This window comes from Hippocampus bargibanti, linkage group LG19 (assembly GCF_051943395.1).
Source record: "Hippocampus bargibanti isolate YZ-2025 linkage group LG19, ASM5194339v1, whole genome shotgun sequence".
Classification (NCBI taxonomy): Eukaryota; Metazoa; Chordata; class Actinopteri; order Syngnathiformes; family Syngnathidae; genus Hippocampus; species Hippocampus bargibanti.
The window spans coordinates 13,408,338-13,480,047 of NC_142752.1; the positions used below are offsets into that span (position 1 = coordinate 13,408,338).

Consider the following 71,710-nt stretch of genomic DNA (forward strand, 5'->3'; position numbering starts at 1 on the left):
CATTTATATATCCCTAATGTCCAGACCTAGTGGTGCCGGACACAGCTATGATAGGTCCCTACTCTCAGGTTGGGGGGGGCGCGGGACCCCCCCCTGTGGCCCCACTGATTGTTCCTACATTCCTGACTAACGATTGGCCTATTACCCCCACTCCCCCCGGTATCACCTCATCAGCATAACGACCCTCATCAGCATTGCGAAAGTTGCCTAACCTGTTTTGCCTGAGCAGGCTATTGTATGAACGATCCAAATTGAACCTCACACCACCAGACCGGTTTAATGAAGGATTTTGTTGTTTTATAAGAATCGCCTCTTTTACCCCCCTTTCAAACCATCTATGTTCTTTCGCTAAGATTTTAACCTCATTGTCGTCAAATGAGTGGTTAGTAGCTTTTAGGTGCAAATGTACTGCCGATTGAGGCCCACTAGTATTATCCCTGCGATGTTGATAAAGTCTTTTTTTGAGAATTTGTTGAGTCTCCCCAATGTACTGCTCTTTACAATTTTCATTCTTACAATGTATGGAATAAACTACATTACTTTGTTTTTCATTTGGTAGCCTATCTTTTGGATGCACTAATTTTTGCCTTAACGTGTTTATCGGTTTGAAATAAGTAGGAATTTTATGTTGCCAAAGGACTCTTTGTAATTTTTCAGAAACTCCTGCAATGTACGGTACTGATACTCCTCTCCTTTTAGAATCTTGAGAATTATTGGTTTCGTTCGCTATTCTTTCTTTCTGACATTTGTTGAATGACCACTGAGGGTACCCACAGTTAGTGAGTGCTCTCCTGATATGTTTTGACTCCTTTTCTCTACCTTCAGTGCTAGTTGGTATTAGTTTAGCCCTATGCTGGAGGGTTCTGATAACTCCTAGTTTATGTTGTAAAGGGTGGTTAGAGTCAAAAAGTAAGTATTGGTCAGTGTGCGTAGCCTTCCTAAAGACTTCTGTTTTTAGCGCTCTGTCCTCTTTTATAATTACTTTACAATCCAAGAAGGCTAGTTGGTTCTCTTGAATGTCCTCACGAGTAAATTTAATGTTGAAGTCTACAGAGTTGAGATGATCTGTGAAGGATTGAATTTCTTGTTTCTTAATTATGACAAAAGTATCGTCCACATATCTAAACCAGTGTCTAGGTTTTGTCCCTGGGAAGGATGTGAGGGCCTGTTTCTCCATCTCTTCCATGTAAAGATTAGCCACTATGGGTGAAACTGGTGAGCCCATAGCACAACCATGGATTTGTTTATAAAATTTTTCCCGAAATTGAAAATACGTAGTATTAAGGCAGATTTCTAATAATTGGCAGATGTGATCCGGTTTCAGTTTGGTTCTTTCATGCAGAGAAACATCCGCCAGCAGCCTCGTCCTCACCACTGAGACTGCTGCTGGGGTTGGGACAGATGTAAAGAGAGAAGTCACATCGTATGATGCCAAAGTTTCCTCAGGTTCCAATATGAGGTCTTTGATCCTCTCTACAAACCCTGTGGTGTTCTCTACGTGGTATTCTGTGTTACCAACCAACGGAGCTAAAATAGTTTTTAAATATTTGGCTACATTGTATGTAGAGGAGTCAATGCTACAAACAATGGGTCGGAGGGGGAACCCTTCTTTATGTATTTTTGGCAGGCCATAGATACATGGCGTGGCCTCTCCCGGGTATAATCTAAAATACATCTGTTTATCTATATGTTTTCCTTTCTCTAGCTTTTGGAGACAGTCAATCATTTCTTTCTTGTATCTATTGGAAGGGTCCCTTTTTAGTTGCTCATACGTGTTAGAATCACTGATTAACCTATTTATTTTGTCTTCATAATCCAATGTGTTGAGCAGCACTGTGCATCTGCCCTTGTCTGCTGGCAAAATAGTAATATTTTTGTCTTTTTGTAGAGTAGTTAACGCCTTTCTCTCTTCTAATGTTATGTTGGACGGAGGAAGTTTGGCACTACTGAGAAGAGCTGATATTTTAATGCGTAGATCATCTGCCTCTGCATACGAAAGTTTGTTATTTTTAATAGCCGATTCAGTAGCTGTGATATAATCTATTGTAGGTATAGTTTTAGGAGTCACTGAGAAATTTAAACCTTTGGTAAGTACTGCCTTTTCTGTCTCTGAGAGATCTCTGTCTGACAAATTTTTGATCCAATTCTCCCTTGCAAACTGTTCATACCTAATTTTACGCGTGTTTACCAGTAGCTGAGATTGTTTCAGTAAAAGTAATTTTTGAAATTTACCCTTTTGTCTCTCTTTGGTTTTGCTGTGGTGCCTCATATAACCGGATTTAGTAAATTCACACACTTCCTGATAGATTTTGTGGGTAAGATTAGTTTGTAATCGCTGATAATAAGTTTCTATTTCTGACTGTTTGTTTTTTATCTCTATGTTAAGTCTCCTAATTCGCAAATTTAGAATTTAGAATTTTCCTAGTATAATTTTGTTGCATTTTGTCGGCTAAGTATCCGGGTTCCAGGGGTGCTTGCTTCAAGCATTTAGGAATTAACCGGCTCTGTCTACATCTAAGATTGAATCTGAGGTGGTTCTTTAAATCAGCTAATTTAAAGGTGGCCTTTTCTAAGTTACGTACCAGCAGAAGGATGTCTCTCCCAAAGTTGGCAACCTGAGAGTAGGGACCTATCATAGCTGTGTCCGGCACCACTAGGTCTGGACATTAGGGATATATAAATGGGGCCGATACGACCAGTCAGACTTTAGTTCGCTGACGAAGTCTCTTGGATAGGAGGCGAAACGTCCGAAACCTTCACTTTTGTACAGATGACGGCTGAAGAAACCTTCTCATCGATATTATTGTTATGATTATTATTCTTATCATTATTGTTATTATCAACACGGATCAACACAAAGTTTTCAGACCAAACAAAGTACCCAAAATGCATTGTGTGTCGCTTTCTGGGTCAGGGGCGTTCCAGACGTGACGTCACGGTAGGCATCGTCATCAACTCGAAAACAAGATTTCCTGAATATTCAGCGCGAGTCTTAAAATGTAAAATATAGCTATATGTGGTGTAATCTTTGTAAAATGCGCTCAGTAGAAGTCATTTGAAGTGATTTTACAAATTATGGACACAACTTGTCCGAGGGCGTCGGTTGTCCTTTAAAATCTACAGAGGAGAAATATTGACAATGACAGCAAGCTGAGGGCCACGAACTGATGTCGCTCAGCTGTTCATAATTCTATCAAAGTGAAAACAATTTCATGTGTTCTGCCATTTGATGTGAAGAAGACATCTTTATTGATATTTCGGGAAACAAACCGTAGCAACAGATGCATATCGTAAATCTAACGATGCTTTTATACAATTACATTTGATGTGTAAAGAGACTAAAAATAAATAAATCAAGTATTCACAACGCTGACTTCAACGTTTTCATATGAAACAAGATGAGTTTTTGTATGCCATAACTATTCATTCATTTTGATCCAACAAAACCCCATTGTGTCTTTAGATACAAGGTTTACATTGACAAAAAAAAGTGTTGATTTTCATCATAGCAGTGTCTGAAACTCATGACAAAAAGTTAGGACACCACTGCAGACAACTCTGAAAAGTTGCCTGCCCATTTTTCACAACATGAAACACAATAAGACGATAATCACAATTTTTTTTTTAATTAAGGAAGTACCTACCACAAATGATCCCTTGCTTAATTCATGGTAAATATCCCATGCTGAAGATTTTGCTCCAGTTGTCGATTGTCGCCATGGTGCACAACGCAATGTTGCGCTGTCTGCTAAAAGCCACATGGACTGCTTTTTCTAAGAGCCTTTCAAAACTCTCAACTATGCAAATTGACAAACGTATGTTCGTTTGGCAATTTGCATACTCGGCACGGCAACCAATCAGAAGCCTGTTTCATGCTTCAGACTATACTGTGACTGTAAAGTGTACTTGAAAGTTTTGAAAGGCGCTTAGAAAGAGGAGTCCACATGGCTTGTAGCGGTTTGCTTCTAGCTTTTGCTTTATGAAATAAAAAAACGTTTGATTGGAAAAAAAAATATTTTTTTTTTCTTGAAGAAGTTGTCGGCCACCCAGGCCGAGACGTTTTGAAAGTTGTAAGCCCGACGTAAAAGTTGTACGCCCCGGGCCTCCCGGAAGACGTTATTTCAAACACTGATAATAACCTCCAAAAACTGGCCATTTTTACAAAAAATACAATACATTTTTTACATTCTCTTCAGTTATGTTTACACGTATCTTTGACTCAAAGGAAGGCGAGAAATTTTTGTAGCATTTCTTAAACAGGTTTGTAAATAAAAACCACTCCATTTTTGTGCACACACACACACACCACATTTTTGTGGAATGAGCACTCATATCCGATGCGAACAATATAGTCAAAGTCAGCTTTATTGTCAAATATGCTTATATGCATGACATACAGCATACTACTACACTATAAACTATCAACGCTTACAATAGCTGTCAACAGGGTAAGGCCTTTCAGGAGTACAACAGTAATTTTGATGACCGATACATAACATCTACAACATGTACATACAGCCCTGCAAAAAAAGGTGAGACCACCAGGCTTTCTTCAACTTGTTCATTTTAACATGTGGCACCCCTTAAAACTGTAAAAAATAAGAAACTGCCGTAAAACACAAGACAAAACGCGGAAATTAAATCAAAATATGGTAATTATCAAAGACACCATGTCTTTAATTCAGCTCTTCCGAGGTTTTTTTTCCTCATTACCATGATGGTGCAACAAAATGTACAGTAGTGTCGATAGTACAGCTTATTACGATACTATTTCTATGAACGCAAGGAGAAAATGTACATGCCGCAGGATCGGATGTATCGATAGTCCGGTTATATCGATATTTTTTCAGACTCCCGAGAATATCGATATAACGAGACTTTACTGTACTTTTAGCTGTACAAGGTTGTTTCAATGAACAGAAAACTGAATAAAAACAATGGTGGTCTCAAATTTTATTCCGTAGCTGTATATCATATATATTCAGTGACTCCTGTGTATGAAAATCTTCTCAAAATGTCCTGGCAGGAAAACAATTAATGTGCAAACAACTTTGAGTGTGATCAAGGATGCATATTCCCATGCTTTTTGAAGAGCTTCATGAGCTGGGAAAATCTCTGAGAAATCTGAGGGAAAGAGAAACACATTGCACATGTACAGTTTAGTATCTTTTCACTCCTCCCACAAGACCCTATCAATTGCTGCCGTGGACTGCAAATTTCCCCATAAATATGTACACATACATATACATATATATACATATACACACATACATATATATACACACACACATATATATATATACACACACATATATATATACATATATATATATACATATACACATATATGTATATATATACGTGTATATATATATATATATATATATATATATATATATATATATATATATATATATATATATATATATATATATATATATATATATATACATATACACATATATATATATATATATACATATATAGATATGTACATATATACAGTAAAGTCTCGTTATATCGATATTCAAGGGAGTCCGAAAAAATATCGATATAACCGGGACTATCGATATATCCGACCCTGTTTGCATGTAATTTTCTCCGTGCGTGCATAGAAATAGTATCGATATAACCGGGGACTATCGATATATCCGATATCGATATAACGAGACTTTAATATATATATATATATATATATATATATATATATTATATTATATATTTTTTTTCTATATATAATTTCTCCACTGCGAGACTAATAAAGGCAAATCCAATCTCCTCCTCGCTCCTTCTCTATCTATCTATCTATCTATCTACCTATCTATCTATCTATCTATCTATATAAATCTCCTTATATTGATATTCTCGGGAGTCGGAAAAATGTCGATGTAACCGTACTGCATTGATACATCCGTCCTGCGCCGAACTGCATTAAAAGGTGGGGCAAATCGTAAATGGTGGATCTTTAATATGGCATATAATTTTATCATTGGGTTCATGGATTGCGTATCTAGCATGCTTTTTGTACAGTAGTGAAGTGAAAAATAGAATTATGCAAAAAATAAACACTTTTTTAATGACTATTTTCTTTCAAAAATGAAACCAATGCAAAATCCTCACATTGTTCTACACACACGAAACCACGAACGCCAGCATGTACAAAAATATGAAAAAAAGTGATTGTTGCAAGCGATAAAGATATCTGAATTCTCTTCTCTCTATATATCTCTATTTCTCTCTCTATATCTCTATCTCTCTCTATCTCTCTCCCTATCTCTATCTCTCTCTATCTATCTATGATGATTCTCTCTCTCTCTCTATATATATATATATATATATATATCTAGCTCTCTCTCTATGTCTCTCTCTGTCTCTCTATCTATCTTTCGCTCTCTCTTGCTCCTTCTCTATCTATCTATCTATCTATCTATCTATGATTCTCTCTCTCTCTCTATATATATATATATATATATATATCTCATCTCATCTCCGTACCGCTTATTCCTCATTAGGGTCGCTGGAGCCTATCTCAGCTGTCTTCGGGCACGAGGCGGGGGACACCCTGAATTGGTTGCCAGCCAATCGCAGGGCACACAAAGACGTACAACAGTCACTCTCACACTCACACCTAGGGACAATTTGGAGTAGTCAATCTGCCTGCCATGCATGTTTTTGGAGTGTGGGAGGAAACCGGAGTACCCGGAGAAAACCCACACGGGTCCGGGGAGAACATGCAAACTCCACACAGGGAGGCCGGACCGGGACGCGAACCGCCGACCTCTGCACTGTGAAGCCGGTGTGCTAACCACTTGACTACCGGGCCGCCTCTATATATATACAGTAAAGTCTCGTTATATCGATATCGGATATAGCGATAGTCCCGGTTATATTGATACTATTTCTATGCACGCACGGAGAAAATTACATGCAAACAGGGTCGGATATATCGATAGTCCCGGTTATATCGATATTTTTTCGGACTCCCTTGAATATCGATATAACGAGACTTTACTGTGTATATATATATATATATATATATATATATATATATATATATATATATATATATATATATATATATATATATATTTATACTTGTGGCAGAGAAAATGAGCACAATGACATCATCCAGTGTGGGTCCTTGGGCAAGACCCTTCACGCTAATGCCTACCTCATACAATGATGAGAGACAATAAATGGAATGACATGCCGGCTCAGACGTCGCCCGGCCAAACAAGGTCTGCGTCAGGTGCTGGGGAACCAGAGCACCCTGATGAAAAATGGGCTACTGGAACAAAGCGGAGATGGACGAGATGCGATAACATGGCTCTGTTGGAATGCTACTCAAGCAACCCTAGTCAGAGGGGTTACATGCGGAGAATGGGGGCTGAATGGTTACTTCGAAACCCACAGTCACGGTTGACCACGAAACAACTAGTAGCTCAGTGTTCCAATATCCACAAACGACAATTGCTATCACAACTTGAGATTGATGAGGTACAACACAAATTCCGAGGTGAAGGGCCCCAGGCTGCCACATCACAGGAGGAGGTTCAACCAGAGATTGGGAGGCAAGCCCCAATGAATAATGAGATTGGGAAGCCAGCCCCAATAAATGAAATGCTGAGCGAGGCAGCAAATGACCTGAGAGACAAGATCATGGCAAGAATGAAAACTGGGCAACGAAGGCACCGATTACAACGACTATGTGAAGTACCACCTGAAAGTCTCATGGAAACTGTGAATGCAGCACTGAGAACGATCCCGACCGGAACGATCACGGAAACCAATGAGCTGATATACACCTCAGCATCAGTGATCCTAGACATGCTTGGCTACAAGAGCAACCATGAGAGCCACGAGATTCATTACCCACCATGGAAAAGACGGTTGGAGGCCAAGATCAAGGCGGCTCGGAAAGATGTGAGTCAATTGACGGAGACCCAGAGAGGTGTGAATAAAAGGCCAATACCCAAGAGGTACATGCAGATAACCATACCTGAAGCACTCGAAACTGCCAAACAAAGGCTCCAGGCCTTGGCCAGTCGCCTAAAGAGGTACACGAAAGAGAATGAGGCCAGAAGAATAAACAGGCTGTTCGCAACACAACCTGCGAAAGTGTACGCTCAGTGGCAGGGTTCTAACAGCAGAGCAGACCCTCCAAGGCTGGAAACTGAAAGATACTGGAAAGGCATATGGGAGAAGGAGGTCGCACATAACAGCAGTGCACAATGGCTGGTGACTCTGAAAGAGGAGCACAGCAACCTCCCTGAACAGAACCCAGTTACCATCACAGCGGCAGATATACAGGGAAGAGTCTCAGGTATGAAAAACTGGACGGCACCAGGCCCGGATATGGTCCACACCTACTGGCTAAAGAAACTCACAGCTCTCCACGAGCGCCTAGCAGCACAAATGAACCAGCTGCTGATGGATGGGACTCACCCAGGATGGCTAACCGAAGGGCGAACAATCCTGATCATGAAGGATTCCTCAAAGGGTGCAGTTCCTTCCAACTATCGGCCAATAACCTGTCTCTCCACAACATGGAAGCTCATGTCAGGCATCATTGCGGCTAAGATAAGTGGACACATGGATCAATACATGAGCAAAGCACAGAAAGGCATTAGTAGAGATACTAGAGGTGCCAAACATCAGCTGCTGGTTGACAGAACAGTCGCTCAAGACTGCAGGTCCCGACATACCAACCTGTGCACAGCCTGGATTGATTACAAGAAAGCATATGACTCGATGCCACACACATGGATCAATGAATGCTTGGAGTTGTATAAGGTCAACAGGACCCTGAGAGCCTTCGTTGCAAACTCGATGAGGATGTGGAAAACCACACTTGAAGCCAATGGCAAGCCACTAACGCAAGTGTCCATCAAATGTGGCATATACCAAGGTGATGCACTCTCCCCACTGCTGTTCTGCATAGGACTGAACCCCCTCAGCCAGATAATCACCAAGACAGGCTATGGATACCGCCTCAAAAATGGAGCTACGATCAGTCACCTCCTCTACATGGATGACATCAAGATGTATGCTAAGAGCGAAAGGGACATAGACTCCCTGATTCACACAACCAGGATCTACAGCAGTGATATCGGAATGTCATTCGGGCTGGAGAAATGTAGTCGGATGGTGACTAAGAGGGGCAAGGTAGTTCACACTGAAGGGGTCTCACTCCCTGAAGGAACAATAGCAGACATTGAAAACAGCTACAAGTACCTCGGTATACCACAGGCCAATGGCAACCTCGAATTAGCAACAAGGAAAGCGGCTACGATCAAATACCTCCAGCGGGTGAGGCAAGTCCTCAGAAGCCAGCTTAATGGCAAGAACAAGACCTGGGCAATAAACAGCTATGCCCTGCCAGTGATCAGATACCCTGCAGGAATAATAAGGTGGCCAAAGGAAGAGATTCAGACCACGGATGTTAAGACCCGAAAACTCCTCACCATGCACGGAGGGTTCCATCCCAAGTCCAGCACCCTGAGACTGTACACAAGCCGTAAGGAAGGAGGCCGGGGACTAGTGAGTGTGAGAGCCACTGTCCAGGATGAAACATCCAAGCTCCATGAATACATCAAAGAGAAGGCTCCAACGGATGATGTACTCAGAGAATGTCTCAGTCAATGGGGAACAGAGGATGAGGTGCTGGAAGAGGGACAATCATGGGAGGAAAAGCCCCTACACGGGATGTACCACCGAACCATAGCAGAAGTGGCTGATCTCAAGAAGTCCTATCAGTGGCTAGAGAGGGCTGGCCTAAAGGACAGCACAGAGGCACTCATCCTGGCTGCCCAAGAGCAGGCCCTGAACACCAGAGCCATAGAGGCAGGGATATACCACACCAGACAAGACCCAAGGTGTAGGTTGTGCAAAGAGGCACCTGAGACAATCCAACACGTAACTGCAGGGTGTAAGATGCTGGCAGGGAAAGCCTACATGGAGCGCCATAACCAGGTGGCTGGCATAGTCTACCGAAACATCTGTGCGGAGTATGGACTGGAAACCCCAAGGTCAAAATGGGAAACACCTCCCAAGGTGGCGGAGAATGACCGAGCAAAAATCCTGTGGGACTTCCAGATACAGACTGACAAGATGGTAATGGCCAACCAACCAGATATCGTGGTCATAGATAAAGGGGAAAGGAAAGCCGTTGTCGTGGATGTAGCGGTCCCGAGTGATGGGAACATCAGAAAGAAGGAACATGAGAAAATCGAGAAATACCAAGGGCTCAGAGAGGAGCTGGAGAGAGCCTGGAAGGTAAAGGTGACAGTCGTGCCTGTGGTGGTCGGAGCACTTGGGGCAGTGACCCCCAAACTCGACGAGTGGTTGCAACAGATCCCGGGAACAACATCGGATATCTCGGTCCAGAAAAGCGCAGTGCTGGGAACAGCACGGATACTGCGCAGAACCCTCAAGCTTCCTGGCCTCTGGTAGAGGACCCGAGCTGAAATGGGGACAGACACCACCCATGGTGGGTGAGACGAGGATTTTTTAATTAATATATATATATATATCTTTCTCTCTCTCTCTTTATCTCTCTTTATCTCTCTCTATTTCTCTATATCTCTCTCTATCTAGCTATCTATCTTTCTCTCTCTCTCTCTCTCTCTCTGTCTATCTATCTAGTCTCTCTCTATCTCTAAATCTATCTATATCTATCTCTACCTCTACCCTCTCTATCTCTCTCTACCTCTAAATCTCTATCTCTATCTCTAAATCTATCTCCCTATCTCTCTCTCTATCTCTACCTACCTCTCGATCTCTCTATCGCTCTACCTCTATCTCTACCTCTACCCTCTCTATCTCTATCTATCTGTCTATCCAGTCTATCTAACTTTCTATCTGTCTATCCAGTCTGTCTATCTAGTCTCTCTCTCTCTATATATCTCTAAATCTATCCTCTACCCTCTCTATCTCTATACCTACCTCTCGATCTCTCTATCGCTCTACCTCTATCTCTACCTCTATCTATCTCTATCTGTCTTTCTCTCTCTATCTATTTTTACATCTCTCTCTATAGCTCTCTCACTACTGACGATGGCACACTACAGACGATGTGTGTCATCTACGATGTCCCAAATTCACAACCTCCCATCCCTGAGGCACAGCTCCCACACCACTCTCAACATCAAGGCTAATCTCATGTGAGGACCATCCATTGGCACAAATGGACAGAATAACATCACGTCCAGTGTTTCATGATTCTTAGTATCTGGATGCTATCCAGTGACTGCTGTGAAAGGACAGCTGACAACATAGGAAAGTCTGTGTGACAGCTTGGAGAGACAGCTGACAGGAGGGAATAGACCCCACTGGGGCTGTCATGGGCTAGCTACCCATGGTGGCAGTCACCAACGCTGGTTCAGTTTGTTGGAGGCATCCGCTAAATGCTACAGAAAGAATACAAAGAAAGATACCCCTAGAGCCTGCGAGAGCGGGGGCGCAAGATGGCTCAATGACTGACAACACGGTTACCGACCCAGGAACGAACCTGACTACGAGCAAGAACATGGCACATGAGACAACGGCAGCAGGATACTCACTCAAGGTGTGCGTCTGTGGCTGGGCAAAAGTAACATCAGCTATCGGGTTTACGATCCACCAAGGGAAGAGACAGTGCTTGGGAAAGCAGAGACAAGGGCCTCGCATTGACCAATATTTCTTACGAAGTCAGACGTCAAATAAGTCGAGTGAAGCACAGCGACGGGACGACAACCAAAGTTCGCAGAGCGTCTACACCCCTGTCAGGGACAATGGCAATGCACTCACAGAACGAAAGGTGGAAGAGCCCACGCAACCACAGAAACCTCCCAAGGAGGACAAGATCAAAGGGCACAGACCAAGTGTGAAGTGGCCAAAAGCTATCGAGAAAAGAGAGTGGGAAACCGTCAACAACGATCTGACCAAAATCTTGGAGCAACAAGTGGGCACAGCAGAGAAAAATCTGGAAAATATTGGTGACATCATCTATCACTACGGGGAGGAGCGCTTTGGAGTATACATCCGGAAAACCGCCAATGCAAGACCACCACCAACCAAATCCAGGAGGCAGCAAGAGATAGACAGACTGGTCAGAGAAAGAAGGGACCTGCAAAAACAGTGGAAGAAGGCCTCTGATGCAGAGAAAGAAGGTCTCATGCTGCTCCAAGGGGACATCAAATGCCGGTTGGCAACCTTACGAAGGGCAGAAAACTTGAGAAAACATCGCAAGAACAAGGAACACACAAGAACACGGTTCTATAAAAACCCCTTCAAGTTTGTCAAAGACCTCTTCGCGAAGGACAAAAGCGGAATCCTTAAAACCTCCAAGCAGGAACTTGAAAAGCATCTGGAAAAGGTCCACCAGGACACAAAAAGGCAGGAAAAACTAGTTATCCCACATGACATCCCCTCTATTGAACCACCACAATTCAACCTCAAGACTGGCCCTCCAAAATGGAAGGAAGTGGACAATACAATACGACGTGCAAGATCAGCATCAGCCCCGGGGCCAAATGGAGTTCCATATAAGCTCTACAAGAACGCACCAGATGTTCTGCGTTATCTTTGGAGACTCATGAGGATTGTGTGGCAGAAAGGGATAATACCAAAGGCATGGCGAAGAGCCGGAGGCGTACTAATTCCCAAGGAGAAGGATGCGGCAGACATCAGTCAATTCCATCCAATTAGCCTTCTCAACGTTGAGGGGAAAATCTTCTTTAATGTTTTAGCACGGAGACTTTCCACCTACCTGGAGAAGAACAAGTACGTCGATACATCTGTACAGAAGGCTGGCATCCCTGGGTTCTCTGGTTGCTTGGAGCACACGAGTATGATCTGGCACCAAATCCAAGCGGCAAAGAAAGACAAGAGAGATCTTCATGTCATCTTCCTTGACCTGGCCAATGCCTTTGGCTCAGTTCCCCATAACCTTCTCTGGGAATCCTTCAACTTCTTCCATGTTCCACTACCCATTACTGCCTTGGTAAAAGCCTACTTCGAAGACCTGCAACTCTGCTTCACAACACCTGACTTCACAACATCATGGCAGCGTGTACGATTTCACCCCTGGCCTTCACAATGGCCATGGAGGTCATCATCAGGGCGTCAAGGTGGGTGGTGGGAGGTGAGCGAACAAGGAATGGGATTCACCTCCCACCTATCCGGGCATACATGGATGACATGACCACCTTGACCACTACCGCAGCTTGCACCAGGCGGCTACTTGGAAAGCTGCAGGAAAAAATTAAATGGGCCCGGATGAAAATCAAGCCGAGCAAGTCACGCAGCATCTCAATCGTCAAGGGACAGCTAAAAAATGTGAAGTTCTGCATTGGTGATGACCCAATACCAACGGTGTCTGAGGAACCGGTCACAAGCCTGGGCAGGTGGTACAATGCAAGCCTCAGAGACAAAGATCAAGTGCAGCAACTCAAGCAGGACATCACCAATAGTCTGGAAAACATCAACAAGACTGAGCTGCCAGGAAAGCTCAAGCTCTGGTGTCTGCAGTTTGGAGTTCTCCCTCGGGTAATGTGGCCACTCACAGTCTATGAGGCCCCACTCTCAACTGTGGAGAAGATGGAGCGAACCATCACTAGATATGTGAAACGCTGGCTTGGTGTTCCACGCTGTCTGTCTAACATCGGCCTTTATGGCAAAGGGGTCCTTGAGCTTCCAATCACAAGCCTCACCGAAGAGTACAAGTGCGCTAAAGTGAGACTTCAGATGACCCTCACAGACTCCAGAGACCAGAAGATCAGTCAAGCTGCACCCCCCCTATCAACGGGACGGAAATGGACGCCATCCATTGCAGTGCAGCAGGCCACAGCAGCTCTAAGGCACAGCGACATTGTGGGACACGTTCAGCTCGGAAGAGGAGGGTTTGGCCTTACAAACAAACCTTTTTGGCGTAAGGCTTCAACATCGGAAAGAAGGAAAATGGTGATAGCAGAGGTGCGCCGCCAAGAAGAAGCTGAAAGAACTGCACGGGCTGTCTCTCTTGCCAAGCAGGGACAATGGATGAGGTGGGAAGGCCTGGAGAAGAGAAGGCTCAGCTGGAAGGATCTCTGGGAAATGGAGGCAAGCAACATCAGCTTCATCATCAGAGCCATCAATGACGTGCTCCCATCTCCGAAAAACCTCCACCAATGGTATGGCGAAGATCCAACCTGTGACCTCTGTCGAACGCCAGGAACTCTCAAACACATCCTGACCGGTTGTAAGACCAGCCTCACACAAGGCCGCTACACCTGGAGGCACAACCAGGTCCTAAAGAGTTTGGCATTTGTCCTTGAGAGCAAGAGGAATACCATCAACTCCTTGCCGATGCGAGCCACCACGTCCAGCACAGCACCATTGACCTTCATCCGAGAGGGACAGGAAAAGCCCAACCATCCTACTGCTAAACCAGAAGTTGGACAGCTATCCGGGGCCCGCGACTGGGAGATGCGGGTTGACATTGGCCAGCAATTGGTTTTCCCAGCGGAGATTGCAGCCACCACCCTCAGACCAGACTTGGTGCTCTGGTCCTCGTCACTCAAGGCTGTCTACATCGCAGAACTCCCAGTCCCGTGGGAAAACTCTGTTGAAGAGGCCTATGAGCGCAAGAAGCTGCGCTACACTGAACTCGCAGTGGAGGCGCAACAGCGGGGATGGAAAACCAAAGTATATCCAATTGAAGTTGGATGCAGAGGGTTTGTGGCTTCCTCCACCATCAGGCTGCTAAAAGACCTGGGTATCCATGGACAGGCTCTGCGGCACACAGTTAAGTCACTCTCTGAAGCGGCAGAAAGAAGCAGCCACTGGCTCTGGATGAAGAGGAAGGACCCTTGTTGGGCTCATAGGTCAGCAACCTAAGACCCCCCCCCATCAGCTTCTGAACATCTGATTGGGCATGGGACACAAGCGCAGGCGTGATCAACCTGTCGCTGGCCACCATCGATGAGGGTGTCTAGTGATTAAAAGGCCGAAACACCCAATGATTCTTTGGTACACTACTGACGATGTGTCCCAAATTCAAAACCTCCCATCCCTGAGGCACAGCTCCAACATCACGTACAGTGGTTCATGATTCTCCTCTCTCTCTCTCTCTCTCTCTCTCTCTCTCTCTCTCTATATATATATATATATATATATATATATATATATATATATATATATATATATATATATATATATATATATATATATATATATATATATATATATATATATATATCTATCTCTCTCTCTCTATATCTCTAGCTCTCTCTCTCCCTATCTCTAGCTATCACTCTCTCTCTATCTCTATCTCTCTATATCTCTCTCTATTTCTCTATATCTCTCACTCTCTATCTATCTATCTATCCATCCATCTATCATCCATCCATATCTCTCTTTATCTATATTTCTCTCTATCTATCTATCTATCTATGATGATTCACTCTCTCTCTCTCTCTCTCTATATATATATATATATATATATATATATATATATACAGATATATACAGTAAAGTCTCGTTATATCGATATCGGATATATCGATAGTCCCGGTTATATCGATACTATTTCTATGCACGCACTGAGAAAATTACATGCAAACAGGGTCGGATATATCGATAGTCCCGGTTATATCGATAGTCCCGGTTATATCGATATTTTTTCAGACTCCCTTGAATATCGATATAACGAGACTTTACTGTATATATATATATATATATATATATATATATATATATATATATATATATATATATATATAGCTCTCTCTCTCTCTCTCTCTCTCTATCTTTTTCTCTGTCTCTCTATCTATAGATATCTATCTATCTTTCTCTCTCGCTCTCTCTTTCTCTCTCTCTCTTTTTCTCTCTCGCTCCCTCTCTATCTATCTATCTATCTATCTGTCTATCCAGTCTATCTAACTTTCTATCTGTCTATCCAGTCTATCTGTCTATCTAGTCTCTCTCTCTATCTCTGTCTTTATCTCTAAATCTATCTCTATCTCTACCTCTCTATTTCTATATCCCTATCTCTATCTCTACCTCTACCCTCTCTACCTCTACCTCTAAATCTCTCTCTATCTCTATTTCTATCTCTCTCTATCTCTACCTACCTCTATCTCTACCTCTACCCTCTCTATCTCTAGATCTCTCTCTCTCTCTGTCTTTCTCTCTCTATCTATCTTTACATCTCTCTCACTACTGACGATGGCACACTACAGACGATGTGTGTCATCTACGATGTCCCAAATTCACAACCTCCCATCCCTGAGGCACAGCTCCCACACCACTCTCAACATCAAGGCTAATCTCATGTGAGGACCATCCATTGGCACAAATGGACAGAATAACATCACGTCCAGTGTTTCATGATTCTTCTTCTGAATACAACACAATTAAATACATGGATGGAAAACAAAAACTGCAACGGTTACATTACTTCTGTTGATGAAGTATTCTGCAGCACGTCGAACTCTTTCGCGATGGAGGATTTGCTCCTTGTTGGATTCTCCTCGACAGCCACTATTGCCTTGTACTTTGTTCCGAGGTCACAATTCTTACGTTTCCCCATGGTTTAAATTGGTGTTGAACAACAGTACTGTATATAAGCTCTGCTACACCTTTTTTATTGTGCTCTCGTATGACAGTTCAAAACACGGAAGCTGGTAGAAAATGGCGTCTGCTACATTGCGCAAGACACGGACGGGAGCTGGTCACGTGACTTGGTCACCAACGGCGTGACCAATACAGATTTCGATAATGGTGGTACTGTATAGAAACCCCTCAGCAAATATTGATTCACCTTAACCCTTTACGGAGGATTGGGTCAAATTCGGTACACTAAAGATAAGTGCTTATAGATCGAAAAAATGAAAGGTTGCAGTTGAAGTGCTGATTGGAACTGATGCAGCACAAGTTACATGTCCCTTTAAAACAGGTAATGTGCAGCTTTGCCTTTAAGAGCGTCAGTGACATCATCTCTTTCTTGCGCAACACAACGTGCGCTCCTCGATCTTCGAAGCACCTTCTATTTTTCGTCATGGATCAAATATCACGTAAGTATATGTTGTGACGATTTTATGAGCTATTCAGAAGAGGTTTACCTTGATACTGAAATGTATAAACTAACGCTAACTTGTTTATTTACCAAGAAATATTAAAAATTAGTAGTGTCCCGAATTTGGAACATTCGGCGTGCGAACGCTATTTTCATGATGATATTGTTGATCCTGACTTGGTACCCAATGCGAATAATTGTAAGTGAATGGTGCGTTTTACACTCATAGCTGTGCATTCTCAATATAATTATTGAAACGGAGGTCCATATGTTTTTTTTGGTATCTCCGAAACAGAAATTAAAAAAACGTAAACATTTTCATCATAATGTCTGGTACAAATTTAACACTCCCTATATCCAAAAGACTGTGAAACATGGTAGAAGCAGGTACAACACTTACAAGTTTCTGTGAAAAAAATGACAGGAAAAGCTAAAAGTCGATATTTTATTTGGGGCAAATCAAAGACAGCAGAATTACTTCCGAAGGCCTTGAGGACATTAGATTGGCATGTCAACTAAAATCATCTGTGAGAAAGAATTTGTAATCAGAAAATGTAGAAATGATTGTTTTGAAGAACGTAATAGGTTGCATTTCCACTTGTGTTATGTAAGGTTTTGTTGCCACCTAGTGGAGAAAATAGTCCCCACTACCGTATGTGCATTTCACATTCTCAAATACAGTACAGTCACTAGAAGATAAAGCATCTGAAAGTTTGTGATGTAATGTAAGGAAAGAGTTGCCCATTTCACGGTAAGATCAGAGCATTGACATCAAATGGTCGGTATAGTTTTTGCTTTTTTGAATGTTGCTGTGCCCATATGTTTTTTTCTAAATTCCCATGTACTGTATATCTTTCCAGATCCTGATGAGAATGAAATAGATGACCATGTTGATGAAGAAATTTTGGCATCGGACACAGTCGTGACTGTTGCATTGATGAACTTCTATCACTATTGAAATATTTTCAAAGGATTTTCGATGAAAAAATGATGGATATTATTGTTGAACAGTCGAAATTCTATGCAATGCAAAATGACATCAATAAGCCTCTGTGTCTCGCCGAAGAAGAGCTTGAGAAGTGGCTGGGATTGATATATTGTTTCTCAATCTCAAAATGCCCAACCACTCAGATTCATTGGGCTTGAAAGCTATCACCACTAACTGATTATGCTGCAGAATGTACTGTATGTCAAGGGATCGCTTCAAAATTATAAAAAGGAACTTGCATATAGCAGACAACACAAAGCAAGGTACTCGGGGAAGCCCAAATTATCCCTTGCACAAAGTAAGGCCAATGATAAAAGTTTCAAGAATTACCCAAATCACAGCGTTTGTCAATTGATGAACAAATTGTACTCTATGAAGGTAGATTTACACTCAAGCAGTGTCTACCAAATAAACCAATGAACTGGGGGTTCAAGTTGTTTGTGCTGGCAGGTTATAATGGCTACATGTATGCATTCCATATACAGGAACGATAGATCCAGTCAGTGACTCCAAGGTTCCCGATCTGAAAGTGACCTCAAATGTTGTGCTCCATTTGGCTCAAAACATCCAACCAAGAAAGAATCATCGATTGTATTTTGATAATTGGTTTACGTCTATCCCCTTACTCCAATATTTGGCAACAAGAAAAATCTGGTGTTGTGGCACAATCGATTGTGGCTCAATCGATTGTTCAGCTGATCCGCAGCTAAAAGACATTGAGGTTCTGTTCCCGCCAATGATACAGTATTCGGTTTGACAACATAGCTCATGTTCCATATGTTGCAAAGAACCGCAACAGGTGCAAGCATGGCACGTGCTCGGTGAAAACTAATATTTACTGCAAAAAAATGCAATGTAAATCTTTGTTTGAATCATCACAAGAACTGCTTTGCATTATTCCATGGTTATTAGCTAGTTTTCCTTATCTGTAAAGGAACTATGTATTTTTATGTAAACATTTTATGTAAATATTTTATGTAAATTATGTCTGTATTTTATGTAAATATTTTATGTATTTTATTATTTTAATAAAAAGACTCAATATAGGTCTTTCATGACGATTGTGCCAAATTAGGCACATTATCAAATTTTCTACATTATTGAAAAATAATAAAAAAGGAAGCTACTAGTATGTTATTATATCCATCAGTCACCATAAAAACTGAACATTTTTTTTCTAAGTAGAAAATAATTCAGGCCGTAAAGGGTTAAACTGCTTTTGTATCGATATAAACATAGCAAAATGGCCGGCGGGAGATAAAAAAGAGCACCATAGTAACCGGATTATCGTAATAACCATGAATCGTACCAAACGGAACTAATTATCCATAAAAAGACTAGAAATGTGCACGGGAAATGAAACAAGTATCATAATAAGCAGTATTATCAATATAACCGATATAACGAGACTTTACTGGATATATATACAGTAAAGTCTCGTTATATCGATATTCAAGGGAGTCTGAAAAAATATCGATATAACCGAGACTATCGATATATCCGACCCTGTTTGCATGTAATTTTCTCCGTGCGTGCATAGAAATAGTATCGATATAACCGGGACTATCGATATATCCGATATTGATATAACGAGACTTTACTGTATATATATATACATGGTAGAAGCAGGTACAACACTTACAAGTTTCTGTAAAAAAAATGACAGGAAAAGCTAAAAGTCGATATTTTATTTGGGGCAAATCAAAGACAGCAGAATTACTTCCGAAGGCCTTGAGGACATTAGATTGGCATGTCAACTAAAATCATCTGAGAGAAAGAATTTGTAATCAGAAAATGTAGAAATGATTGTTTTGAAGAATGTAATAGGTTGCATTTCCACTTGTGTTATGTAAGGTTTTGTTGCCACCTAGTGGAGAAAATAGTCCCCACTACCGTATGTGCATTTCACATTCTCAAATACAGTACAGTGACTAGAAGATAAAGCATCTGAAAGGACAGAAGTTCTGTTTGTGATGTAATGTAAGGAAAGAGTTGCCCATTTCACGGTAAGATCAGAGCATTGACATCAAATGGTATATATATATATATATATATATATATATATATATATATATATATATATATATATATATATATATATATATATATATATAAAATCCTTGTCTCACCCACCATGGGTGGTGTCTGTCCCCCATTTTAGCTCGGGTCCTCGACCAGAGGCCAGGAGCTTGAGGGTTCTGCGCAGTATCCGTGCTGTTCCTAGCAGTGCACTTTTCTGGACCGAGATATCTGATGTTGTTCCCGGGATCTGTTGCAACCACTTGTCTAGTTTGGGGGTCACTGCCCCGAGTGCTCCAACCACCACAGGCACGACTGTCACCTTTACCTTCCAGGCCCTCTCCAGCTCCTCTCTGAGCCCGTGTTATTTCTCATGTTCCTTCTTTCTGATGTTTCCATCACTCGAGGCCGCTACAACCACGACAACGGCTTTCCTTTGCCCTTTATCTATGTCCACGATATCTGGTTGGTTGGCCATTACCATCTTGTCAGTCTGTATCTGGAAGTCCCACAGGATCTTGTCATTCTCTACTACCTTGGGAGGTGTTTCCCATTTTGACCTTGGGGTTTCCAGTCCATACTCTGCACAGATGTTTCGGTAGACTATGCCAGCCACCTGGTTGTGGTGCTCCATGTAGGCTTTAGCTGTAAGCTAAGAGCAAAAGGGACATAGACTCCCTGATCCACACAACCAGGATCTACAGCAGTGACACCGGGATGTCATTCGGGCTGGAGAAATGTAGTCGGATGGTGACCAAGAGGGGCAAGGTAGTCCACACTGAAGGGGTCTCACTCCCTGAAGGAACAATAGCAGACATTGAAAACAGCTACAAGTACCTCGGTATACCACAGGCCAATGGCAACATCGAACTCGCAACAAGGAAAGCGGCTACAACCAAATACCTCCAGCGGGTGATGCAAGTCCTGAGAAGCGGGCAATAAACAGCTATGCCCTGCCAGTGATCATATACCCTGCAGGAATAATAAGGTGGCCAAAGGAAGAGATTCAGAACACGGATGTTAAGACCCGAAAACGCCTCACCATGCATGGAGGGTTCCATCCCAAGTCCAGCACCCTGAGACTGTACAACAGCCGTAAGGAAGGAGGCCGGGGACTAGTGAGTGTGAGAGCCACTGTCCAGGATGAAACATCCAAGCTCAATGAATACATCAAAGAGAAGGCTCCAACGGATGATGTACTCAGAGAATGTCTCAGACAATGGGAAACAGAGGATGAGTGAGGTGCTGGAAGAGGGACAATCATGGGAGGAAAAGCCCCTACACGGGATGTACCACCGAACCATAACTGAAGTGGCTGATCTCAAGAAGTCCTATCAGTGGCTAGAGAGGGCTGGCCTAAAGGACAGCACAGAGGCACTCATCCTGGCTGCTCAAGAGCAGGCCCTGAACACCAGAGCCATAGATGCACGGGTATACCACACCAGGCAAGACCCAAGGTGTAGGTTGTGCAAAGAGGCACCTGAGGCAATCCAATACATAACTGGGTGTAAGATGCTGACAGAGAAATCTCCCGCCGGCCATTCCGCCATGTTTATATCGATACAAAAGATACTTAGGATGAATCGCTATTTGTTTAAGGGTTTCTACACAGTACCACCATTATTGAAATCTGTATCGGCCGCGCCGTTGGTCGACTTGGTCACGTGACTTGGTTGCGTGACTTGGTTACGTGACCAGCTCTTGCAGTGGAGTAGACGCCATTTTGCTACCGTCTTCAACCATAACAAAACGAAAGAATTGTGACCTCGGAAGGAAATACAAGGCAATCATGGCTGTTGAGGAGAATCCAACACGAAATTAAAGGCAAGTATGCCCCAGAAGATTCCCACAATGACGAAGATGAAGAACCAACAAAAACACAAGTGTTGCACGGTGTTACAGACGTAGTACAATTTTACTTAGAATCCAGAGAAAATGCATCAGGTTTTTTACAAATGTTAAACAAGATTGAATCGTTTGTGTTAAAAGGTGAAAATGGGAAGCAGAACAAGATTGAAGATTTTTTTAAATTGCATACTGTAAAAGCTCTCAGTCGTACAGGAGTGGTCCATCGATGAGAAGGTTTCTTCAGCCGTCATCTGTACAAATTTGAAGGTTTCGGACATTTCGCCTCCTATCCAAGAGGCTTCGTCAGCGAACTAAAGTCTGACTGGTCGTATCGGCCCTATTTATATATCCCTAATGTCTAGACAAGGCGGCGCCGGACACAGCTATGATAGGTCTCTACTCTCAGGTTGGGGGAGCAGAGGACCACTCCCTGTGGCCCCACTGATTGTTTCTACATTCCTGACTAACGACTGGCCTATTTGCCTCACTCCCACCGGTATCACCTCATCAGCATTACGAATGTTGCCTAACCTGTTTTGCCTAAGCAGGGTATTGTATGAACGATCCAAATTGAACCTCACCCCACCAGACCGGTTTAATGAAGGATTTTGTTGTTTTATAAGAATCGCTTCTTTTACCCCCCTTTCAAACCATCTATGTTCTTTCGCTAAGATTTTAACCTCATTGTCGTCAAATGAGTGGTTGCTAGTTTTTAGGTGCAAATGTACTGCGAGTCAAAACATATCAGGAGAGCACTCACTAACTGTGGGTACCCTCATTGGTCATTCAACAAATGTCAGAAAGAAAGAATAGGAAATGAAACCAAAAATTCTCAAGATACAAAAAGGAGAGGAGCAGCAGGAATTTCTGAAAAATTACAAAGAGTCCTTTGGCAACACAAAATTCCTACTTATTTCAAACCGATAAACACGTTAAGGCAAAAATTAGTGCGTCCAAAAGATAGGCTACCAAATGAAAAACAAAGTAATGTAGTTTATTCAACACAATGTAAGAATGAAAATTGTAAAGAGCAGTACATTGGGGAGACTCAACAAATTCTCAAAAAAAGACTATCAACATCGCAGTGATAATACTAGTGGGCCTCAATCGGCAGTACATTTGCACCTAAAAGCTAGCAACCACTCATTTGACAACAATGAGAATATCGATACAACGAGACTTTACTGTATATGTATATTTTGTGTAGCTTTAAGGCTTAGAAAATTAGAAAGTAGAAAATTATGTTTTATGGAGACCTGGGAACGGATTATTCTATTTTGACGGTTTCCTATGGGAAATTAATTTTTAGGACACACACTTTTCGCCTTAAACACTCTGTCTGGGAACCAATTAAGTGTATAAGCCAAGGTATCACTGTATTGTCTATGTAATAATTGTAAAAATTACTTCACGGATTTCACTTATCACGTGTTCTTTTTGGAATGTAAACCCCACGATGAACAATGTGTCACTCTTTAATTGAGTGTGTAAGACATAATTATAATTTAAATATTTCCGTACTGTCAAGACAAACTCAACATACCTGCTCTGATGGTTTCTTAAGTTTAGCGGACAAGGCAGCAAACGTTTTGCGTGAAGCACCTTTTGTTTTCAGGTCAACGAGAATGGCTCGATCTTCATCTCTGGAATGGTAATACAGGAAAAAAATTAGCCATGGACAATATTTTTCATTGGAATCTACCTTTATGCCTAGAAAAGAGGACATGTCAGAATGGGTTTCATATTTGAAATGTCTGACGTTCACCGTATCGCATCTGTGCATTTTTTTTAAACTTGAAACTAAAACAGTATATAAATTAATTAGATTCAATCATATGAACAAAGCCGCCAACCGTGACCGATTATCCATATTTTATAATGAATTCACTGACTGCTACCTCGTTACATGTGGAACACTGCTTATGCCAGACATTTAAAAACAACCAAAATCATGGGTCACGTTGCTTAAACAGGTTAAGGAGTACACATGCTTTGGCAATAATAATTGTTTGACAACATGATGCAGGTGCTTCGTTCTGCTATTAGCTCTCTATATACAGTGTATACAGTACAGTGAAACCTCGGTTTACGAACCCCTTGGCCTACGAACTTTTCGGTTGATGAATGTTGAATTTGACAATTTTACTTTGGCATACAAACTTTAGCTTGGCGTACGAACTTTTTTCATACACGGAGCTGCCTTAATGAGTGATGTGTCGTTCGCGCACGAGCCCGTTCTTCTAGCAAAATGGCAGATGACTGTTTATGTCCTCTAGTCCCCGCCCCCAGTCTTCGGTTAAAGCCACGTGATTGGTCAAGAACGCAGCGGTGTGGGGTGGGGGGGGGGTTAACATTAAAGAGACAGGCAGACGACAGTGAGAGTTTCAACTTTGATAGTTCAAAGGCAGAGTGTAGACTGCAAGGTTAAAATATCCCATCAAGCCATTATTTTGATTCTCCAGCAATGCAAGACGTCTTGGCGTGACGTCACGAACTGGGGGCGGGACTTTCTGAAAATGCCCAATTCGCAGCACAATTTTTTGCAGATTTTGGACACTTGAAGTCATTTTTATTGGTGGATTTTGCATTTGAATAAAAATATCATACTGCGTGTTTTGGGTATTTTAGATGCTATAAAACGTCTTTCTGATGTCAGTTAAGAAACAAAAAAGCGACGTCAGTTGTCCTTTAAGGCTTAGAAAATCAGAAAGTACAAAATTATGTTTTATGGGGACCTGGGAACAGATTATTCTCATTTTAATGGTTTCTTATGGGAAATTAATTTTTGAGATACACCCTTTTCGCCTTACACACTGTCTGTGAACCAATTAAGTTCGTAAGCCAAGGTATCATTGTACTCACATTTCTTGATTCTAAACAAAACAACGCTGGATTTCAAAGTAAAAAACAATGTTCCGCTAAAAGGTTCGGAAAGTAAATTTTCGTTTCACAGCTGTAGGTTACTTTAAAGCACACACTGGTAGCTTTATAATTCTCTGTGAACATTTTTACAATTTGATATCAGATCCTTACCTGGTCCACGCCATCACGAAAGCTCCTCTTTTCTTGATGACGTTCTTGGCAGATAAACTCTTTGTAGATGAAGGTAAGGATTTCGCTTTAACAAAATTCTTGAAGCTGATTGCGTTTTCTTCGCACTTTTTTGGACGCTTTGCTGTTGACTGTTCTAGTTGCTTTTTCCGTTTTTTACTTTTCGGACAAAACTTTTTGGTTTCTCCTGTGGTGGTTTTTGTTTCCCCTGCGATTCTGTCTGAATTTGATATTTCCATTTCACTCAGCATGTCTGAACAGTTTGCCATTTCCTTGCTTGTCTGGTTCGTTTCTGAGCTTTCACTTTTGCCTTGCTCAGTGCTTGTGGAAGGAATGATGCAGTTCTGTGATTCAGGAGGATTTGTTTCTGAAGGATTTGGGTTTTTGTCCTTCATGAGTTTAATGTCAAAAGTGTGCTTCAGAAAAGCTTCTTTGGAAGTAGAAATTTTAAAAGTCGTTTTTGGAGACATGCAATTCTTTAAATCTTCTATTGCAGAATCTTCTGAGGTACTTGACAGATGATCGAAGAGTTGAGGTTGTTTTTTAAGCCTCAAAAAATCTTCAATCAAGTCAATTTCATTTGAAACATCTTCACATGTTACGAGGTCCTCAGAAAGGTCAGAGTGACTGTATTTCGTAGGTGTAATAGTGCGTGGATGAGCGCATTTATGCATCTTGTTGTAGAAGTATTTGCCTTGTCTTTCCTGAGCGACCATATCTTCTCGATGGGGATCTTCTGTTAGCTTTTGTATTAATGTTTCATCTGTGGTGAGGTTCATACCCGTCTGTATATTCTCCTGCCGGATCTTCACAATAAAGTGATCATTGGACTTCTCCAGCACAACTGCCTGCATGGGCAATTCAGGCTTCAACACAAAAGCATTGACAGAAGCCTGTGAGGGCACACTGTTGCTCGATTCAAGGCTGGAGTTGTCTGTGTCAAGGGCCAGGTGAATGTCTTGTTCAGTAGCATCTTGACCATCGAGAAGAGCATCTTCACTAATGTGAGCACTGATGACACTATCTGGGGTGGTTGCAATATGTAACCCGGAGGGCTGGAGAAAACTCAAGTGGCTGTCAGACTTGAGAGGTGATGGAATAGTAAGAGAAACTGCCAGATCTTCAGCTAGAATTGAATAATTTCTCTGTGACAAAGAGCTGGAGTGCAGTGTTGCATGATTCTCCGATGGAACCTCTAACAAGCAGCTTTCATCAAATAAAGCCGGATTTGGTCTGTCCTGATCTTTGGACCGTGGTGACATGCCTTGAGGTAAAAGGCTAGACCACGTAGCAATTAGTTTCGAGGGCGCATCAAATTTGGCCGGTGAAAAGAATTTACATGGATATTCAAATTTATTTGGAGTTGTAATGTTGATGAGCCTTTCGCCAGTCTTCTTTGGTGTACAAAGAGCCCATGATGTGCTCTCTCCACTTATTCCAGTGGTTTCAAGAAGGTCTGATCCTTGCAGGAGGCACTTAAATATTTCTCCCATTTGAGAGTCTCTTACCAGGTTGAATGTTAAACTGGTAGCTTGCTGGTCTGTGAGTAGCTCAAAGTCATTTTTTTCCAGCATTGATGTATTTTTAGAAGTTACCAAAGAGGCCATTTTATGTTTATCTGAAATGGGAGATTTTTGAGGAGCACAGTCTTCTGCTGCATCTATAGTGCCAAAATTATGTTTATTGGCATGCCCTTTTTCCTTTGCTGTTGGACTAATCCTTATGCCTTTACCTCTGCCACCAAGACCTGTTTTATGAGTAGCAGCACATGGTTTGATTTTATTCACAGAGCTTTGCACACCTTTTGAATCTTTCCGAGTCTGCACTTTCTCTCTAGGCAATCTCAAAAGTCTTTCTCTGTCACTCGACCAATATTCTTCAGGCAATGTTTTTGCTGGTCCACACAGGCTTTTCAGTGTCATGTAAACATCCTTGAGGAAGAATTCAACTTGATCATCTACAAAGGCCCACAACTTTTGCTTCAGATCAACAGCTTGTTGGTCAAAAATGCGTTTTACAATACCGTTGTCTGCTACTTTGTTGAACACAGACACAATTAATATTTTTAGCTTTGATTTCAGCTCCACTGGCTGACAGCATATTTGACTAAAATTTGCTCCATCCACAAATTGCATGAATGATTCTCTGAAATTCTCCATCACACTGAAGAAACTCTTCTTTGGAAAGGTTTTGTGAAGCTTCATGTATTTTTTCCGGTTTTCTGACCGAACTGATGTGAACATTTCCATGACTTCTTCTATTGTTGAAAAACAAGCCTTCGCTGATGTTGGGCAAGCTGTTTTAAAACGGCTCATATCCTCGGGACTTTGTAATGACACACTCTCTATTCTATACTTTTCTTTTGAAGCGAGAGAAGTTGCTTCAGACTTCCTTTTCAATAGATTTGCTTCATTTCGTAGCTTTTCTTCCACTCTCATACTTTTGCCAGCATTGATGGGTGATTGTGACTCCTCACTTCCACTTGAAATGACAGCTTCCTTAAGTTTGGTGTCAGAATGATTTGAAGGCAATTGTGATAATTTGTCATCTGTGTCCTCCTTGTCATATATTGAAGGACATCCTGGATATTTGTTTTCTTTGTTTAGATCCAATTTCTTGAAGGCACCATTAGCTGAATTTGAGAACTCTGTACAAATGAGAGAGAAGAATATAACTGATAAGGGGGGGGGGATAGGTTACAGTGCCATCAAAATACAAGCCAGCTCAAGACAAAAATGTCAAATTATTTATAACACACAATATCATAATCCTCACTAATACAGTGAAAGGAAAGAAATAGCAATTAGCTATTAGGGGTGCATATTAGTGATACAACAGATGCACTTGACCACTGGAAATAGAATCTTGCACTCAGATCAGGTCTGTCAATGTGCTTTTGCGCATCAAGAATATGTTGTACATGTATTTGACTGCACTCTCGCTTCGCAAAAAAAATGAGCGGGGCATAGTCACTCAGATTGTGACACTAAAAAGAAATACAGCATACATGTTATGTGTTACGCGAGAAACAACAATTCTTCCCCAAAATGTACTTTTAGATGAAATAGCAAAGCTTGTGGTGAAACTATACATGAGCAGCGTACATACTGTGCAGGTTATGTTCACAATTCACAATGACGCTTGCCTTTCAAGATAACCCTTTTTTTATCTCTGTTCTCGTTCATGTCCTATTTCAGTAGCAAACAGCTTCCTTGAATGACAGTCCACCTTTTAATGGATTAAAACAAGTGGCACAGTACAAACGCCAGCTCAGAACGCAATACAGGCTCATACAGTTCACATTGCCCGGGGTCCGTCAGGTAAATTGCCTAACATATGTGCAGCCAACTAATTTTTCCCAATGGTGTGTTGAGTGTAGAACCCCAGATACACATGTTGACAAATTTCACTATCGGTATTATCAGATGTAGAGTGGGGAAAATAAGACAAATACATTGATACCTTGGCTTACAAACTTAATTGGTTCCCAGACAGAATTTGTAGGCCGAAAAGTGTGTATCCCAAAAATGTATTTCCCAAATGAAGCCATTAAAATGAGATTAATCCAGTCCCAGGTCCCCATAAAACATAATTTTCTACTTCCTAATTTTCTAAGCCTTAAAACTACACAAAATATACATTATTTCAAGTATAATAAATATGCTGTTGTATTATAATTAAAAAAATAAACTGTACTGTATAATAAAGTCCTTTATCCTTGTGATGGTCATTGATGGCTTGATGGAATGGAGTGGCCGGTTTCATCAGCATTAAACACTTGATGAGGAACGTAACCTTCTTCTTTCACCATCTTGAGGAATGATCCCTTGTAGGTGCTTTCTCTGTGATAATTTTATCTAGTTCCTCATCAATTGTGTTCTGTTTAGCTGGGTTGATAGCTTTTTGTATCAAGTGTACAGATGGCTTGTGCGGGTTGTTTGTGGAGTCTGATTGATGGGATATTTTAAACTTGCAGTCTACACTCTGCCTTTGAACTATCAAAGTTGAACCTCTCTCACTGTCGTCTGCCCGTCTCTTTAATGTTTAAACCACCTCCCCTCACTGCTGCGTTCTTGACCAATCATGTGGCTTTAATTGAAGCTCTGGTGACGGGGAATAGAGGACAAAATTTGAATAGAGGACAAATTTTGTTAGAAGAACGGGCTCGTTCGCGAACGACACATCACTCATTGAGGCAGCTCTGTGTACGAAAAAAGTTCGTATGCCAAGGTAAAATGTTCATAAATTTAACGTTCGTAAACCGAAAACTTCGGAAACCAAGGGGTTCATAAAGCGAGGTATCACTGGAGTGCAGATTTTATGGAATGACTAAAATATTTTGGCTTATCCTTAACAACGTGAGCATATCAGAGCAGGTCACCAAACCATCCATACACTGATTCTAGAAAAGAACACAGAGAAATATATATCATTATTACCAATGTTACCTTTTTGCAGGCTTTTTACATGTACGGGCTTTCCATGAATGCGGTGGCAGCTTGTCTTCATGAGGTGGATTGGACTTCTCAAAGGGCTGATTGCATCTGGGATTCTCTTTAGATAGCAAAGCATTTGCATCATGGAGTCCTCATCATGAACCAGTGGCATTGAACTGGAAGCCTCAACATTTTTTACATTACTCTTTTCAGAATACAGTTTTTGGGGTGAGATAGTGAGCTCACAAACATTTTTTGGTGGAGCAATTTCTTCTGTTGTGCTACTGACCTTCGACACACCAATGGATATGCTTGGGTCAGTTACAGGACTTTGTTTACCACCGTAGTCACTTTTCGTGAAAAAACTAATTGCCTCTGGCAAACTAAGCTCCTGTTGAGGCCCAAATTCCACATTTATCGTGCTAGATACAGCATCTGTATCTCTGAAATCCTCCTGAGCACAATGTGCATCTTCATTGGTTGGACCGGAAAACAAAGGTGGGTTCACTCCTGTTTGAGAGTCCTGAGATATGATGAGGTATGTTTGTTGACTTCCTGGATTTGCCTCAATGTCTCCAGGGAGGAAAATGTCCTTTGATGTGCCTCCATATTCCATAACTTTATCTGGAGCTTTGGTACCCAAGACTCGTCCTTCGGAATATTTTTCAATTGAATCAGCACACTGTGCAACGGCAACATGCTGATCATTGTTACTTCCACTGTCTATCTTATGTAACGGATAGCTTGGCTCTTTATTGATAACATTTGCATATATGCTATTTAATTCTGTTTCATCTGGTTGTTCATGTGAATCTATTTGGGGATCATGCCTAAATGTGGCTTTGATATAATCTTTCCTATCTTTTCCTTTTAGTGAAGTATTAACTTGTGCTTTTGGATTGTGATGTGTCGACATGCGATTTGCTTCTGAATCTATGGATTGGCAGAATGAAACAACTTGGTTAGAATTCCCTTCTGCTTGCTGGGTATCTAAACGAGTTTCATGGTCACTTCTGTCTTTTTCCTGGTTATCATTCACTTGCAATTTTTCTGAAGTTTGTGGGTCAACAGAATCTGTAAGTAACTCTTCTGTTCCCTTGAATTCATAGTCGTCAGTTTGATCCCGAGCATGCATATTGGATCGTGAACCATCATGGTTCGTATGTTCAAATATGTGATTCAGTGGGGTGAGTCCTTCCTGGATATGACTGTAAGGCGCAGTTTTTTTAATTGGTGACAGGGTCAGATTTAGTGTTTCCATGAAGCACAGTTTCCTGTTTTGGCTGTTTTCCTCCACTGGTTCCTTTGTTGATGTTTTTGTTTTTCCAGTTTTTCCTTGTATTTCCCTATTAACGGTTTTGCGTTTAACATGCTGGGATTCTTCTGGTGGGAGATTATCAGCTCGTTTGCTTCTCTCAGATAATGAGGTTTTTCGATGCCAACTAGTCATTTCTTCATGTTGCTTGTCTCCTTTCCACTCTTGGAAATCACTGTGGTTTTCTGCTTGCCGTTTAGAAGAAGACCTCTTCCTGTTTTTTGTCTCGGAATGCTCCATCTGTGAACCGCTCTGTTTAGGACTAGTCTTGATTTTTTTACGATGTCGACTATGGTCTTCTGTACCTCTATGATGAGTTGAATGTTGAGAATCTTGGCAGGGTGTCTTATGTATCCTTCCTTGACTTTTCGCGTCATCGGCATCTGAGGAACCTATAGCGTACGATTTTTCTACTGGAGGACTTTTACTCCACTCTGATCTATGGAATACATTTTTGTTGTCTCTGCTTTTGGATTCATATCGTCTTCCGACATCTTTGTCGAATTTGTGAGCTCTCTCGTTCTCAAATGAATATCTGCCCCTTCGATGAGCTGAACTGCTTCTATACTTCTTGTCTGTGGTATCAAATATTTTCTGACATTGCTTTTCTCTGTCTTTGGTTTTGTGTTGATCAGAACCATGATGCCGGGTTGATGAACTGATGAGAGAATTGCTCATGCAATGTATGTTTCGCTTTTCAGAGTCTAGACAATCTCCCCTTGAAGGACCTTTGGAATATCTAGTCTCCGTGCAAGAGGTATTGACCCTGCGGTTAGGGCTCTGACTTCCTCTCCAGGGTGGTCGAAGAGAAACCTTTGGGGGATGACGATCCCTCGATGATAATGATGATACTCGAGGAAAAGCGTGCAGCAAAGGACTAGATGTTGTAGATTCTGGAGTCCTTCTCTGGGAGATAGTGTGAGAATTACTGGGGGAGTTTTGATCATGAAGATTATTGGCTCTAGAATGATGATAGTGAACTTTGTCTGATCTGTTGGGGGGAAAAAAAATACTTAATTCTGGTGTACAAATCACATTTTTACTAAATGGGATGTGAAAAAACAAGGCACCCAACAGGGATGTAACAATGATGGCACTACATTAAGGATTCTCGAGTATGGAATATTTGTGTTGGCCAATGTTTTGTTCTAACAGAATTTCCTTATTTGACATGCGACTATGGGCTACGTTTTTTATGAATATGCATGTGACGAAAATACACATATAACAACACAATCGTTGAAACGTAAAACTATATGCTCCAAACACTATGGTCGCTTCAGCCACCCAGTATAAAATTTTCTGCTTTTTTTGTCGGTCAAGTTTAAAGTCACTGTCCAGTTTAAGACCCAAATTTGAGACTGTAGACTTCAGATAAGGAGCGAGGAGGCCCAAGTCAACAAAATGAGATGGACATGTACCACTTGGATCGAACAGTATCATTTGTGTCTTCTTTTCATTGAATTTCAAGACGTTTTGTGCAATCGAGGTTTTGATTTGCTCCAGGAGGGATAAAAGTGGCCTTAATAAGAAAGTATCTTTTTTGCTAAAGCGGGACATAGATCTGACCTTAATCTGAATAACAGTGGAAGGAAATACTGTGTTTCCTTAAGATGTAACCCAGTGGGACTCGGCACAGTGAGAACAACATTGGTCCCAAAATTGAGCCCTGCGCAACACCACATGACAGAGGAGCACTACGTGACTTAGAGCAGCCGAGGCAAACACAAACGGTTCTGTCAGAAAGGTCGGACCTCAACCAGTCAATAGCACTACTGGTAATGCCCACCAAGTGCTGCAAATGAGACAGTAGAATACTGTGATCCACTGTATCAAATGCTGAAGTCAGATCTACTAAAACCAGACACATAATATCCAGTGTCATTGGCCAGGAGGATGTCATTATAAACCCGTAACAGGGCTGACTGTGCTATCCATCGTCTTGAAACCTGACTGGAAGACCACCAACATGTTATGTTCATCTAAGAAAGATTTCAACCGCATGTGGACCACTTTTTCAAGCAATTTTGAGATAAAAGGCAGTTTGAAAGCGTGCGTGCGTGCGTGCGTGCGTGTGTGCGTGCGTGCGTGTGTGCGTGCGTGCGTGCGTGACATAGTCTTAGTTTTACTCCCTGGTGCTTTCTACTGTCTTTCTGGCTGATTTGTTGCTTTGACATGATAGTCGCTACATGTAGATCACTTTCTATGAAGCATTGGCTGTTTGAAAGTGTTCTATAAATCCAACTGCGTTGAGTTGATTTACTTGGGGACACTTACGATTTCCTTTGAATCACAGCATCCTTTCGCATAATCTCCTGTCTCGCTGTCCGTAAAAGTGCAGAGATATTCTTTTTGAGGTGTGTGTTCTCAGTGTTCAGCCTGGTGGTCTTTAAAAAACAACGAAACACATCATTTTTTACAAGCATGTTCAGTTGGGCTCCATTAAACAATTACAATTACAAAGTTGGGTCCATTTATAATTCATTTCAAGAACAATTTATCAGAATTTCCATATTTTCCAAATTTTGTTAAGAACATAATCGTGGGGCGTTATTGCATGTGTTCGTCCTAACACAAACACGGAACTTAAAAATTTGAAAACAGTCTGCAGAAATAAGGGGGAGGTAAAGAATATTAAATTTGTGTGTTGTTTTCATCCGCAGTTAAAATTGTTGCGGCCAGGCATGCCACATTCCAGGGCGTGATGCCCAGTCACATTTTGGGTTTTGGGAGAGTGGGGGTATCTTTTTATGTTGTCGCTGGTCTTACAAACACAAACGAGTCTTCGAACATTAATTTAAAGGACAACCAACACCATTTTTTTGTTTCCTATCTGACATCAGAAACACATTTTATAGCATCTAAAATACCCAAAACACGCAGGCTGATATTTTTAGTCAAATGCAAAACAGCAATAAAAATGAACTACTTCAAAATGACCTCGGAGATGCCGAGTTTGAGAAAGCCCCGCCCCCTTGTTCGTGACGTCACGCCCGGACGTCTTGCCTTGCTCTAGAATCAAAACAATGGCTTCGGATTCGGAGAAGATGCTTTCTTGTTACTCATCCAGTTATGAATATGATTCAATTCGTTCTGAAGAGGAAAGCATAAATGTTTGCAATCGATTAAAGAAGTCCTCCCGTATCAATTCGAGCCGTCAGGACTCCAATGTAGCATCCCAGAATGGTGACGGTGTGTGTGTGTGACGGTGTGTGTGTGTGTGTGTGTGTGTCAACCGACAAAAAAATGGTGTTGGTTGTCCTTTAATGCACAGAATTAAATTGGCAAAACATACTCAAATAAACCAACCAAAACTAAAAACGTCAGTGGGGTGGATACATGCACAATTGATTTTTAAAACAAACACTTTATCAGACTACTGATTATGAGGAACAGCTTAAAAAAAGATCAATGACAACAAACCTCGATCTCCATTTGCTGAATTCTTCTGTGTAATTCTTTAATTTGTTGCTGAGCAGCTTGAAATCGGGATTGTAACTGCAAGCATTAATAAATAAAAATACGTGAAAAAGTTGGTGTAAGATGATTGCAACCTCTGCCATTTTAACCATTAAACATTAAAGAGACAGGTAGACGACAGTGAGCGAGCGAGAAAACACACACACCAAAGGGAGACAACAGAGCTTGAAACAAAAAGACAAAAGTGAATTGATGAGAAAGTAGATAGAAAATAGTGAAATTTGGACTCGTTTCAACTTTGATAGTTCAAAAGAAGAGTGTAGACTGGAAGGTTAAAATATCCCATCAATCAGGCTCCACAAATAACCCGCACAAGCCATCTGTACACGATGCAAAAAGCTGTCAATCCAGCTAAACAGAACACAATTGATGAAGAAAAAGGTAAAATTATCGCAGAGAAAGCACCTCCACGGGATCATTCCTCAAGATATTGAAAGAAGGCTACGTTCCTCATCAAGTATTTCATGCTAACGAAACCGGCCACTCCATTCCATCAAGCCAACAACGACCATCACAAAGGTAAATAAAACGACATTTTTTGACATATTTTACATTACAGTTTATTTCCTTAATTATAATACCATAGCACTTTTATTATACATAAAATAAGTATGTGTAAGCTCTCAGTCGTACAGGAGTGGTCCATTGATGAGAAGGTTTCTTCAGCCGTCATCTGTACTTTTTTGAAGGTGTTGGACGTTTCGCCTCAGCGAAGCCTCTTGGCGAAACGTCCAACACCTTCAAAAAAGTACAGATGACGGCTGAAGAAACCTTCTCATCGATACATAAAATAAGGTCTATTTTATGTAGTTTTAAGGCTTAGAAAATTACAAAGTCGAAAATTATGTTTCATGGGGACCTGGGAAAGGATTATTGTCATTTTAATGGTTTCCTATGGGAAATTAATTTTTGGGATACTTTTAAGTTCGGAAGCCAAGGTATCACTGTACTTGTCTCAACTGATCGTCAAACAAAATGTTTGGGGCTGCTCAAAGAAGACAACTGGGAACCATTTCCAATGGTAAAAAAAACATTCTTATTGTAAGCAATCTTTTCAGGTGCCGCAAAGTTAACAAACCTCGTTATGAGATGATTCTTTTTCCTTTTGTTCTTCTGTTACAATCTCTTCATATAGATCCATTGACTCATTAAGTTGTTGGGGATTTGGAGACGTCTCTGTTCCATACGAAAAGGAATACCACAAAGTCAGACAAAATATTTGAGTGTGACAAACAAACATTCATGTTTTGTCATTATCACTTCCGCTTCCGTGTCATGCGTTTCGATGTACGAGAGTACCTGCTAGAGAGACAGAACGAGAGTAACTGCTAGAGAGAGAGAACGACAGTCTGAAGTCAACGTAAAAGTTTATCTACTTTCGGTTAATAAGGTGCACACGTTTTCACTGTATCTACCCCGGTCGAGGATGACGCTTCGTACTGATGTCACAACGTTTATTGTGGAACACCTGGAACACCGTGAAAACTACAAAGGACATTAAAAAAACGACAATTAACATTAAAATAAGTTCGACAAGACATACAGTAAATAAGCAAATTAATAACGTACCGTGTGCACCTTATTAACCGAAAGTAGATAAACTTTGACGTAGACTTTAGACTGTCGTTCTCTCTCTCTAGCAGTTACTCTCGTTCTGTCTCTCGAGCAGTTACTCTCGTACATCAAAACACATGACACGGAAGCGGATGTGATCATGACAAAACATTATGAAGAAAGTTTTGAAGACGATTTTAAGAAAAACACATATAAAGGTTTGCATGGAAACATTAAACACTTTTACAGAACAAGACCAAATGAATTATATTTTTGATGTCGTGGGAACCAATGACAATATACCCGCCAGTTACAAACATCATTGGAAACATTTGTAAAATCAAAGCCTATTAAAATGAAAATGACTAAGAAAAGAAGGTAGGAAGGGAGCCCTTCTAATGATGAAATGCCATTTTTAAAAGATGACAAATAGGCCAGTCAGAAACTTTTTTTCCCTCCGGCGTTTCAAAAAGAACGGTGTCAACATGCTGTTAGAGTACTTTTCTACAATGTCACCAAGTGTTTCTGCAATAATAGAAAATCCACTAAATCACATTTAAAGGACAACCGACGCCTCCGGACAAATTGTGTCCATAATTTGTAAAATCACTTGAAATGACTTCTACTGAGCGTATTTTACAAAGATTCTACCGCATATAGCTATATTTTACGTTTTAAGACTCACACTGCATATTCAGGAAGTCTTGTTTTCGAGTTGATGACAATGCCTGACGTGACGTCACGTCTGGAACGCCCCTGACCGAGAAAGCGACACACAATCCATTTTGGGTACTTTGTTTGGTCTGAAAACTGTTTATCCGTGTTGATGGCGAAATTAGAAGGAAAACATAAATAACGCGATGGTGAATCGTTGTGTGTTGCACCAAAACTACTATTTGATACTCGCTGACACAAATTCCCATCAGACAAATCTTCCCATTTCCGACGGAGCTTGGGCACCATCTTGTGCATTTTCTCGGCCCTCCATTGGAGTCCAGACGCCTCAAAATGAGACTTTCCGCTTCTTGCTTTCCTCTTCAGAACTACAGTAAAGTCTCGTTATATCGATATCTGATATATCGATAGTCCCGGTTATATCGATACTATTTCTATGCACGCACGGAGAAACTGACATGCAAACAGGGTCGGATATATCGATAGTCCCGGTTATATCGATATTTTTTCGGACTCCCTTGAATATCGATATAACGAGACTTTACTGTATTTGAATCATATTCATAACTGGAGGAGTAACAAGAAAGCATCTTCTCCGAATCTGAAGCCATTATTTTGATTCTAGAGCAAGGCAAAGGCGTCTAGGCGTGACGTCACGAACAAGGGGGCGGGATCTTCTGCAACTCGCCATGCCGAGGTCATTTTGAAGTACTTTTGGTACACTTTAACTCATTTTTATTGGTGCTTTGCATTTGACTAAAAATATCAGCCTGCGTGTTTTGGGTATTTTAGATGCGATAAAATGTTTTTCTGATGTCAGTTAGAAAATGAAAAAATGGTGTCGGTTGTCCTTTATGTGGCTTTTGATGGACATACAGTACAGTACAGCGTGAATAGCAAAGCGAGCAGTTTTGATAGTGGGTGAATAAATATATTTGCATTGATTTATTATTCCACGAATGATTTGTTCAGACTCGTTGAAGATTGGTTGAAGTTATTTCATGAAATGAATAAAATGTTTTGAAGATACAGTCATATTTCGGTGTTTCAACATCTCGGTTTTCAAACTATTCGGTTTTCGACCAAAAATTTGGGGGTTTTGAAAAGAAAAAAAAATGACTGAACGGAATGCATCTTCTCTGAACCTGAAGCCATTGTTTTGATTCTCGAGCAAGGCAAGACGTCCTGGGGTCTTGGGGGAGTGGGAGTATCTTTTTATGTTATCGCTGGTCTTACAAACACAAACGAGTCTTCTAACATTTATTTAAAGGACAACCGACACCATTTTTTTGTTTCCTGGGGAAACTCGCCATTTCCGGGTCATTTTGAAGTAGTTTTGTGACACTAAGTCATTTTTATTGGTGTTTTGCATTTGACTAAAAATATTAGCGTGTTTTGGGTATTTTAGATGTTATAAAACATTTTTCTGATGTCAGTTAGGGAACAAAAAAATGGTGTTGGTTGTCCTTTAACAAAATATGGAGCAGATAAGAGCAAATATAACATTTTTAAACAGATTTTACCTAAACTGTTGGCATGGTTGAGATCAAGGTCATCGTAGATATCCATAGAATCTTCATTGATATCAACTGTGGATTTTAAAATTATATCAGATATATCTCGAAAATATGAAAACCCCACATAAAAAAACACATTCATGACATGCAGTGATCCAGTATTCTTCCGTCTATAATTAAAGCTAACTAACCAAAAAGTAAAAAATATATCTAAGTAAATACAGTAATACCTCGGTTTACGAACCCCTTGGCTCACGAACTTTTCGGTTTACGAACGTTAAATTCATGAAAAAAATTTACCTTGGCATACGAACTTTGCCTTGGCATAGAACTTTTTTCATACACGGAGGTGCCTCAATGAGTGAGATATCGTTCGCAAATAAGCCCGTTCTTCTAACAACAAAATGGTAGCCGACGGTTTTTGTCCTCTATTCCCCGCCCCCAGTCTTCGGTTAAAGCCACGCGATTGATTGGGTTTACACATTAAAGAGACAGGCAGACGACAGTGAGGGAGTTTCAACTTTGATAGTTCAAAGGCAGAGTGTAGACTGCAAGGTTAAAATTTCCCGTCAATCAGGCTCCACAGACAACCCGCACAAGGCATCTGTACACTTGATTTGTGTAGTTTTAAGGCTTAGAAAATTAGAAAGTAGAACAGGAGGTTTTATGGGGACCTGGGAAAGGATTATCCTCATCTTAATGGTTTCCGAAATTAATTTTTGGGATACACACTTTTCGCCTTACAGTGTCTGGGAACCAATTAAGTTCATAAGCTAAGGTATCACTGTACATGTATAAGTGCGTGCGCACACACACAAAAAAAAAGTGTCATCATTGTTGAAGTTATTGTTGTTGAATAACAATATTTTGTGAGTGTATTTACATGTATTTGCACAATAATTATTATGGTTATTATTTTCTGTTGAATATTGGCGTATTGATTTATTTCGTATTATTTATTATTTTACTTTTGGGTCACATGTGCCGGGTGGTATCAAATAGAATAAGAACGCCAGAGAGCTACATGTTCACTTGGTGGACTTTTATTATCTTTGATTGATCAACTACTAGTTTACAAGGCACACATTGGGCGTTTTATTTTGTTTGTTTGTTGAAATTTCCAGCCAAAGACATCTTCTCTCTTCTTTTACTTCCGGCTTCCATTCTTCCATCTAACCCAGTTTTGTGCATCCTCTTCTCTCACAACAGCTACATTCATGTCCTCTTTGACAACATCCATAAACCTCCTCTTTTGTCTTCCTCTCGGTCTCCTGCCTGGCAGTTCAAGGGTCAGCATCCTTCTCCCGATATAGTCACTCTCTCTCCTCTGGACATGTTCAAACCATCTCAGTCCGGCTCTTCTGCCCTAACCAATAGCTGGTGTGTAGACAGCGAGGTTAACAATCTTCCAATAAAAAACACGAAGATGAGAATCCACCGTTTAGTATTTTTATGGAAGTCTTTCTTGTAAAATGATTGTGCCTGAACAAGTCAAAAGAAAGAGGATGGACATGGATGTAATCACACCTCTCCACTGTTAGATTTCAAAATGGCTACCCCACAACTTTTTGAGTGGTTTTAACTATTTCCACCACTAGGGGCAATGTGCTGCATTGTAATGCAATTACTGGGGGTAGAACACTCTCTGCCTGGCATCTATAAGATGGCAAACCAACAGAAATAACAACAAACATCATCAAAAGGTAAGTATCAATAGCCTATCTTCTTCACAGCGACCTATTTTCCCGTCGTCATGACGTGGCAATGCACACGATGCCCATGGACCCCTCCCCGATCTTGATGTACTGTCGCCGGGATCACCACCATCTGTAGAGCCACCCGGAACTACTCGTGGGACACCCTCTGTGGCTCTCTCTGCGGGGAGCAGGTATCGGGCGGCACCGGCGGCAGGGCGTCGGTAGACGTGGGGCTGGCACGCTGGGGTGAGGAGTGTGTGGTTGTTGACCCGCTTCTGGCGTCAGGCTGGGATGTGACGAGGTGTGGTGAGGGTGCAGCTGCCCGACGGGGGCATTGTGGCCGGAAGATCCTCGGAGGGGCATGGAGGGGCCGTTTTGAGAGGATGACTCATGGGGATACGCTGGCGGCCCGATGGGGCTGCGCCCCCGTCACTTTCTGCCCTGGGATACGTGTTGAACGGCCGCGTTGTCTGCTGTGTGGTCTTCATCAAACGATTGGTTGCCGCCAGGTTAGGGGTGCGGATGTTGGGCCCTGAGAGGGGTCTCTTAACCTGGTTTTGTGCATCCTCTTCTCTCACAACAGCTACCTTCATGTCCGCTTTGACAACATCCGTAAACCTCCTCTTTGGTCTGCCTCTCGGTCTCCTGCCTGGCAGTTCAAGGCTATCAGGTGCGGGCTTCCTTCCCACACCAGATAGCTGGACTTTGGCCTGTGTTCGGCATGCGGATCGGCTGATCCTGGTTCTGGTCCCGATGCTGTCTGTCTCTGTGAGGAGATGGTGGAAGCGGAACGGATCCCGGTCTGTCTCTGTTGCCCCGGCCTGGTTCTTGGCCTCGGAGCTGCTGCTGAGGCAGAGCGTGGTTGGACTCTGATGAAGACTCAGACGAGGAGAGGTTGGAAGGCTTGCTCTCTGCTTTCCGTCTAGACTTTACATTGTGATCTTTCATCTCCGGCTTCTTCTTCAAAGTATGTTGAAGAGACAGGAGACGGTTTAGGGTGTGCTCCCTGTTGTTTGGCAAGTGCTGTTTTGGAAACTGTAACGGGAGGGGAGCCACCCAACTCTTTGAGTCATCCTTTGGGAACTCCTGAATGATTTGGAGGAAGATCATATATCATTTATCATCCTCAATGGTGTGACTGAATAGCTGCTTGCCAAGACCATCTTGAACTGGCTTTTGAGGAGGTTGTTTGGGGGGCTCTCCTGTGAATCTCTCCTTAATGTAGATGCTGCTCTCACCGGGTCTGAATAAGCTAACTTGAACATTCTCAAGGATACTCGTCCTGAAAGTGTTTACAGTGGGTTTGTGGGCTCCCCTGGGGCAGACATCTCCTATAATTACCCATCCCAAATCAAGGCGTTGGGCATATGGCGCATTGTGTGGCCCATTACACTGACTGCGAACCTTGTGAACTTGGAGGATATCTCTTCCAAGCAAGAGAAGGATTTTGGCTGAGGCATCAAGCGGTGGTATCTTGTTAGCAATGGTTTTGAGATGCCGATGATGTGTAGCAGCCTCTGGAGTTGGTAACTTGTCTCTATTATTAGGTATCAGATTGCACTCAATGAGTGTTGGCAGGACGATGTATACTCCACCATCAATAGCCTCTATGATGAAGTTTGTGGCTCTTCTTCCACTGGTTTCTGTCATGCCAGAACATGTCTTCAACGTATAAAGAGAGACCATTCTGAACGCTCCTGAAGACGTCAGCTATCTTTGGGAGAGATTTTAGGCACATTGTCAAGACGTTTGAATAGTGAAGCTTCAATAACCTCTGGAGAACCATAAGCCTTTTCCAATCGTTGCCATAGCCCAGGGGTCGGGAACCTATGGCTCTTTTGATGATTGCATATGGCTCGCCGATAAAACTATATACATATTCTCGTTTTTTTCGCCGTTGATTTCCCGTTGGGGCTGCAGTTGGCGGAAAGCGCAATTTTGATTGGATGACACTGGCCGTCAGTCGAAACAGGTAAACGCCCCTTTAAATGACCCCCACGAGTGCACTTCAGCTTGAATTCACCGAAGGATTCATTAGCATTTGAGGAGAGAAAATGTTCGGATTCAAATTTGCAATGAAACAACACCATCGATGAAACAGTCGAATGTCAGTGACATTTTAACAAGCCCCGTGTTAACGTTAGCATCAACATACTGCTGCGAGAAGTAGATTGCAGATAGCAAGTGTGGAAGCTTATGAGCCGTGCGCAGGCGAGCTAGCAGTAACTCCGCCTCCGGACCGGCAAGTTGAATTTCATTCCGATCGTTTGCCTGGAATTTTACTCATCACGAGGAACGGTAAAACATTCATGTTAACGGTGAGTACTATCACAAAGTTAGTTTAAATAATCCATTCTGATATTTTGTTGAAAAGTGACCGCGCGTGTTTGCGTGTGTGCGTGCGCGCGCCCGTGTGTGTGCGCGCGCCCGTGTGTGTGTATGTGTGTGCGCGCGCGCATGGCTCTCGCTGAAAAACATTTCTAAATATTTTACTTTTATGGCTCTCTTAGTCAAAAAGGTTCCCGACCCCTGCCATAGCCTGTCAAGTCCAGCTGCTGGATCGTTGACATGCACTGCCCTGATCCGCTGGGCAGGGTGAAGTGACTCCCCATCAAACCACCTGGTCAGTAAGTCTAGCTCCTCACTAGGTTTGAAATCCAAGCCGTCTATGGCATTGCAAAAGGCAGATCGCCATGACATATAGTTCTAAGGCCGATTGTCAAAAACCTTGAACCCTGTTGTGAGAAGGTCACGACGAGCGAGAAAGGCAGCAAATTTTTCCACGAGCTCTTCCAAGTCAAGTTCAAGCCAGGTTGCTGCAGCAGCACGGGCAAAGGCGGAGGCCGCTCGCAAAAGAGCTGAACATGCTAAACTTAAAATTAACATGGAAGTTGAACGAACCGGCATTGATGCAACATTGAATGCTCTTAAAGAAGAGATTGAAGCTGAAGCTGTACTGGCAGCAGCAAAGGTGCTTGAAGCAGCAGCAAGTGAAAGTAGTAAAGGTGACTTGGCTAACAGACCTCCTCTATCGCCGGCTGTATCAAAACAACGCGTTGATGACTACATTGACGCACACTTCAGCCCTCAAAATGACGATAAAGGTGATCACAAAGGGAAATCAGGATACCCTCCACAGCGCCATTATAAGGACATTTCACATAATAGCCCCAGTGTGTTGCAGCCTGTCACATCTCGTACAACCCGGCGTTCTGAGCAACCCCAGGCCACACAGCGGCCCGTCTTCCCTCATGCCAGTTCAGGGGTCACTCCTTAAGATCTACTTTGATTCTGTGGTCGCTTCAGTCATCCAGTATGGAATTGACTGCTCGTCAGGTAGCATCACCACCCAGGACAGAAAAAGACTGAAGCGCCTGGTCAAGAGGGCCAGTTCAGTCCTGGGCTGCTTCCTAGGCTGCTCCCTGGACTCTCTGGAAGACGTGGGCAACAGACGGACACTAGCTAAACTAAAAGCTATGATGCACAGCCCCTCCCACCCCCTCCTGCACACCCTGAGTAGCTCCTTCAGCCAGAGACTGTTTCACCCACGCTGCAAGAAGGAGAGATCTCGACGCTCGTTCCTACCAACTGTTGTCAGGCTTCTTAATAAACACAGGTGAAAAATAAAAAACCTGGACTCAAACACTGTAAATACGTCTGTGTAAGCTCTCAGTCGTACAGGAGTGGTCCATCGATGTGAAGGTTTCTTCAGCCGTCATCTGTACAAATTTGAAGGTTTCGGACGTTTCCCCTCCTATCCAAGAGGCTTCGTCAGCGAACTAAAGTCTGACTGGTCGTATCGGCCCTATTTATATATCCCTAATGTCCAGCTATGGCAGCGCCGGACACAGCTATGATAGCTCCCTACTCTCAGGTTGGGGGAGCAGAGGACCACTCCCTGTGGCCCCACTGATTGTTCCTACATTCCTGACTAACGACTGGCCCATTTCCCCCACTCCCACTGGTATCACCTCATCAGCATTACGAATGTTGCCTAAGCAGGCTATTGTATGAACGATCCAAATTGAACCTCACCCCACCAGACCGGTTTAATGAAGGATTTTATTGTTTTATAAGAATCGCTTTTTTACCCCCCTTTCAAACCATTTATGTTCTTTCGCTAAGATTTTAACCTCATTGTCGTCAAATGAGTGGTTGCTAGCTTTTAGGTGCAAATGTACTGCCGATTGAGGCCCACTTATATTATCCCTGCGATGTTGATAAAGTCTTTTTTTGAGAATTTGTTGAGTCTCCCCAATGTACTGCTCTTTGCAATTTTCATTCTTACAATGTATGGAATAAACTACATTACTTTGTTTTTCATTTGGTGGCCTATCTTTTGGATGCACTAATTTTTGCCTTAACGTGTTTATCGGTTTGAAATAAGTAAGAATTTTGTGTTGCCAAAGGACTCTTTGTAATTTTCCGAAACTCCTGCAATGTATGGTACTGCTACTCCTCTCCTTTTTGTATCTTGAGAATTATTGGTTTCATTCCCTATTCTTTCTTTCTGACATTTGTTGAATGACCACTGAGGGTACCCACAGTTACTGAGTGCTCGCCTGATATGTTTTGACTCCTTTTCTCTACCTTCAATGCTAGTTGGTATTAGTTTAGCCCTATGCTGGAGGGTTCTGATAAATTTGTTTTGTAAAGGGTGGTTAGAGTCATACCAGTGGGAGTGGGGGAAATGGGCCAGTAGTTAGTCAGGAATGTAGGAACAATCAGTGGGGCCACAGGGAGTGGTCCTCTGCTCCCCCCAACCTGAGAGTAGGGACCTGAAGGGAGAAATGGTTATTGGTGTCCTGAGCTGACTCATACATAGTTTCATTTTTTGCTTTTCACATTGATTGTTTTGTATTCGCTTTTTTGCTTTTCACGTTGACTGTTTTGTATTCGCCTTTTTGTTTTTCTGAGTCGAAACACCTGGGTCGGTTACACTGGCACAATCGGTCACACTGACCAAATTTGTTTTGGTTTTGGAAACTGCAGGTTCTCACACGCCTTTGTGTGCCTGCCAAAAATTGCTCGTTAGTCCGGGGCTGAGGAAAAGGAGGAGGAATGACTTATCTCCTGCGTGGACAGGCTGGCCAACTGTCTTAGCAAAGAGTGGGTCTATAAGATGGGGTTTTCCTCAATATTGGAGAGTCTGCTGTGAACTGTGCACGAGTGTCCAGCTTTGGGTTTTCCAGTCCAGATTACTCTACCGGGGTGTATTTGCCGGCTCTCCGCCCTCTGTCAACGGTAAGGTATACTATTCTGGATCTTAACCGTGATGTTGGAGTCTTTACGTGGGGGCATAGAGGTGACAGTTTGTGTCTAGCGTAATTACTCATGATCGGGAAATGCTGTAAATTGCTGTATGTTTTATCAATAAATACATATTTTTATATATATACAGTCGTTATTTGTGGTCATTTCTCTGCTTTCATAAAACAGGACCTATCATAGCTGTGTCCGGCGCCGCCATGGCTGGACATTATGGATATATAAATAGGGCCGATACGACCAGTCAGACTTTAGTTCGCTGACGAAGCCTCTTGGATAGGAGGCGAAACGTCCGAAACCTTTAAATTTGTACAGATGACGGCTGAAGAAACCTTCTCATCAACACTGTAAATAGCACAGCAACCTTATGTCAAGTCAATACATTTACATCTATCAAAAAGCGTAAATAGTTACATGTATCAAATGTGCTTTTATACTGTATTTTTATATTTTGCACTACATAGTTCTTTTTATGAAACAGTTTTGTGCAGTTGTACATTTGAGTCTTCTGACAGTTTCTTTTGTGAATCGAATACTTGTTTTATCTTTTGCCCCCTACCACTCCCCCTTTTAATTTTACTGCTGTAGATTGCAAATGTCCCCATTTTGGGACTATCAAAGGCTTTCTGATTCTGATGTTACTCCAGACCCATTTCATCTAGGAATTAACTCTTTTTTTCTGATGAAGAGTCGAAGGTTTCTCACGCTATATTGAATATTTATGTAGTCCGAAAACTCAATATTCTGTGGGTCCTGGAAATTGAGTGACAATGACAAAAATCCCGGCACTGGAGTGGACATATGTTTGCATGTCTGGAAGTGAATGAGTTAATTTCCATTTTGTCATATTTGTGTAACGCTATTACCGTTATTTTGTGATGTGAAAGTAAGAAAGCAATTAACTCTTTGAACAGTAGCCCAAATGGAACTGTATAGTGCCTCTTTGCAATTTTTTGCAATGATGATACTAGTGCAGCGTGTTCGACCGGAAACAAATTCTTTGTGTGTTCTACATACTTGGCAATAAAGATGATTCTGATTCTGATGTGTCTGTATTGTTATTAAAGACTATTCCCATTTGAACAGAACACGTAACATCACAACTTGAAAACGATACTTCCTGCAAAAACACTCAGTCAAGACTGTAAACCAGTTTAGTTCTGCATCTTATTTTGTATTATCCTAGATATGTTGTACCAGTTTAGTTCTGCATCTTATTTTGTATTATCCTAGATATGTTGTACTGTTCTTTGAGAAAAGAATGACAATTATGTATTGGTTATTATTCTGCATTTGTCTTTAATTTGCAACATGTTAATAAAATACTGAGCTGCTTTTATTCATTTGTCAGTACAGATGCTTTAAAAACCGTGAAAATAAGAATACATCATACAACATAGGAAAAACATTTTTCCCCACTTGCCACTTGGCTGTACATACCACCAAAAGTCATGTCGCTGCTGGTGCTCGCCATTCCTTGGAATATTTCTGCAGCTCACTTTGTACCTGTAAGTCATTTAAATTTGAAGTTTTTACAAAAGGCAGGCTAAGAAGGTCTTGTTTCAGAAAACAAATACAGTGGGGCCTTGGCTTACGAACTTAATTGGTTCCCAGACAGAGCGTGTAAGGCGAAGTGTGTATCCCAAAAAAGAATTTCCCTTAGGAATAATTTCCCTGAGGAAACCATTAAAATGAGAATAATCCGTTCCCAGGTCTCCATAAAATATAATTTTCAACTAAATAAACCTTAAAGTTACACACAACATACCTTATTTTATGTATAATAAATGTGTTATTGTATTGTAATGAAAGAAATACACTGCACTATATAATAGTCACCTTATTTACATTTGTGATGGTCGTTGATGGCTATTAATTGACACCTGTTGCTTTCTGACTTGTAAGATCCTACGAAACTGAGGCATCGCATTATCATTCATCGTGTTGATGATTCTCATACCCACAGTCTTTTCTGGATGGAACTGTTCAATAAAAGCCTGCACATCAAAAATTATTCCATGCTGCTTTCAAGGATCGAAGGGTAACATCATGCCAAGCCTTTTCTATCAGCTGAATACAATGATACTGTCACGTACCGAGCGTGACAGGGATAGCTGACTCGTTGGAACGTTAATAAAAGGGGTTGGATCCCTAAGCAGGCGGCAGAGACGTAGGTGCTGGCAGAGATTTTATTATAACAAAAGGCGTGAGTCCGATGATTCCACCTACCCGGAATGACGCGACAAAAGAAGGCTGGCAGGGGCGATCCGTCCAGCCTATCAAGCTAGGCCAAAAAAAATGGCACACAGGGGTGAAAAAAACTCGCGATCCCGAAAAGCAACAAACATGCGCGATCGCGGCCAACAATCACCTCGGGTGAAGCAAACTCTTTGTGCTGGCAAGTCCAAGATACTGAGGAGGCGCGAGGCGTTGTAATCATGTCCCTGGTGAGGACTTGTTGAAATGTTCCAGTATCTGTGATCAGGGGATTGACAGCAGCTGGCCGAGGTCGGGAACGGCGACCCCGCCCCAGCTGTCAACTCGCACGTGACAAGTTTGGTATCATTAGTCACGTGAAAGCATCGAGTAAATAACGCCATTGTGTCGCAATGGTGGACTTAGCATATCGGTACTGGGCTCTTTATTTGTAGAATGGTAGTAGAAAGTTACTCTCAGGGAAGTGACATGCAGCGTGGGAAACGCGTCAGGCTAAGATTCACATGAAAGCCGCAGTGCGCACCTGCGACGCCACAAACGCACACCTCGTCCGTGTTTCTCAATTATCTCCTTCTTCTCCTTGACTGTAATTTTGTTTTGTGTCTTCTTCGTGGGGTTTTTTTTCGGTCCCATAACAGCAAAAGTATCGTTGAAGACGATCAACGTGTACACTCATAGAAAGGGGGTGTGGAAAGGTAGGCCGGCTGGGGCGCTGTTCGGTCGAGTGCTTCGGTGTTCTTCCACCGAAGATTACTCCGCCAACCGTGGTGGAGGGTGTGTATCGTGGAAAGTAGTGCTGAATCCAAGGTTTAATTTTCATAAATTTAACGTTCGTAGACCGAAAAGTTCGTAAGGCAAGGTGTTCGTAGATATATATATATAAATAACCCCATTCCACTTTTTGTTGTTGTTTGCAATTGTCCATACGTCCAATTTGCAAGTCATTTCGTGTTAGGTTCAATCGTAAAAACCAATTCACTGATATACCATCTGCAATAATAATAAACGGACATTAAACCATAGTGCTTGCTAAAGGAATCTCTGACTAAAACATGGACGAACTTAACAGTTTTGATTTTGTTCTAAAGGTACAAGTTTTCGGAGAATGTCGCGCCAACACCCCCCCCCCCCACACACACACACACACACACACACACACAAAGGAAGTAACCACAAAAGTTCCCGCGAAAGAGACACAACTACGTATGTTAAAAAACAATAATCTGATGACCCCATCCCCACTTGAAAAAAAACTAAATAAATATCTTACCTATTTTCTGCTTGTAAAACTCACATTCCATCAAAACGGTGATATGTTTGTAAAACCACAAGACTACTTTCAACCCAGCCTCTGTCCTCGTCGACTGTGGATTGCGTATATTCTGCGTCCAGGGTGTAGATCGAAAACGCAACCAGATACAGTTTGAGGGGCGTCAACTCCGTTTATGGACACCTCAACGCTTCGCCATATTGGATGTGTCAGAGCTGCATGCTATTGAAAGCTGGTCAATGGGCAAAACGACTGAAAGAGACATTTTACAAAGTGAACAATGCCTCCCATTAACTGAACTTTTTTACCAGCCAATCGGAGGTCATGCATCCACAAATGACGACTATGCACACTAAAAATCACACATAGATATGATTTTGAGTATTTCCTGAAAATACCATTCATGTTTTTTGGAATGTGGGAGGAAAAGATTACTTATAAAAACCACATGGGCACAGTGGAGAACATACATGTGCAACGGATTCCTTTACTTTTTCAATGATAAGGACTCCTGCTTCAAATACCACAATAGACCCTTCTGTCAATATTCCATGTTCAGATGTGCATTCATTTGAAGTTGTGTCATGTGGCTTTCCAGTCTCAGCCATTTGGCTCTCTTCCTCCATATTTCTTAAATGAAGTTCTCCCGGGAATTGGCACATCAGTCTTAAAGGACAACCGACACCTCACACACACAAGTTACATCCATAATTTGAGCCTGAAACTGCAACTCACTTCTTCTGGGGTTGTCCCGAAACTACTCACTTCTGGAAACACTTTGTCAAATATGTTCAATGTAGAATCACTTCTCCATTCATATTTCATTACAAAGACATGCTGTTTGGATATTACAACAAGACCAACGATAAATATTTTCTTATTAATTTATTGGTTTTTCCTGCCAAACATCATATTCATAAATCTAAATTTTGTGGGAGGAAACACCTATTTGTAATATTTCAAAATGAAATGAAACTATATCAGAAAACAATTCAACCATCTGCCGACCCAAACACTATCAAAATACACGATTTGTTGATGAAATATGGCATAGGATGATGTGCTTGCCTAATCATCTGGTGTTCCCCCCTCTATTTTTGTCAATTTCACTATGTTGCGCAGACTCAATGAAATGTTAAAACCCCTGGCCCCCCCCCCCCCCCCCTTTTTTTCTCTCTCTTCTTCTTCTTCTATTTTTTACTTCTCTCTTCTTTTTGTATAATGATTATCTGTCAGGAAACTCTTATTTCCTGTGTGATCAGGTATTGTCTCTTACGCGATTATGTCACCTAATGTATGTTGCCAACTGTTTACAAAATGTTAAATATGCATAAAGATTTGTTGAGACACGCCTCTGATTTACTTCTGGAAGCTCCACGAGCTATTCAAAACCAGTGGTTTTGTTTGCTTTTGTTGTGTTTTGTCTGCAGTGTTGTTTGTTTCTTTCTATTACTTTGTTTGTTCGCATGCCATTTGAATAAAAAAAACTTGTGAGTCCGCTAGCAGTCTGTGTGGAGTAAGTGTGACAGGTTGTAAAGTATCTTATTAAGTATTTTGTATTTTGGTTACATTCGCATAGTTATATTGGTTTAACACGCCTGCTTCGGTTAGTGGTTCATGACGGACCGATTTAGATCGTTGGACAGGAAGTTGTTGTACGCATGCGTTTGCATTACATCTGGGCATTCGAAGTAAACCACTGTTGAGTCAAGACGTATCCCACCGCTTGTCTTGTGTTTTTTTTCTGCATCCCACAACACCGTATCTCCCTTACCATGATGACAATCAACTGGGGAATGAACTGCCGGGGACAGAGCCGGGAGCTGCGGAAGTTGACCAACCTCAGGAGGGCAACATTGGTCCGGAAAATGATCCACCTGTGACGGTGTGTCCCCCTTTTCCCCATTCCCAAGGTATTCACGTATGATAGCCTTGGTTCGCCATCTTGTTACAATGTAGGGACAGTACCATGTTATGGTGAACAGACAATGCCTTGGATGCATGGTGCACACCCCTATTATGTCACTGAGTACTACAGAGATGGTTAATGGACACTTCTGTTTGGTAGTACAGTGAGATAGACACAGGAAGACCCCTAAGGAGCCCTGATGAGATAATTCAAACGGAATGTATGAAAAGAGTTCCAGTCTGTGAACTGTTGATTATTATAATGTAAAGAGAATGTATGAAAAGAGTTCCAGTCTGTAAACTGGTAATTAACTGAAATGCTAGTTGTTTACAATTTCCTATGGATGGATGCAGTTCATAATACCGTGCGTAATTGTTTTGGGCATGTCGTCCAGCGCATTTATGTATTTACTAGTACATATATTGGAGACAACATCTATTTTGAGGGGGAGCATGTGACAGGTTGTAAAGTATCTTATATCGTATTTTGGTTACATTCACATAGTTATATTGGTTTACAACGCATGCTTCGGTTAGTGTTTCGTGTCGGACCGATTTAGATCGTTGGACAGGAAGTTGTTGTACGCATACGTTTCGTCTGTGTAAGCTCTCAGTCGTACAGGAGTGGTCCATCGATGAGAAGGTTTCTTCAGCCGTCATCTGTACAAATGTACGCATACGTTTGCATTACATCTGGGCATTTGAAGTAAGCCACTGTTGAGTCAAGACGTATCCCACCGCTTGTCTCTTGTTTTTTTTCCTGGATCCCACAACAGTTTCTCCCTTACCATAGGGGAGAGCGCAACATAAGCATTAGCGTTGAGTTGTGGCGGACAACAGGTCCTGTATGTATGTGACAATTGATACGTTTTTGTTTATTAGAAGACCAACCGCTATACCAACAACTGTGTGCATCATTTGTCACGCTGAAGGGCATTACATTTAGTGTCAGAAAGCCTGGGGTTTTTCCCGGCGCTCGTCCATCTGTTGAGAAAAAAAAGTTCGGCAACTTTGATACGTGGAACGTAAAGGAGGAAGCCGTTCAGCACAGCGACTTTGCTGCTTTTAAAGTAAAGGCGGAAGCCGTCCCATACGTGATTGATATGCCTGTGTCAAGTGGCACAGAGCTAGGTCGTCTTTCTGCTGATTATGCTGGCAATCAGTGCCGAAATGAACGCGAGCCCGCCATTACGGGGCCACGCCAGGACGTTGCTGCGAGTGCAGCCGCTGCCACGAGGAGGTCCGTAAACATTAATGGCGACGCCGAAGGTGGCTTGGTGCCCCATGAAAGCACCCAAGTTCTGCGGGAAAGGAAGTTGGGAGGCTTATAGGGCTCAGTTCGAATTGGTGGCCGACGCAGCGAACTGTCCGGACAAGGTGAAAGCGGCACAGTTGGCACTTTCACTAACCAATGAGGCTACTTCCTATCTGCTGCTGCTGAGCCCCGGAGAGAGACTCGAGTACATTGAACTTGTGGGCACTTTACAGAGCCGTTTCGGGGAGTTTAACTTGAAAGATTTCTTGCGCTGCGAGTTAAAACAGCGTGATAGACATCCAGGGGAACCGCTACCTTGACTTGCCCATGAGATCGAGAGCCTGGGCCGACGGGCATATGCTGGGATGCCAAAGGACATTCAAGATGAACTGATTCGTGACCAGATCGTCCAAGCACTCCGACCAGATGAACTGCGCCTGCATGTCCAGCCACCCGGCGGCACTGGGAGAAGCACTCACTCTCGCGAGAGAGAGTTCACAGCCAGAGGAGTACGATGATGGCAGCTTGCCCCGTTTCGGCGACCGCGTTGTCAGAAGGTGAGGAGTGCCGGCCAGCGTGGGTGGTGAGCTGGTGTATGCAATAAATACCCGTCTGCTGAGGGTGTGGACAGCCAGCTCATCTGTTGTGACGCTGCCCAAAGATGTTGAACCATCAGGGAAATGGGAAAGGGTCTGCGTAGCGCAGTCAACGCTAGGATACACGGCGAAGGGACATTTGTTTTTGGCCTGGGGGGTTTGTCGACAACAATGTAGCCACAAGGGAGCACAAGCCAGTGTATTATTGTGCCGGTCCCAAGCCCGGATAAATATAGAGGGCCGTGTCTGGAAGGGCATCCGACGTAATTTTTTTTTTTTTTTTGCCAAAACAAATATGTGAATCAAACCTATGAATCCCATACTTGTCGATGCCTGGGCTAACAATGGCCGCCATTGCTATTGTTGACCCTTAGGGTGCCGGTGGAACATGGACTACTGTTGGTCGAAGAAGGAGAGGAGGGATGTGTGCCCGGAGGAAAAGAGAGAAATGGAACGCCAAAAGTATAGAACTAAGAGTAGGAACTTTGAATGTAGGAACAATGACAGGTAAAGGTAGAGAGTTGGTTGACATGGTGCAGAGAAGGAAGGTAGACATACTTTGTATCCAGGAGACCAGGTGGAACGGGAGCAAGGCTAGAAGCTTGGGGTCAGGGTTTAAGTTGTTCTATCATGGTGAAAACAGAGAAATGGAGTTGAGGTTATCTTAAAAGAGGATATTGTTAGGAATGTCTTAGAAGTAAAAAGAGTATCAGATAGAATGAGGAGTCTGAAGCTAGAAATTGAAGGTGTGATGTTAAATGTTGTTTATGGGTATGCCCCACAAGTTGGACGTGAGCTGGCGGAGGAGACATTTTGGTTGGACTTTGATGAAGTCATACAGAAAATCCAGAGAAGTGAGAGGGTTGTAATTGGTGGAGACTTCAATGGACATGTTGGCGCAGGAAAAAAAGATGAGGAGATGATGGGCAGGTTTAGACTCCAGATGAGGAACGCTGAAGGACAGATGGTGGTTGAATTTACTAAGAGAATGGAAATGGCTATTGTGAATACTTTCTTTCAGAAGAGACAGGAACATAGGGTGACCTATAAGAGTGGAGGTAGAAGTACACAAGTTGACTACATTTTGTGTCAACGGCGCCATCTAAAGGAAATAAGTGACTGGAAAGTAGTGGTTGGTGACAGTGTAGCGAGACAGCATAGGTTGGTGGTGTGTAGGATGATGCTGGCAGTGAGGAAGATGAAGAAACCAAAGGCAGAAGTGAGGACAAAATGGTGGAAAAAGTTGAAAAAGGAAGAGTGATGCATGACATTTAGGAAGTGTTTGCTTGATAGAGAAGTACAGAGATGGTCAGAAGGAATTGCATTGTGTCTTTGTAGATCTGGAGAAAGCGTATGACAGGGTTCCCAGAGAAGAGCTGTGGTATTGCATGAGGAAGTCTGGAGTGACAGAAAAGTATGTCAGAGTGGTGCAAGACATGTATCATGACTGTAAGACAGTTGTGAGGTGTGCTGTCGGTGTGACAGAGGAATTCAAGGTGGAGGTGGGACTCCACCAGAGGTCAGCTCTGAGCCCCTTCTTATTCGCGATAGTGATGGACAGGCTGACAGACGATGTTAGACAGGAATCTCCTTGGACCATGATGTTTGTAAATGACATTGTGATCTGTAGCGAGAGCAGGTAACAGGTGGGGGAGAATTAGAGAGGTGGAGGTATGGAAAGGAGAGGAGTGAAGATCAGTCGCAGCAAAATGGAATATATTGGATTGGATGTACCTTTATTCGCAGTGGAGAAAATTATATTTCACAGCAGCAAAGTGAGCAAAGGAAGGAAAGAAGTAGAAAAACAAAATACAGGAGCTGCTGGAAAGGCAAGCCACTCTTGTTTGGTCCTTTCAAAATAAAGTTCAATGAGAAATATTTGACCAAGTGGTCTTATGCCCACATTTTTTGTAGTTTTCAAGGCCACATCCCATATAAATATTCACCTTTTGAACCAGTTCAATTTTTCCAGCGCCTACAATTTGTCCACCAGCTTTCTAAACAAGGACATGAGCATCTGCGTGTTCTCCAGCTGCTCGAGGCCGACGATCCGCTCCATCCCTTCCATCCCCGGTGGCTCACCGTCTCCGCTCCCCGCCCGCTGGTTGTCCGCCATTTCCTTGCCATTTCCCAGCAGTGACCCGACCCGGGTGGTTTCCCGCCAGGCCCGATACTGAAGTGCCCGGTCTCGATCCAGAATGGCCCGGTCTTGATCGAGACACACCCGGTCCCTTTCCAAAATGGCCCTCTTCCGTTTTAGCGCCGTCCGCTCCCGCGCCAGAACTTTGTAGGGTGCGCTCGGATCCCGCCTGTCGGGAAACTGTTCATCCTCCACGGGGCTGCCGCAGGCCAACGCCTCTGCGTCGTCGCTGTGAACGGTGTCCACGGCGAGACCATCGGGCAGCAGCGTGGCACAAAGCGTGACGTCATGGGGGTGAAGCTGGCCGGCGGCGTCGGGCGGCGTTTCCATCTGACAGTCGCCGCTCGCCTCTGAGACGTCCGCGCTCGTCATGTCCTGTGGAGCTGGAGAGTGCGTCAAAGGTTAAAGGACAACCGACACCTTCGGACAAGTTGTGTCCATAATTTGTAAAATCACTTCAAATGACTTCTAATGGGCGTATTTTACAAAGATTCCACTGCATATAGCTGTATTTTACGTTTTAAGACTGGCGCTGAATATTCAGGAAGTCTTGTTTTTGAGCTGGTGACGATGCCTACCCTGATGTCACGTCTGGAACACCCCTGACCGAGAAAGCGACACACAATGCATTTTGGTTACTTTGTTTGGTCTGAAAACTTCGTGTTGATGGCGAAATTAGACGGAAAACACATAAATAACACGATGGTGAATTGTTGTGTGTTGCACCAAGACTACTATTTGACACTAGTTGACACAAATTCTCAGCAGACAAATCATCCCATTTCCAACGCAGCTTGGGCGCCATCTTGTGCATTTTCTGGGATGCTACATTGGAGTCCTGACGGCTCGAATTGATGCGGGAGGACTTCTTTAATCGATTGCAAACAATTATGCTTTCCTCTTCAGAACTATTTGAATCATATTCATAACTGGATGAGTAACAAGAAAGCATCTTCTTCGAATCCGAAGCCATTGTATTGATAGTTGTATTGTTTTAATTCTTGAGCAAGGCAAGACGTCCTGGCGTGACGTCACGAACAAGGGGGCGGAACCTTCTGAAACTCGGCATCTCCAAGGTCATTTTGAAGTCGTTTTGGGACACTTTAACTCATTTTATTGGTGTTTTGCATTTGACTAAAAATATCAGCCTGCGTGTTTTGGGTATTTTAGATGCTATGAAATGTTTTTCTGATGTCAGTTAGGAAACAAAAAAATGGTGTCGGTTGTCCTTTGAAACTACACAAAAGATACCTTATTTTATGTATAATAAATGTGATATTGTATTTTAATTAAACAACCAAACTGTACCATATAATCTTCTTTTCCTTTCGGCTTTTCCCTACAAGGGGTCGCCACAGCAAATCAGTGCCCTCCATCTTTACCATATAATAAAGTGGTTTTATTGACCTTTATGATGGTCATTAATGTAGTTGCCTCTTGATGATATCAGAGTGAAGTTGCCGTGCTTTCTCGGCGATAATACCCTCACACTGTCTCCTGCTAGCAGCTTTTCGCTAATCCAAATCAACAAAAGTTTTTCAACCTCTTCTATTGCCTGAGACCGTTGCTTAGATTACATAGAAACACCCTTAGCCACATGTAGCAATGATCGACTTAGCATACCGGTAGTGGGACGCTAAGTCACACAAATGTACACCTCGTTCGTGTTTTTCGATGATCTCCTTCTTCTGCTCGACCGTCATTTTCTTTTGTGTCCTCTTGGGCTTAACACTCGCCTGTCCCATAATTGCAAAAGTACTAGACTCAATAGCAAACCACGTCGGCACTCAAAGGGGGTGTGGAAAACCAGACCGCCAGCCACCTTGGCACTGTGTGGTTTAGTTCGTCCGCCGATAAGTAATTTGTATGCCAAGATTATATTCTCACGAATTTAATGTTTTTAAGGCGAAAGGTTCGTGAGCTAAAGCGTTTGTAAGCCGAGGTATCACTGTATCAGTGACGTGCAGTCAGTGGAGGCAGGGGAGGCAGTGCCTCACCTGTCATCATGGAAATATCAAATGAAAAAATAAATTAAACAGTTATATGTATTTAGTGATTTGTACTTTAAAGTTCTTGTCCATTTAACTTCACAGTTTTAGGATTTTTTTCAAAATCGCTGAATTTTCACATTTACCGTTCAAATACTAAGTAGAGACGAGCGGTGAGGCAGCAGCCGGCTGAGCCTCACCATGGATTGCGCAATCACTATGCTTACTGTGCTGGCTTGCTCTGCAGTGAGACCGCATTGCTGTCCTGCATATCGCTATTAAAGCGTTCAAACACGTTTAGTATATGAACTAAATTTCTACAGTTTAGCTGGTGTATATAATGTAGAGTCATTGTACATTATACACACTGCACTACAGTGTTTATTTTGTTTTATTTTTATCAAAACGCTGTGCGTAGGTGAGGCAAACAGTTCTCCCGCCTCATGACAGGCAGGGGGCGCTTGTGATTCCAGAGATACTTCTTACTCCACGTCTGCAGAATAATAGAATTAGAGACAGAAAGCTTCCGTAAACAGTTAGGAAGTAAAGTGCAACCCTGCAGTCATTTTTTTGTGTTGCTTGGCCTCACTTTCAGAATGGAGGATTACATATCTAAATTGAAAGAATTTTCTAAACTGGACTTTCAATCGAAGCAGGAGGTAATAATTAAAGGAAGACCAACACCGGAGCTAAAAGGTTTGCTTCAGACAACGGGAGACAATAATCGCTCTTTTCAGGCGGACTGGTACACACGAAAAGGCTGGCTGTGTGGATGTCCAGCAAGAAACCGCCTTTTCTGCTTTTTCTGCCTTCTGTTCTCAAATTGTGACAATGTCTGGACTCAAATGGGATATTGCGAGCTGAAAAATTTACAACGGAGCCTCATCAAAAATGAGCGAAGACTCAACATCAGCATCGACAATGCTAAGGTAAAGGAGAAGCGGGAGCTTTTAAAAGATCTCATCAATGCCACCTGCCTCCTTGCCAAACAACAGCTGGCATTTCGTGGAAATGATGAAAGTAAAGGCTCCGCTAATCGTGGCTACTATGTTGAACTATTGCATGCTTTCGCTAGCGAGTCATTTTGGGACATCCACTGTATTTTCTAGCCTGTGAAACAGAATACAGAACGATTTAATTGAAGCAGTTGGTGATGTCATTAGAAATGACATTAAAAAGGAGATCGGTGCAGCCCAATTTGTTGCTGTAGAAATAGACGAGGTTGTCATTCTCAGCACTGAAAACATACAGTCGGAACAGGACTGATCAAGGACGACTTTCTTCACTGGCAGTCATCTCCGTTGAGACAGAGAGACTTTTAAAACTGAAGAAAGATAAGGAAGGCTTCTACAAAGAAGTTATCGATGCCTTTCTTCAGAAGGAGCGGCGCATGGACTAAAGGTAACACGATAAAAACGTTTTTTTTAATTATTTTTTTTCTATGCTACAGTTTGTATACAGTATATAAAGAATGCTGACATGAAATTTTAAACAAAATACGTTAACTGTTGCCAATCAAATGGTGAATAAACTACTCTGTAGAGTTCATATGTTTGTAAATCTGACTATGATGACGTCAGTGCCTCACCAGCCATGAACCTCACCGCACGTCACTGCACTGTATATTTTTTTAGCTGTCATGGTTTCATTCGTTTAGTTGTCATTTGTTTTCCTCCTTGTTTTTGGTGCCGTTGGACAGTCTGCGGCTGGATGGATGCATGGCCTGAGGATCCCGCCATGAGAAGAAAGGAGCGTATGTGGAACCGTTACAGCTTGGAATTGAAGCAGATTTACGTGGGAGAGGGGATGTGTCTCTTTTCATCAATGGATGCTATAACTTTGTGCTTTCAACATTTAGCTTGTAGCAGACGTGCACATTTCACCATGACGTCCCTGATCCACTGGTAAAAGGACGCTTTTATCCTCTCCTCTTTCATCTAGAACTGCTTCATGCAACAAAGAGGGTGCAGAAAGTAATAATAATAATATATTTTATTTCAAGCGCCTTTCAAAGCTCTCAAGTGATTAAGATTGCATGACTGTGTCTATGTGTTGTCATGTTTGTTATTCAGGTTTTTGTTGTTGTTTTGACTTCAAGATGGCGGCGCGAGAGTGGCTGCCTTTACAGCAGCGCCTGTATTTTTTTCTACTTCTTCCTTTCCTGTCCTCTTCCTTCCATAACTTTGCTGCTGTGAAATGTCAATTTCTCTATTGCAAGACTAATAAAGGCTAATCCAATCCAATAGTTGACAAATTTGAAGTAAAAAAAGACTGTTATTGTGGTTTACATAGGACAATTTGAAATTTTGGTTAGGACTTTAGCAATTAGGAGTTTTTTGGATTGGATGTACCTTTATTCGTCTCGCAGTGGAGAAATTTACATTTCACAGCAGCAAAGTTATGAAAGGAAGAGGAAAGGAAAGAAAGAAGTAGAAAAACCAAAATACAGGAGCTGCTAGAAAGACAGCCACTCTCGCGGCGCCATCTTGAAGTAAAATAAATAAATAAATAAATAAAATAACATGACAACACAAAGACACAGAGTCGTTCCTTCTTCAGCACTTGCTGTACCCTCTTTGTGACATGAAGCAGTTCTAGATGAAAGAGGAGAGGATCAAAGTGTTCTTTTCAGCAGTGGATCAGGGACGTCATTGTGGAATGTGCACGGCTACTACAAGCTTAATGTTGAAGCAAAAATCCATTGATGAAAATCTCACATCTCACATCAGATTTGGCCTACCGGGCCTGGAGTTTGACGCCATTTTCTAAAACCCTCCCGAATCACACACACGACTTTGCTAACTAATCGGAAGCATCCGTCCGCGTGTCAATCTCACCGGCGACAAGAACCTCGCCGCACGCCTCCGGTTTGTCATCAGAGTCGAGCGAGGCCGCGTGCACCGCCAAGTCGCCGAAGGTCAAGCGAGACACGCTATTGTCATCGCGGTTGTCCAGCATCGAAGGGTCAAGCCGTTTGCCCCTAGTGGCCAGGTGCCCACTCGCCGCCTCGTCCATCAGCCGGAACCAGCGCCACCGGGGTCGCTCGCGTCGCTCCATCCCTGCCGGGGGGTTCTTCAGAACCTGTGCAACAAGGAAACGACGTAGCGTCAGCGACCCGAAGCAAAGTCATCTGTGTCATGGCAATGCGAGTGAAACTTGCGCTCAACCGACCCGGTACTTCTCCTTCAGGTTTTCCCACTTCTTCTTTAGCTGGTGCGGCGACATCTTTCCCTCCAGGCCCAGCTCCTTCCGGATGGCCCTGTTTATTAACATTTGCCAGGCTTGACGATAGAATGGACAAACGGACGGACTTTCTGACCTCCAGCCACGCATGGCCGAGTGCATTTGTCCCGTGAAGATGGCGCTGTTGGCAGTGCGAAGCTCGATCAGCCTCTGGATGTCTCGCTCCGTCACTAGCGTGGACATATGTGGACAAGGTGATCTCATGAAAAGATGGCCCGTAATTCAACATTACTTTTGTCATCCATTCATCTGTCAATCAATCGAACTCAGGGGGGTTGGGATTTTGTGAAAGCTATATTATTACAAATCGACAGCATAGAAAATCCACAAATGGAAAAATGGATGACTCGGTTACTTTTTTACCATAAGCTTCACTTATTTCATCTGCCGGTTCGGATGAGACTGTAACTATAGTATTGTTGGTTCAATATTAAAATTTAGATATTAGGATTTAGATTATTGTGACATAAGCAAAATTAGTAATATTAGCAATGAGGTTGGTTTAATCACATTAAAATAACATTTGCTATCTATTATCCATTGAGCTGGCTAGCTAGCTATCTATTAGCTAGCTAGCTTTCTATCTATTTGAGTTACTTCCGGGTTGAGTGAACGCTGACGCGTGTACCTGCCGCTGCTCGCCCACTGAAAAACCTATCCTGTGACTGTAAAGTGACCTTGAGTTTTGAAAAGCGCTTAGAAATTAAATGGATTCTTATAACACATCCACACCCAATTTGGGAATAATGAGGTGTGACCATTGATTTCAGTTGTCTACCAGACCCTCAAAATTTGGAATGTTTGTGGACACAGAGAGATGTGCAAAAGTGAGTACGCGTTTAGAAAAAAAAAAAATAAACACATACTATACTCATTTTAATTATATGAATTGTGTCGAAAAAATATTCATTAAATAATGTCAGTTTTAGCACCCGTCTGGCCGATTTAACCAAACCGTGAACGCAATTTTAAGCAAATGGGTTTTGAGGATATATATCTCATCTCATTTTCCGTACCGCTTATTCCTCATTAGGGTCGTGGGGGTTGCTGGAGCCTATCTCAGCTGTCTTCAGGCACGAGGCGGGGGACACCCTGAATTGGTTGCCAGCCAATCGTAGGGCACACAAAGACATACAACAGTCACTCTCACACTCACTCCTAGGGACAATTTGGAGTGGTCAATCTGCTTGCCATGCATGTTTTTGGAGTGTGGGAGGAAACCGGAGGACCCGGAGAAAACCCACGCGGGTCCGGGGAGAACATGCAAGCTCCACACAGGGAGGCCGGACCGGGACGCGAACCGGCGACCTCTGCACTGTGAAGCCGGTGTGCTAACCACTCGACTACCGGGCCGCCCGAGGATATATATATATATATATATATATATATATATATATATATATTTCTCTCTCTATATATATATTTTTTTTCTCTCTCTCTCTCTCTATATATATATATATATATACAGTAAAGTCTCGTTATATCGATATTCAAGGGAGTCCGAAAAAATATCGACATAACCGGGACTATCGATATATCCGACCCTGTTTGCATGTAATTTTCTCCGTGCGTGCATAGAAATAGTATCGATATATCCGATATCGATATAACGAGACTTTACTGTATATTATATAGAAATATATATATATATATATATATATATATATATAGAGAGAGAGAGAGAGAGAGAGAGAGAGAGAGAGAGAGAGAGAGAGAGAGTCGTATATACAGTAAAGTCTCGTTATATCGATATTCAAGGGAGTCCGAAAAAATATCGATATAACCGGGACTATCGATATATCCGATCCTGCGCCGAACTGCATTAAACAAAAGCCGCCAAAAGAGGGCAGCCAAGCGCCATATAAGAAACGGAGCTGGCCATTAGCTCCCTTTTTTTTGGGTGAGAAAATGGCACATATAATTCTTTAATGATTGTAAACAAGTATGCTTTAATCTTCAGAACTACAGTGTATTTGAAACATATTCATAACTGGATGTGTAACAAGAAAGCATATTATCCGAATCTGAAGCCATTGTTTGGATTCACAAGCAATGCAAGACGTCTTGGCGTGAAGTCATTTTTGTTTGCATTTGAATAAAAAGTGACATCGGCTGTCCTTTAATACACAGTATGGAATGTTAATAATTTTCAAAATCATCGCGCTTCAGCAGACAAAACAAGAAACATTGTTGCAAAAAACGATTGCATTCATATACAGTACAGTGGGCATGTACATAACACAACAGGGAAACTGCAACGCTTACATCTTACTGTATTATGTATACAATTTTAAAAAGTCATCAATCTTCTTCTGCTTCCCATTTTTACCTTTTAACACAAACACTTCAATCTCGTCTGCTACACACGAGCTAGCGTCTGAAAATGAAAATGGCTCTGCTACACGGGTGCTGGGCACGTAACCAAGTCACCTGACCAAGTCGACCAATGGCGCGACTGATGGCGTGACACGTAACCAAGACACGTGACCAAGTTGACCAATGGCGCGACCGATGGCGTGTCACGTGACAAAGTCACACGGCCAAGTCGACCAATAGCGCGACCGATGGCGGCTCATGTGACCAAGTTGACCAATGGCGCGACCGATGGCGGCTCACGTAACAAGACACGTGACCAAGTTGACCAATGGCGCGACGGATATATCGATATAAACAACAAAAATGGCCGGCGGGGGATGAAAAGGAGCACCGTAATAACCGGATTATCGTAATGACCGGGTATCGTACTAAACGGTACTAATTATACATAAAAAGACTAGAAATGTGCAAGGGAAATGAAAATAGTATCGTAATATTATAACCGGGACTATCGATATATCCGATATCGATATAACGAGACTTTACTGTATATATACAGTAAAGTCTCGTTATATCGAGACTTTAGCTATAAGAAAATTACATTTGGATCATGAATGGATTTAATCCAATTTATCTGAAAATACATCTATCCATCAACAGGCAGTGGCACAGTTGACTTTGATGAGTTCTTGGTCATGATGGTCCGCTGTATGAAGGAGGAGAGCAAAGGAAAACCAGAAGAGGTATATATACAGTAAAGTCTCGTTATATCGATATCGGATATATCGATAGTCCCGGTTATATCGATACTATTTCTATGCACGCACGGAGAAAATTACATGCAAACAGGGTCGGATATATCGATAGTCCCTGTTATATCGATATTTTTTCGGACTTCCTTGAATATCGATATAACGAGACTTTACTGTATATATATATATATATATATATATATATATATATATATATATATATATATATATATATATATATATATATATATATATATATATATATATCCTCAAAACCCATCTGCTTAATATTGCATTCACAGTTTGGTTAAATCGGCAAGATGGGTGCAAAAAATGACATTCACAAGCTGTAAGCCATAATAATCAAGAGTCTAACAAATAAAAGCTCGACAGAATCATGTTCATCTTTCTTAGCCAAACGTTTGAGTTCAGTCCAAATAACCAAAGAGAACTCAGTGTTCATTTCATAAACAGACGACACGGTTCGAGTAGCACGGGCCAAGCGCGCTCAATCGACCTTTGTGTGCCTCGTTGTGTCTCTCTTTGTGTGTCCAGATGTGTGCATGCAGAAGATGAGGACAAAGACGCATTGTGGACGGGGGTCCGTCCTTGCGGCTGAGGTGTCGAGTGAAATGCGGCAGAAGCAGAAGACATGTCGCCACGAGCAGATCGGATCCTGTTCCTGTTCCTGGTCGTCACGACGACCTCCGTGCACCAAGGTGACCTCATTGACATTTTTTTTCAAAATAAAAACAGAGCAAACATTTTTCACGTGCGCTACAGGTGGCGCTCTCCGCTGCTACAAGTGCTCGGACTACACCGGTCGCTGCGAGAACGTCCACGAGTGCACGTACGAAGACGCCTGCCTCACGCTCAGCGTTCAAGGTGGGTCGTGCCCCGACCACAACCGGCAATGTGAGTTTAAGACCCCCGGCGCGTGAGTGTTTTTGATACGTGTTGGTATCTGCGATGTGCGTGAATGCGCGTAGGCGGCAAGACGGTGCGGCAGTGCATCCGCTACACGGACTGTGAGAACTCGCGTCTGTCTCAGATGTTCCCGGCCATGTCGCCATTTTCCTACCGCTGCTGCAACAACAACCTTTGCAACTCAAGTGCTGCGCTGCGGGCGGCCCCGCCCAGATTGTCGCTGGTGCTGATTGGCTGGCTGTTCGGCACCCTCGTTTGCAGCCTGTGAGGTCACCTGACCTCAGGTTGCTTGTCATTAAAAAAAGAAAAAAGTTTGTCCTCTATCGTCTCAAGTTGTCTGGAGTCCAATCGCTTCTGTGCCATGTGTGTGTGTGTGTGTGTGTGTGTGTGTGTGTGTGTGTGTGTGTGCGTGTGTATGACTGGTCTTGTGAGGACCACTAACATTTTATATCATACGTAGTGAGGACGTTTTTGACATGTGAGGACCTTTTGGCCGGTCCTCACCGGTTTTTCATTCTAAAGGCTTCTAGAGGGTCTTTATATATGCATCTGTTAAAGTTTCAGAGAGGTCCTCACAAATTCACCCAAAATGATTTTTTTGGTGTGTATGTTCATTTCACTTGGATACACACACTTTTTACTCACTATGTGTGTTTATGTGTGTGTGTGCGTCGTTAATGAGTGGAAAAAGGTCATACCCCAAAAAGTAAAATGATATTTTAACCAAATTCATTACAGGGGTGAGGACTTTGAAAGTACCTATTCAGAAACCTCACTCCTGATATTTCAGTTTCAAGTCCACTTTTTATTTCTTTGTTTTTAACGAAGTTGAAGTGGGAAACGGGGTGACATTTAGTGTTCAAATAACACTAGTTCTTCTCTAAACTCTCACTATGTATGGTATAAACAAAGAACTCGATCCCCCCCCCCCCCCCCCCCCCCTTCCCCATGTGTGGGCGACAATCTCCTGCCATCGGCGCCTGGAAGAGAAAGCGGCTCATTCAGCCGTCCGGCAGCCGATGACCTCGAGTGGGACGAGCTCCCGGGCAGAACCGGGACCACCTCCCGTACCAAGGTCGGGAGGCGGCTCCTTGGAAGCACAGGATCTCGTCGGGGGTGTACAACGTCCTGGGATTCCTGTCGTCTCCACCGCGGAATGATTGACGAAATGTTTTCTGATCGCTAGCTAACCAACTTCCACCGCTAACGGTCACAGCGACTCCATTTTGTTCGGACTTTTGACGGACCTTCTAGGATGACGATGACCGCGAGGTCGGCAGAGGTCAGCGAGTGAGTCGACTTCTTCTCTCCAGCATGTGGCTGATGATGAGCGGTGACACCGGGAAGGCGCCGTTGCTCCTCAGCGGGTTCACCACTTGGATGTCCAGCTGGCTCATCGGGATAACTTCGCCCTCCGACATCTCCGTGCGATGGATCACCTGCCGCCGAACAAGGCCCTGTGCTTCCATTTGAAACAGAGGACTGCGGTTCTTTGTACTGATGGTTTATTCTTTAATGTGATTTCACACCACCGACACCACCACCATAGAACTACAAACAAGTCTAAAAATATAGCTATTATTTATACATAAACATTGGGACTTTACATCAATGAAAGAAAGCGTATGCAATAAAATCGTACAAAAAACTTTGCCCGCTTTCTGCTCCGAAATGGAAGTTTTGATCTTCGTCCTTTTTATCTTTTCCTGGCTAAACAGTACAGCGATAAAGCATGTCCATTCTCGCCGTCTTCTCTGTAAAATGAAATTTAAAGCGCGGAAAGTAAAACATGTACGGGAAGTCACAACAACCCAATGTAATGTCAAGAAAAATAAAGCACAGCAATCTGCTGGTCAACGATGGGACAGTAGTTATAGACAAACGTATCAACAGCATTTACCGCCCCCCCACCCCCCAGAAGCTTGTCAATAGATTCCTGTTGCGGCACCGAATGCTACATTAGCATTTGGATTATAATGACTTTTAGGGGTGATCACCAAGCACCAAAATGACTCACCTGGAGCTGCACGGTGGCCGAGATGATCATGCTCTTGCATAGGTCGCCCACGCTGAACATGAAGGTGGGGCGGCCATTGCGGGGGGCCACCACGGCGTTGCGGGAGAAAATAAGCGTCTCGGCCCGTCGGGTGGCCTGCGCCGTTTTCATGAAGTTGCAGCCCAGCATCACCGCGTTGATGATCAGGCCCAGGATGTTCTGAACGATCAGAACCACGATGGCCGCCGGGCACTCTTCCGTCACCATCAGAATCAGAATCAGAATCATCTTTATTGCCAAGTATGTAGAACACACAAGGAATTTGTTTCCGGTAGAACAGGCTGCACTAGTATCGTCGTCAAAAAAACTGCTAAGTGGCACTATACAGTTCCATTTTGGCTACTGTTGAAAGAGTTCAAAGAGTTCAAAGACTTAATGGCTTGGGGAAGAAGCTGTTTAAATGTCTGCTGGATTTGGTGCGCATGGATCGGTAGCGCCTGCCTGATGCGGCCGCCGAAGCCGATGCTCACCTGGATGGGCATGATTTGCTGTTAATGTGCTCGTTGTAGTATCGGTTTCCTCTCGGGTGTCACGGTTTGCAAGGTGGTGAGGGCAGTTATGGATCCCAAAAAGCAGACAGGAGGGAGCAGCAGGTTGTATTTGAGAAATTGTATTAAAATAAAGTCAACAGGAACAAAATCTAAAACGTTAAAATTAATTGAACAGAAAAATACAAAGTATCAAAAGAAAAACCAAGAGTAAAAGCTGACAAGATGAAACAAACACATGCACAGCATACAATGCATACACAATGCACAATGCATACAATTGCATACAATGACCCAACGCCGAATGGTCGTGCCGGGAGTCCTTTTGACTGCCACTGATTGGAACGACCAGCACCTGCGAGGCTGCACACAGGGCTGACAGCGCTACCCATTGGGCGCCAATCCGAACGTGGCTGTCTGCCACTGATCGGGACTACCAGCACCTGTGCAGGTGCAGGCGGGGCCGACAGCGCCACTCATTGATTGCCAACCAGATCATGACATCGGGGGGCCGTTATGAATTGGGGGAAACAATTAGAATGTTTCTTCCCCTCCACATATTAAATATAGAACGCATAACAAATTAATGAATACCTTGTTTTCAAATCTGAACCAAAAAATAACAATTGTTGTTTACTTGGGACAATTTGAAATTTGGGTCGGGGCTTTAGCAAGTATCCTGGCACTTTTCTTTCACAGGCCGAATAAAATGATATGGGTGTCCAGATTTGGCCCCCGGGCCTTGACTTTGACACCAGTGATGTAAGGGATTAACCACATAGCTAAATAGAAAGAGAGCTAGCTCATTTGCTAGTGAGCATTGTCACCAGCTAGCGCAGTTGCTAGCTAGCGCGGTCACTAGCTAGCATGGTCACTAGCTAGCGCATTCTCTAGCTAGCGCGGTCGCTAGATAACGCGGTCGCTAGATAGTGCGGTCGCTATATTGCACGGTCACTAGATGGTGCGGTCGCTAGCTAGCTCGATAGATGAGCATGTAACTTCACAAGATTGATTGTCTTTCGGGGGGGGGGGGCGAATAAAATGACATGGCGGGCCAGATATGGGTCCTTTACCTGGACACCTGTGCTGTAAGGGATTAGCCAGTTAGCTGAATAGAAAGAGAGATAGCTAGCTTGCTAGATGAGCATGGCTCGGTCGCTAGCTAGCACGGGCACTAGCTAGCATTAGCTAGTGTGATGCTAGCTAGCGCAATAGATGACTATGTAATTTCACAAGTTAGATTTGCTTTTGTGGGGCAAATAAAATGATGGAGCAGGCCAGATTTGGCCCCCGGGCCTTGACTTTGACACCTGCGGTCTACACGTTTGTCATGATCTGGTTGGTGACCAACGGGGGGGCGCTGTCGGCCCCGCCTGCACCTGCACAGGTGCTGGTCGTCCCAATCAGATTGGCGACCAACGGGTAGCGACGTCAGCCCTGCCTACAACCTCGCAGGTCCTGGTCGTTTTAATCACTGACAATTAAAAGGACACCCGGCACGACCATCCGGTGTCGGTTCATTGTTTTCTGCATGTTTGTTGCATGCTGTGCATGTGTTTGTTTAACCTTGGCGGACTTTTATACTTGGTTTTCTTTTGATACTTTATATTTTTTCTGTTCAGTTGATTTTGATGTTTTACATTTTGTTCTTGTTGACCTTTATTTTAATACAATTTGTCAAACAACCTCCTGCTCCCTCCTGCCTGCTTTTTGGGATCCGCACCCGCCATCACCACCTCGAAAAACCGTGACAGAAGGTTGTTGTGCCTCTTTTTTTGTGAGAGATTGTCCCCCAATGTTGCCTCAAAATGGCCCAAATAAATTTTTTAATCGATTGCAAACATGTATGCTTTCCTCTTCAGAACTATTTGAATCATATTCATAACTGGATGTGTAACAAGAAAGCATATTCTCCGAATCTGAAGCCATTGTTTTGATTCACAAGCAATGTGATGTCACGAAATGGGGGCGGGACGTTCTGAAAATGCCCAATTCGCAGCTCAATTTTTTTGCAGATTTTGGACACCTTAAGTCATTTTTATTGGTGTTTTGCATGTTTTGGGTATTTTAGATGCTATAAAACGTTTTTCTGGTGTCAGTTAAAAAACAAAACCGCCGCTCGTTCCTACCGACTGCTGTCAGGCTTCACAATTCTCAATGATCACATGTGAAAAAAAAGAAAAGGAAAAAAAAACTGGACACTTGTAAATATGGGTTGTTGCAATATATCAAAATGCATTTCTTGATTCTGCACTATGTACAGTTTTTTTTCTCTTATGGAACGGTTTTGCACATTTACATTGCACAGTATACAGTTGACATTTTTATTTTGTTATGCTTAGAATATCTTGTTTTCTATCCTTTCACCCCACCCCAACCCCATCCCTTTTCAATTGCTGCTGTGGACTGCAAATTTCCCCATTGTGGGACGAATAAAGGTATTCTGATCGGTTGTCCTTTAATACACAGTATGGAATGTACATTAATTTTCAAAATCATCACGCTTCAGCAGACAAAACAAGAAACATTGTTGCAAAAAACGATTGCATTCATATACAGTACAGTGGGCATGTACATAACACAACAGAGAAACTGCAACGCTTACATCTTACTGTATTATGTATGCAATTTAAAAAAGTCATCAATCTTCTTCTGCTTCCCATTTTTACCTTTTAACACAAACACTTCAATCTCATCTGCTACACACGAGCTGGCGTCTGAAAATGAAAATTGCGTCTGCTACACGGGAGCTGGTCACGTAACAAACTCACGTGACCAAGTCGACCAATGGCGCAACCGATACAGCGACTGATACAGATTTCGATAATGGTGGTACTGTATAGAAACCCCTAAGCAAATATCGATTCATCTTAAATATCTTTTGCATCGATATAAACATAGCAAAATGGCCGGCGGGAGATGAAATAGAGCACCGTAGTAACCGGATTATCGTAAAAACCACGAATCGTACTAAACGGAACAAATTATACATAAAAAGACTAGAAATGTGCACAGGAAATGAAAATAGTGTTGTAATAAGCAGTATTATCAATATAAACTATATCGATATCACGAGACTTTACTGTACATGTCATTTACTCATGAACCTTTCGCCTCACGAATTCGCGAGCAAATAGTCTTGGCTAACAAACTAATTTTTGGCGGACGAACCAAATCACACAGTGCCACGGTGGATGGCGGACTAGTTTTCCACACCCACTTTCTTTGAGTGCAGATATGGTTTGTTATCAAGTGGAGTGCTTTTATGGGACCGAAAAAGACCCCACCACAGGCTAATGTTAAGCCGAAGAGGACACAAAAGAAAATTATGGTTGAGCAGAAGAAGGAGATGATCGAAAAACACGTCCCAGTACCAGTACCAGTACGCTAAGTCGACCATTGCTACGTGTGGCTAAGGGTGTTTCTGTGTTGTCTAAGCAACCGTCTCAGGCTGTCACGGTTTGCAAGGTGGTGATGGTGGTGGATCCCAAAAAGCAGGCAGGAGAGAGCAGCAGGTTATATTTGACAAATTGTATTAAAATAAAGTCATCCGGAAGAAAATGTAAAACATCAAAGTCATCCGGACAGAAAAGTACAAAGAATCAAAGAAAACTATGATTAAAAATCTGCAGAGATGAAACAAACCTGACAGCGTGCAGCAAACACATACAATGACCGGACACAGAATGGTCGTGCCGCTAGTCCTTTTAACTGCCACTGATTGGACGTCCAACACCTGTGCAACTGAGGGCGGGGCCATCAGCGCAATCCGTTGGTCGCCAACCAGAACGTGACAGTCTGCCACAGATTGGAATGCCCCACACCTGTGCAGGTACCGGCGGAGCCGACAGCGCCACCCGTTGGTCGCCAACCAGATCGTGACAGTACCCCCCCCCCCCCCCCTTCAAGGTACTGCTTCCAGAAGTCCCAACAGTGTCCAAAAAGGCCAAACTCGCCCGGGAACAATGGTGGAGACGGCAACCGATGCCTCTCCAGCATATGACGGGCGGCGGCCTGATGGGAAGGGGACTCGGCCTGACGTGGACGCGGCACGGTTCGTCGTGGACGTGAGTGCGACCCTTCTCACACAATCACGTGACGACGCATGGCTCGACACGGACGTTGCACTGCCAGGCGCAGAGTGGCACCCAGGACGGCCGTATGGGAACATGTCTTGGCCGGACGTTGATGTGGATGTGGCACAGCTCGTCGCGTGACGCAATTCAAACTCGACGAGGCGTGGCCTAACGTGGACTCGAACTGCCTGGCATCGGGGAAACGAGACCAGTTCTTAGCACCTGCGGGTTCCAGCGGCGAGTGGGGTCACGGCCCGACGTGGACGCGGACGCGGCACGGCTCGTCGTGGACGCGAGTGCGACCCCTCTCACACAACCACACAGCGCCACCCAGTGGTCACCAACCAGATCGTGACAGCGTGTGTCGGTGTCCTTTAAAGGCCAACTGACACCATTTTTCTGTTTCCTAACTGACATCAGAAAAACTTTTTATACCATCTAAAATACCCAAAACACACAGGCTGATATTTTTAGTCAAATGCAAAACACCAATAAAAATGAGTTAAAGTGTCCCAAAACTCCTTCAAAATGACCCCGGAGATGCCGAGTTTCAGACGGTCCCACCCCCTTGTTCGTGACGTCAGTACGTATTGCCTTGCTCTAAAATAAAAACAATGCCTTCAGATTCAGAGAACATGCTTTCTTGTTACTCATCCAGTTATGAATATGATTCAAATAGTTCTGAAGAGGAAAGCATAAATGTTTGCAATCGATTAAATAATTTATTCTGTGCCATTATGAGGCAACATTGAGGGGAGAGGTCTCAATAAAAAAGAGGCACAAAATGGCGACCTCCTGTGGCCACCTCCATTTCCGCAGGCTGATAAATTCCTTAGATGGAGCTTGGACGCCCACATCTGCCGGCTTTTGGGTGCTACACGAGGTCCCCAGACCAAACAAGTACAGCAAAATACATTGGTGTGATGGAAGGACCGCTACAATGCGTCTTTTCTTCGGTCAGGGGCGTTCCTTTCGTGACGTCACGTACGGACTCGTCACCAACTCAAAAACAAGACTTCCTGAATATTCCGCGTGAGTCTTAAAACGTAAAATAAAGCCATATGCAGTGGAATCTTGTTAAAATATGCTCAGTAGAAGTCATTGAAGACATTTTACAAATTATAGACACAACTTGTTCGGAGACGTCGGTTGTCCTTTAAAGCTATCCATAACCTTGCCCCCCACACCTATCTGACCTTCTTCAAATTTCTATTACCTCTTGTTCCCTCAAATCATCTTCCTCGCTCCACCTCCGTGTGCACCCCCCCCCCCCTGCCTGTCTCAGCACGATGGGTGACAGAGCCTTTAGCTGGAACTCACTTCCTCCCAAGATTCAAACATCGATTCTCTTCCCACCTTCAAGTCCCATCTCAAAACCCACCTATTTAAAATTGCCTTTTCTGTGTAGCTCTCTCTCTTGTTTCTATTTATAATTGTATTTTATTTATTGCATTATATTTGTGAGCATATTTTATTTATTATAGTACCTATGCTTGTCTGTGACTGTGAAGTGTCCTTGAGAGCTTTGAAAGGCGCTTAAAATGTAATGTATTCTTATTCTTATTATAAATGGTATTCTATTTTTTCATAGATGA

The 71,710-nt window shown here is 42.7% G+C and overlaps 5 protein-coding genes across 5 annotated transcripts; 2 read left to right on the forward strand and 3 right to left on the reverse strand.

Annotated features, from left to right (window-relative positions):
- Nucleotides 1-4,347: 4,347 nt before the first annotated feature.
- On the reverse strand, nt 4,348-35,516 carry casp8ap2 (caspase 8 associated protein 2). Its single transcript, XM_089022041.1, has 8 exons — nt 35,472-35,516; nt 35,251-35,348; nt 34,116-34,190; nt 32,970-33,079; nt 29,390-31,683; nt 24,924-27,588; nt 23,434-23,533; nt 4,348-5,124 (listed from the first exon to the last, which is right to left on the reverse strand). The coding sequence occupies exons 2-8, from the start codon at nt 35,311-35,313 to the stop codon at nt 5,062-5,064; spliced, it is 5,370 nt and encodes a 1,789-aa protein (XP_088878167.1). The 5' UTR covers nt 35,314-35,348; nt 35,472-35,516; the 3' UTR covers nt 4,348-5,061.
- LOC148884076 (uncharacterized) lies at nt 10,988-17,406 on the forward strand. The gene is made up of 3 exons (XM_089022726.1): nt 10,988-12,618; nt 13,725-14,339; nt 17,400-17,406. The coding sequence occupies exons 1-3, from the start codon at nt 11,357-11,359 to the stop codon at nt 17,404-17,406; spliced, it is 1,884 nt and encodes a 627-aa protein (XP_088878852.1). The 5' UTR covers nt 10,988-11,356.
- Nucleotides 35,309-48,460, reverse strand: LOC148884077 (uncharacterized). The gene is made up of 6 exons (XM_089022042.1): nt 48,371-48,460; nt 47,255-47,423; nt 47,113-47,167; nt 37,925-37,990; nt 35,588-35,657; nt 35,309-35,500 (listed from the first exon to the last, which is right to left on the reverse strand). Exons 2-6 carry the CDS (start codon nt 47,321-47,323, stop codon nt 35,446-35,448), a joined length of 315 nt encoding a protein of 104 aa, XP_088878168.1. The 5' UTR covers nt 47,324-47,423; nt 48,371-48,460; the 3' UTR covers nt 35,309-35,445.
- A 5,325-nt stretch (nt 48,461-53,785) lies between these two features.
- Nucleotides 53,786-59,787, reverse strand: LOC148884078 (uncharacterized). Its single transcript, XM_089022693.1, has 4 exons — nt 59,577-59,787; nt 59,429-59,516; nt 59,095-59,338; nt 53,786-54,652 (listed from the first exon to the last, which is right to left on the reverse strand). Exons 1-4 carry the CDS (start codon nt 59,702-59,704, stop codon nt 54,105-54,107), a joined length of 1,008 nt encoding a protein of 335 aa, XP_088878819.1. The 5' UTR covers nt 59,705-59,787; the 3' UTR covers nt 53,786-54,104.
- A 3,266-nt stretch (nt 59,788-63,053) lies between these two features.
- On the forward strand, nt 63,054-63,809 carry LOC148884079 (CD59 glycoprotein-like). Its single transcript, XM_089021902.1, has 3 exons — nt 63,054-63,287; nt 63,352-63,453; nt 63,558-63,809. Exons 1-3 carry the CDS (start codon nt 63,221-63,223, stop codon nt 63,761-63,763), a joined length of 375 nt encoding a protein of 124 aa, XP_088878028.1. The 5' UTR covers nt 63,054-63,220; the 3' UTR covers nt 63,764-63,809.
- Nucleotides 63,810-71,710: the final 7,901 nt, after the last annotated feature.

Bases quoted from the DNA above. Each gene is read 5' to 3' on its own strand.
- LOC148884077 (XM_089022042.1), bottom strand. From the start codon at position 47,323: ATGATTACAACGCCTCGCGCCTCCTCAGTATCTTGGACTTGCCAGCAC. The intron at 37,991-47,112 runs GTAGGTGGAATC...TAAAATCCACAG, and splicing joins CTTTTGTCGCGTCATTCCGG to TTGATATCAATGAAGATTCT. The intron at 35,501-35,587 runs GTAGATACAGTG...CTCTCTCTCTAG, and splicing joins AAGCGTCATCCTCGACCGGG to CAGTTACTCTCGTTCTGTCT.
- LOC148884079 (XM_089021902.1), top strand. From the start codon at position 63,221: ATGTCGCCACGAGCAGATCGGATCCTGTTCCTGTTCCTGGTCGTCACG. The intron at 63,288-63,351 runs GTGACCTCATTG...CGTGCGCTACAG, and splicing joins GACGACCTCCGTGCACCAAG to GTGGCGCTCTCCGCTGCTAC. The intron at 63,454-63,557 runs GTGGGTCGTGCC...GAATGCGCGTAG, and splicing joins CCTCACGCTCAGCGTTCAAG to GCGGCAAGACGGTGCGGCAG.
- LOC148884078 (XM_089022693.1), bottom strand. From the start codon at position 59,704: ATGAGATCACCTTGTCCACATATGTCCACGCTAGTGACGGAGCGAGAC. The intron at 59,517-59,576 runs GTCAGAAAGTCC...GTTAATAAACAG, and splicing joins TCGGCCATGCGTGGCTGGAG to GGCCATCCGGAAGGAGCTGG. The intron at 54,653-59,094 runs GTGAGATTGACA...CGCACTCTCCAG, and splicing joins CGGCGAGGTTCTTGTCGCCG to CTCCACAGGACATGACGAGC.
- casp8ap2 (XM_089022041.1), bottom strand. From the start codon at position 35,313: ATGGATCTATATGAAGAGATTGTAACAGAAGAACAAAAGGAAAAAGAA. The intron at 34,191-35,250 runs GTTTGTTAACTT...TAATGCTTGCAG, and splicing joins AAGAATCATCTCATAACGAG to TTACAATCCCGATTTCAAGC. The intron at 31,684-32,969 runs GTAAGTGTCCCC...TCCCCCCAACAG, and splicing joins GCTGTGATTCAAAGGAAATC to ATCAGACAAAGTTCACTATC.
- LOC148884076 (XM_089022726.1), top strand. From the start codon at position 11,357: ATGGTGGCAGTCACCAACGCTGGTTCAGTTTGTTGGAGGCATCCGCTA. The intron at 12,619-13,724 runs AAGAGCCGGAGG...AGTGAGACTTCA, and splicing joins ATAATACCAAAGGCATGGCG to GATGACCCTCACAGACTCCA.